At 35.5% G+C, this 72089-nt stretch overlaps 2 protein-coding genes across 4 annotated transcripts; both read right to left on the bottom strand.

The window, feature by feature from the left end:
• Positions 1-2766: 2766 nt before the first annotated feature.
• On the bottom strand, positions 2767-19575 carry LOC126814457 (tetraspanin-17). Its single transcript, XM_056099907.1, has 8 exons — positions 17806-19575; positions 16614-16918; positions 14064-14252; positions 9491-9679; positions 7504-7638; positions 4092-4139; positions 3156-3275; positions 2767-2877 (listed from the first exon to the last, which is right to left on the bottom strand). The coding sequence occupies exons 1-8, from the start codon at positions 17825-17827 to the stop codon at positions 2797-2799; spliced, it is 1089 nt and encodes a 362-aa protein (XP_055955882.1). The 5' UTR covers positions 17828-19575; the 3' UTR covers positions 2767-2796.
• A 10474-nt stretch (positions 19576-30049) lies between these two features.
• On the bottom strand, positions 30050-51624 carry LOC126814467 (PRELI domain-containing protein 1, mitochondrial). Of its 3 annotated transcripts, none has more exons than XM_050539618.2 (4): positions 51518-51624; positions 40718-40856; positions 37356-37572; positions 30050-35948 (listed from the first exon to the last, which is right to left on the bottom strand). In XM_050539618.2, the coding sequence occupies exons 2-4, from the start codon at positions 40807-40809 to the stop codon at positions 35634-35636; spliced, it is 624 nt and encodes a 207-aa protein (XP_050395575.1). In that variant the 5' UTR covers positions 40810-40856; positions 51518-51624; the 3' UTR covers positions 30050-35633. The 3 variants fall into 3 exon arrangements, with proteins under 3 accessions (XP_050395575.1, XP_050395576.1, XP_050395574.1); XM_050539619.2 differs by having other exon boundaries at positions 51522-51619; XM_050539617.2 differs by lacking the exon at positions 51518-51624 and adding an exon at positions 49344-49472.
• Between the last annotated feature and the right edge of the window lie 20465 nt (positions 51625-72089).

Consider the following 72089-nt stretch of genomic DNA (forward strand, 5'->3'; position numbering starts at 1 on the left):
GCCGAAATTGCAAAATAAATAGATGACACATATTAATTAATCGCACATTTATTTTTTTCACTAAGTTTCATCACTCTCTATCAGATAGAATCAAGATTATCTTGTCCCAAACCATCGACAAATGAAATCGATTAGCTCTGCTTAGCTTCAGCTCGAAATGTTAATTATTGAACTCAGTCAAGACATTCACCTAATGAACATCTACATATACATCAAGTTTAAACATTCACCTAATAGACACCTATGCCAAGTTTGAACATCGATTTGAATGTTTTTTGGTAAAATCCAATGTGGCGGCCAAGTGGCTGAAAATGTTATGGAACAAGGTCTTTGGAAATTAAAGATAATATCTGGGACTAACACCACCATATGTCATTTTTTGTCTATTTTTAAAATGAAGAGTACTATTCATGTTCGGAAAGAATTGGAAGGCCTCGTTAATTTCAGGAAGTTTCCCGAAGCCGTCACAAAATTTTTTAATATGCCATGTTCCTTATTCCTACAAAGTTTCAACTTACCTCAAATAGTGACGGAGATACGACATCTTGAAAGTCGACAAAATGATGAAGAAAACATATATATTAACTCTAGTATATGTATCATTAAATCGCCACAGTCGGAATAAGTTAAAGCTTGTAAATGTATACTCAAAGCCATTAAAAATGCAATGCCAAATTCAAATTTTATTTACTGCAACAACTTTTAACAAATGTACATAACAATTGACAAAATCGAGATAACAAGCATCTGTGGATAATTTTATGAAAGAATTCACTACAAATGCACAAAACCGAAACGTCAGAGAACCGTGAAACAAAGCAGGGGTCAGCTCTTACACATGCCTGAAGTCGCCTTGGCATGGACTGGCACAGATGTTTCACTACACGCTGTGGGATTGTTTGCCAATGATTTTGGAGTGCCTGTGCAACAGTTCGTGGTGGCACGGCTTGAGTTCGAACCCGTCGTCCAAGTTCATCCCAATGGTGTTCGATCGGGTTCATGTCGGGAGACATAGCGGGCCAATCCATAACACGGACAGGATTCCACCCGGGTGATAAAAACAAATATGTATGTCCTTTCATGGATGTCTTCGAACAGTGGCTAGTATTATTACTTCGCACCAATTTCATGCGGGTGATTCAAACAGTATTAAAGACGTATGGCTTTATTCTTTGAACCCTTCATATAGGCGAAAATTGGTCCAAAGAATTTATATAATCTGATCTACTGTATATCCAATTTTTAAAAACATTTCTAATCAATTATGTTCCATGAAATACACGAACAGTCCAAATTGAACGACAGTCGTTTGAGCTTGCTTAGTCCATTATACACGTTTTTCGTTGTTTTTTTTAAATTAGTATTTTGTTGTTTGTGAATTAGCCAGATTACTAATTACATACGAATCGTCTTGTATAATATACTCTTCAAAAAAAAAGTAGGGGATATTGAAATGAAAATACCTATGCAGGTTGCGATATGATAAATAGTCATGGACATTTGACATGCTTTGAGAGTATGTTCACAGGTGCAGAACTTACCGCCCCAACAGGACCACTGAGCTGCACATGCGACACGCAATAGGGCCATACATGTGGAAGGGGTTCATTGTCAAATTTGACACTTCAAGGAAGGGTTGATGAAAACTGCCGCGTGCTGGTTTATCTTTCCATTTTTGCTTTCCTATCGGTTCATGCATAAGATTTATTGTTTAGCGTATCTTTGCTTTTGTGTGTCACGTTTAATTTGATCGGGAGACGTGTTCGTCGACGTCAACGTCAACCGACAACACTGCAAGAATTGGCTGTGGCACTGCAAGAGGAGTGGGTCAGATTGCCCCAAATCGTGATTGGACGGTTGATTAGGAGCATGCCAGGACGAATTGCTGAATGTCTGAGGATTGGTGGAGCAATTACTCATTATTAAGACAAAAATCAAAAACGGCCATTTTCACTTTTGACGGTGTATCTCTTTGCGAGTGAAACGGGGCCGTCAGATAAGCCGCCCATATGAAATGTTTATGTTCATGTGTAGGCAATTGGCCTGTTATTAACATACACTGGTTACCTTTAATAAAAATAGCAGTGCATTTCTGCAGTTTTGTATTGTTTCTGAATATCCCCTACTTTTTTTGAAGAGTATATATGACGTCCGAAACCATAGAATACACGACTCATATACAGATTTTAAAATGTTAGTTGTGTCTTCAATATTTGATAACAACATCAATATTGATTGAAATGGACTAAAATTGAATTCTAATTCGTGTTTGTAATTTCGAATATTATTTATTTCCTTTAAAACATTACAGTTTAATATCAATCTGATTAAAATACACATCTATATTTCGTTTCGTTTTTTTATACTTTCGATGGCCTCCACTATATGAAGATCTGACCGGTTGTAGAGGGGGGTCGCGTCAGGGGTCAAACGAGCGACTTTTGACCATATAACGTCAGACATTTGATTAACTAATCAGCGTTGATGTTTCTAGTAGGATACCGACAGTTCCGTGCATCGCACGCCAAGAACTCGCTGCAACGGACTGTTTCATTGGCTAATCCCAAACATCAACGCGGCTTATATAACAACTCTTCCAGATCCTAATGTAGTAAAGGCAAGTAAACCGAAATTTAGAACTATAAAAAACGAAACGAAATATGATCTGTGTTTTAATCAGATTGGTTGAATATTTTCCATTTTTTCGTAAACTTATCTTGTCAGTCACCATACTCCATCTGGTTGAACAAATTACTAACAAACGTGTGAAAATAATCATTTATTATTATATAATTATTACCCATGAAGAAGTTGCCATCTTGCTCTTTGTTTTTTGATATAATGAATAAGAAGCCGGGCAAATAACACTGAGACAATCTGAAAATATATAAAACAAAATTTTAGTGACTTTATGGGTTAAAAAACCATGTACTTTTCATTTCATTTTATGTAGTGTTGTTTCGTTTATTCTTTGTCACGTACAAGCTTTAGATTAATACAATTAACGGCACTTGACCTACCAACAGATCTTATGACCTAAAGCGCACATTTTAGACCATTCAACCGCGGGGATCTGAGGGGGTGTCAAAAAATTATTTTTATTAAGAACTAACTAAACAAAGGTTTTATGGTCTTCGGGACAGAGTTGTGCTTACTTGAGGAGTTATGACTGCTATAATTGTCATGGCTATAACTGTATTATGGTCAGTAAACCATCTCTCTATAGCTTTCATACAACCAGTCGTGTGGATTTTATACATCACGTCATCGATAATCTGAAATATTCCAATTTTTAAAATGGATAACATAATCTGTACAATGGAACAAAAACCCGGGTTCATTTTAAAAACATCTACAAACTATAGTGTGTCTAACTCTAGCTAAATGAATCGCAGGTTAAGTTTCCACCACAAAACTTGTTTTTTTTTTTTATTTCACCAATGTTCATTGTATTGACAAAAAAAACCCCCAACAAACAAAAAACAACTTATCAAAAATGTACAAATTTGTGTGTTTTTGGTTACTAAGGGGTCTTGCTTTGTTTATTTCAGTAATGTTTAATCGCTTAATGTGCAGTCTATTAGTATTAGATGGATATGGCGTAAAGACAATGGTAAAGTACAGTGTATATGAAAGGATTGGGGTAGAATACTCTAATCCGGGGGCCACCCCATGGGCGAAGGGCCCAATTGGGTCAAAGGCGACCGGCCGACCTTGAAGGCAGTAAACCTTTGGAGATGCTTGTCGTAACAGTCTAAAGTTAGAGCGTTCAACTGACTTGATCCACAATCTAGGCTTTCAGTTAGTAGATGTCTTGTTTTGTGCGAATATGGTTTAACCAAAACCAATTATCCCGACCAATCTTCAAACAGAACAGACAAATTATACGAACAGCCAGTTCCCACAAGAATTATGGACCAATGCAATATTAAATAGAGGCGAATCAAATATTAAATTTAAAATTTAAATTAAATTGCCGTTGTTAGCAAGTCTGTATTCTCTACATTCTAGTTATGTCACCAAAGAAAATTTGTTTTAAATTGTTAAAAGCACATGTAAACCATCGTTAGAAATGTAAAAAAAAGACGTACCTGGCTATTTAAAATACTAAAACCACACATAGTATTTATAACATCACCCTACAGATAGAACCAATTTAAGTTATATACTTGATTGTTCATAACGTGTGTTACATTTTCGTTTAATTATAATTGTTCATAACGTGTGTTACATTTTCGTTTAATTATAATATTATCATAAATAGTCACATTGCCAAAGTAAAAACCAGTAAAACAAAGATTTTATTAAAAACGCTAGAGGGCAACGTATTGGTTTATAAACTCATCTATGATATTATCATTTTTAGCGATTTTTTTCTCTTCAATAATGTAAGATTTTATCGCTAAACACAAAATCATGACAAAATCCACCTCTTATGGATTTATAAACGTCTTTACGTTGTAAAAATTAAAGCTTTTGATAGTCTTATAGTTTATATCAAACCATTGCCCCCCCCCCCCTTCTCCACAAAGGCCATACTAATAACAGTGTAATTTCATGAAAAAGGGTAATATTCATAAAGTAATGGCTACCAGCTCACTTCCCATTGCTACCCTTACTTGAGTAAAGTGGCGTATCTGTACCCGGCTTGAAACGGTACATTTTACATACGCAAGTGAAATGGTAGGCATACATTTATACTCTTGACAAATAGTTGGTTTGCTGAAAAGTTATTTGAAGGGACGCATAAAAAATAAATTCTATGATTTCACATGTAGACAGAGAAACAAATAGATACGTAAATGATGGTTTTTCACTCGAGTCCCATGCATAAAGAACCGATCTAAATCGAATTCCGAGTCAAACCGCTGTAGTACTTTGGTCCTAAAGATCATATTGTACCGTTGACTAATGTATAGTCAAATTTCACGCACTAATAAAAGTAAATGACATGTGTATATGTAAAAAAAAAACAGTGATATTTTGGTAAAATTCTTATCATTGTCAAAATATCCATCAAATTCTATCTGTTTATGTCATGTGGTTGATAGACCAAATAAGGTAATGTTCTCCCCCCTCACCCCCGGTCTTGGGAGAAAGCGTTGTTTATTCCATATTTGGGATTGAAATTAACGCCAGAGTCAGTCTATGACTTCAGAAATAAGGGGGTTATAAAAAAGGGTGTTGAGTGAAATTGTTCAGAACTCACCCTAATATTCCTAGCAGCTATCATCTATGCTTTATTGAGAACGAGGAACATAGAAGCCTTGCAAGAATAAAGCTGTAGAAATAGTTTTATTTCACGATCACAAAGGAAACACAACAAGGAAGTTCGATATTACTACACCGCGGCACAGGGTCCTACGTCAACTTTAAGAGTATGTTAAACACGAAAACAGACTTTCTTTAGGAACCGGGACTATTTATGCCGGTCTGATTAAAATGAACTCTAAATTTCGATACCAGTTTGAGTGACGTATTACAGTTATAGATTAAATAGAAGTTTGATATAAAACAAGTACCGTCTTACTATGGACCAGGAACTGACTAAGTTGTTGGATGAAATTCAAAAATCTATTCACCAAATCGGTGCAGAAGTATTGTTCAAAGAAGAAGCATGCCAATTTTCATGTCGATCAGTCTTGAATTGACGGAGTCTTATGTATTTTCGAAGAGTGTCACCCCAAGAAGAACAAGAAGAACAACAACAACAAGATGAGTAGCGGTTAGCCACCAGTTCCTGGTCTAACAAGCCAACAGTGAGGCTGATGTCCCCCGCCGAAATTGCAAAATAAATAGATGACACATATTAATTAATCGCACATTTATTTTTTTCACTAAGTTTCATCACTCTCTATCAGATAGAATCAAGATTATCTTGTCCCAAACCATCGACAAATGAAATCGATTAGCTCTGCTTAGCTTCAGCTCGAAATGTTAATTATTGAACTCAGTCAAGACATTCACCTAATGAACATCTACATATACATCAAGTTTAAACATTCACCTAATAGACACCTATGCCAAGTTTGAACATTCTACCTCAATTAGAAGGAGAGTTATTGTGTTCCAAAGTTTCTACCAATCAAATTGCTTATCACTCTGCTTACCCTCAGCAAAAAATGTTCATTATCGAACTTAGTTAAGGTATTCATATAATAAATCTATACACCAAGTTTCATCAATCTCACTTAATTAGAACTAAAGTTATCGTGTCCCAAAGCATCAACCAATCAAATTGCTTATCTCTGCTTACCCTAAGCGGAAAATGCTCATCTTCGAACTCCATCAAGGCATTGACCTAATCAACACATACACCAAGTTTGAACATTCTAGCTCAATTAGGAAGAGAGTTATCGTGCCCCAAAGTATCAACCAATCAAATTGCTTATCTCTGCTTACCCTAAGCGGAAAATGCTCATCTTCGAACTCCATCAAGGCATTGACCTAATCAACACATACACCAAGTTTGAACATTCTAGCTCAATTAGGAAGAGAGTTATCGTGCCCCAAAGTATCAACCAATCAAATTGCTTATCTCTGCTTACCCTAAGCGGAAAATGCTCATCTTCGAACTCCATCAAGGCATTGACCTAATCAACACATACACCAAGTTTGAACATTCTAGCCCAATTAAGAAGAGAGTTATCGTGTCCCAAAGCATCAACCAATCAAATTGCTTATCTCTGCTTACCCTAAGCGGAAAATGCTCATCTTCGAACTCCATCAAGGCATTGACCTAATAAACACATACACCAAGTTTGAACATTCTAGCTCAATTAGGAAGAGAGTTATTGTGTCCCAAAAAGTGTAACGGACAGACAGACGGACGGACGGACGGACGGCCGGACAGACGGACGAACCCATTTTAATAGTCCCCTGCTTTCTTCGAAAGGCGGGGGACAACAACAGTGGTTGTTGTAAATTGTTTCAATGGCATCTAGTAATTGAACTGGGGTCGCTCAGTAATAAGCGGTAATTGCATTCCATAGAATTGTGACCAGTATAGTGGTTGTTGTATCGACTATTTTGATCAGTCGGCCCGCGAACCCAGTAGACAAATGAAAACAATCGCCCATAATTGCTATATTCAGAGGCAAATCGGCTGATGAAAAGGGGTATTCTAAAGGTATAAGAGGTTTGAACTGGACCTTTTTAGTAGGCTCAGCTTCTAAAATTCAAGACAAAACTATTACTGAAGAACGTCGTCCAGCAGACAGGATAAGCCGGTGCTCACTATTTCTGGCGCAATTTCTCTTTAAGTTATATCTTTGTTAATTTTCGAGTTGATTGGACAAGTTCTACGGAAACTTCTCAAGGATGTTGTTGAACATCTTAATTAGGCAGATAAGTTCCTACAGCTAACCAAGTTTTTTTACTTTAAGTTGACAGCCAAGCAGATTAATAACAGAATCAGACCAGCCATCAAGATATAATTTTAATTAGGTTGGGTTGGTAGTGAAGAAGAAGTAGTGACTGGCTTGAATATCAAAATAAACTTACTTTTTCTAAAATACAACATGACATAGGAACAGCACATTTAAAGGGACTGGGATTAGTTCGTGTACAGTTATGATACATATTTATCTGCCAACCTTTATAACCTTCACTATCATGACTATAACCACAACATTTTAACTGAAAACAGAATTAAAATGGTAAACATAAACAATCATTGAGTTAATTCGGTTGAAAAATAAAATGTCGTTAAACATTATAAGGCCAGCTTTCGACGTAAGCGTTTATTGCGCGCGTTTTCCGCGGCGAAAAATGTACGCGTTTCCGCCTTTTCGCAGTGTTTTTCTCGCGTCTACATGTGCATGTCTGTCCAACTAGATGTTTACTAGTTCAGTCAACCGCTCTTGTTGCTGCTGCTACTGCTGCATGTTCAGTTTTTGGACATGGTTTAACATTAAAATGTTATTTTTTTAAAAAAAAGGCGGCGATTGAACGAATGCAATGTCGGCCTTATTTACGTGGGATTCCCCAAACTTTCGGTGATTCTTTTCAGTGCACATGGAAATACAAAATATCGCGCGCGGAAACGCCCGCATTTTTCCGCAGGCGAAAACGCTTACACGGGGACGTTAAACCCCATTTCTCTCTCTAGCTAGCCATTAGATTAGCATACATGAAATGCTCTTACGTCACTCGAGCAGAAAGACTGCTTCCAATCATGTTTGTCCCGTGGGCGCCACGTGGGTATTTTTCAGGGAATCTAGTCATTACGGTTGAGTGTCTCCACTATACCAAATACCTTTATTGAAAATAAATACCCGATAAACACTTTCGTGGGAATGAATCTATAACAACAAACTAAACAGAGTCGACATATTTATCAAAGTTCACAATCATACATAATGACAATTTTGAACAAAGATCGCTCTAAATACAATATGTTACAATGTAAGCCTACTGATTTATTTTTTAGTCGCAACAAGGGTGATATTGTTATAAGTGGCATTTTAGAAATATGCCACACAAACTTTAATATGAACATCGTTTCAATAGTGATTCTCGCGTCGTAAAATGAAATTAACTTCCTACTTTTCTGCACCAACCGGGCTAATGAAAACGGGTATCAATTGTATGACATCATATTCCTTCCTTTGTATAGCGAACTTTTGTTTATTACTTGTGTTTTCTATATCCTAAAAATATGAAAAAAAATGGGCTCGATGATCCTCTCAAAATATATGACCAGGCGACAATGTGTGAAAAATACTGAAATGGGCCAAACGGAGAAATAGTCATTTCATACACCGTAATTAGTAAACGGGGGGCAATACTAATTTAGCAGTACTTATTATATTACTGATAAGACAAAATAATTACTGTAATTACTAGATTTGTTTAAGGCCCATAATAGTGGCGTAAATTCAATAGAAACCAACATAATGAACAATTGCTTGAATTGATCGACTTTTTGGACCACAGTTTGGATTGTTTTTAGGAGCTTAAAGTTGCTGAGTCTCTAACTCAATATCATCCAAGTCTTCCACGTTGAAAACGCGAATTAGTTGTCAATTTAAATCAACGTTGTGATCTTACCGGGAAAAGATGGGCTTCTGATATGCAATATTTAAAACAAAATAAACATTTTACCTTTGGTACACGGCGTTTCAGCGCCATTTATAACAAGGGACTCTACAAGTCACGTCAAACGGTGACGCCATATTCTTATCTGGAGAGCATGCGCAATAGAGTGGAATAACCAGAGGCTAGAGATTGCCATTCCACTGAGACTTCTGGCGTATTTCGCTGGACATAACTGATTTGAAATAAGAGTAAAAACGGAACCGATTGAATGTAAATCAGTTTATATACATTCAGATTACATTATTATTATGCGTTGCGACCCATTTGTGTCGATTTCTAAGTCCCCAATTTTAGCGATTCCGATTCAGCTCCTTTAAACTGAATATTTAATCTTTATTCTGCAATGGGACTTTAATTAAGAAATATGAGAAAAGTAATGTCTTAAGCCTACCTCTGTCTGAATTAAATCTACCCAGTCTTTTAGATGTTGGTCATCGTGATATCGTTTAACTGCACCTTTAAGTACATTCTCGGGTACAGCCTGAATATATTTTCTTAAAGAAGTGGTTTGATAAAAGAAGACAAGTACAACAGCTAGAACTATTTCAATAAATAACACAACAGTCATGCTATAGTGAAACTGAAAATAAAAACGTTTACCACTTAAATTATTTGTACAATGGATAAATTTATACTAAGGCACGACAAGATTACTCCCGAGCACTCCATACCACTTCCCATTTGAAGAGTTCAAAGAAATATCAAAATTGTTTGTACTTATGTATTGGTTTTTAGTAAGAGAATAAGACAAGTTACATTAAAGTGACACAGTATGGGAGATTTTCGTGATAGTAACATAAATAGTAAAATTAGTCCTGTAATGTACGTTTTGTGTACAAGTAACACTCAGACAAATCGTGTGCGACCCCCCTACCCCTCCCCCTAAAAAATGGAACGAAATTCGCTTAACTTTATATTATATTACTCGGTAACCACTCCATACCTCGACATACTGTTCGTCATTGTAAAATGAATATCATTCCAAAATTGGTCCAATTTAGAATTAACAAAAGGTTGCATTTTGAACCCGATATTGCTTAGATTAAAAGATCCTTATCAAATTTGGTCAACATCCAAATTTTCCCTTCCGATAAGCTGCTGACTTTGGCTATTTTTATTTCTATTCAAAGCTTCTGCGTGGGCGTATTTCCACACTTTTCGTGGTTATCTTTAAATTAGAATTTTTTGAAAAGGTGTATAAAAAAGTTGTATCTTATATTCTAGACTTAAATAAATCAACATATTATGTAATGCTTATCAATTTCTTGCAATCTAATAGAGTACGACAAAGAGTTGTATCACCGTATGGACCATAAAACTTCCCTTTCTGGTTTACAAACTGTATTTAAATATTAGAAGGGAATAATCAAACATAGGACATAATATATGTACAATAGTATATGATCGATAAACTTTGAAATACACATATTATAGCTGGACCTAGGATGCATCCGTTTCTGACTGTAAAATATAAATTTTATACTTTTCAATTAAACGATAATTTAGATTCTATCAAGTAATGCGGAAGTTTGTAACACGTTTTAGAACCCTTCCTTTCCTCGCGATTTAACAATAAATTGTTTATTGGAATTTTCGATAGAACGAAAATAGTGTCTTTTCTCTCAATACACCAATTATTAATTTATATGACGTTTTTTTTTTAAGTTTCCACGAGAACAAACAACTGAAATCTCTATGAAACAGACACATTTTCTTTTGTAGCTGTAAAATTCCTTTCAGCGTAATACGGTATACCAATTAGAGACTTTTTTTCCCATTAGTGATTCGTTGCGTCAATGTAGTTTTAGAGTTTTGGCAGATTTTCACACCGCGTACGTGTAGCTGAGCTGAGCTTAGTTCTATTTGAGCATGGTGGCAGTTATCTACCAAGATCACCATCAGTAGTAGCCAAGTGCCTAGCCTACAAATTCCTGCAGGGAGTAAAGTCGTTCGACAGTCGCTCGACAGTCACTGAGCTATTAAAAAAAAATTAATGTCGAACCTTATTAACAATCTCTGACTTTGACTCCACAGCAATCTTTGGTTTCACTAATGTATCATTTCAGAAAGTTTATACCCCTTTACCATAGAATAACATCAATTACAGATTTGCATGGTCCCACCTCCCTAAATTTATCACGTAGATCAACCAGCATGTCAGATAGGCAGGAAAAATATGAAAATTCCGCGAAAAACTCATCAAAAATAATTATTAAATTCCAGTCTTTATCATGGTTAAGATTACATCAAATATATACTCCTTCATTTTCTAGGATTCACGAAGAATCATAAAAGCGCTACGGCACAACTTTTCAGTGTGTAAATGTATTATAGCAAAAAAGACGGTAAAAGGACGACGATGTTATACGGACCTTTTCCATATGAAAGCTGTTCGATACGTGCTGCCGTATCCGTATCATGGAAGAGAAATACACACGCATTGATGACGTCACGCGCAAAAGCGATACGGACACGCGTTACGGACCAGTAAATTACGCTTGCCAAAAGTCTCTATTATTAATTTATATTATATAACGTATTATATATATATATATATATATCCCGTGTTATATGAGATAATTATTCTACTGAACTGTTTAAAAGGGATACGGGTAAATTTATGTTATCGTGGGTAACTTACCTTATTTGAAAGCAAAGTTATGCATCAACAATATAATACATGTTCATATGAATGTATGACGTTTACGTCATACTTTTCTGCACCCGGATAATGCAATCTTTTATGTGGGAAAATTTACCCGCTAAATTCCGCTAAAGGGGGTGGGGGGACACATTCAAAATGGGGGGTCATTTTGGCTAGAAAATCAGAAGTCCTCTATATAGGTGTATGTTTTCGATGACCCCTACTTCAGATATTAACATATGAACTCGGCGACACCGAAAATCTACTGTTTGACGTATTATACCGTCACAATACTAACATCGAAATGTCCCGCCAAATGTGATCGCCATTTTGAACATTGCCGTCATATTGGAATACCTTTTGGTTGGAACAATTTTGTATGTTTATATCTGAAGTGAGGGATACCTATGTCGAGGTCCGAGAGAATTTGTAACGAATTTTATCCAACTAAATAACCAGAAAATGCCCCACGGCGGCCATCTTGAATATTTAAATTTCTCCAAGGGCGCTAGGGTGGCTTCATCCGGATACTGAATCAACACATATTAACGATATATAATCCACCAAAAACATTAGGTGGACTATATTTCCACGTCAAGGCTTAAACTGGGTGTTGGCTGTCGGACTATTTTCAGCCCCCCGCCCTGCATCACTGACAAGAAGTACCAATGCCGGGATCGAAAACGGAATCTCCGCGCTAGTGAATGTAATCAGTCTTTTAAGAGTTTTGCCATGACCATAAAATAATAAATTGTTGAATTTTAATAATTTTAATAATGGGTTCTACACAGCGAGCAGTAGCCAACATGCTGAATGTGTCACAGTCTGTGATCAGCAGACTGTGGAACCGATACCAACAAACACACAATGTTGATGATAGACCTTGTTCAGGTCGTCCTAGAGCCAATACAGAAGCCCAGGATCGATACATTCGTACACAGGTCCTGCGAAATCGAGGACAAACGGCCAATCAGCTTTCTGTAAACTTCTACCAAGTTAAAGGAATTCGAGTTACACCCCAAACGATTAGAAACCGGCTACATGCAGGTCATTTGCATGCGCGACGACCGCGTGTTGTGCCTCCATTAACTCGCCAGCATATGGCAAACAGGCATCAATGGTGTAGGCAGCGTAGAAATTGGGGTAATCGTCGATGGGCGCGTGTAATGTTCTCAGATGAGCCCAGATTTACTCTGTATTTCATCGATAGGCGTGCTCGCGTTTGGAGGCGTGTAAATGACCGCCGTGCTAACGTTAACGTCAGACAGCATGATAGATTCGGGCGTGGGTCTGTTATGGTGTGGGGAGGAATCACCATGACTGACAGAACGGACTTGCATATTGTTCAAGGAAGGGTCACTGGTGTGTACTACCGACACCACATCCTGGCACCGATAGTTCTGCCCTTGGCTCAACGTGCAGGTCGGCGTTTCATCTTTCAAGATGATAATGCCCGTGCCCACCGCGCTCGTGTCGTGAATGACTACCTCCAGCGTCACCATATTGTCCATATGCCTGGACCAGCCATGAGTCCTGACCTTTCCCCTATAGAGTATGTCTGGGACATGATCGGGAGACGTGTTCGTCGAGGTCAACATCAACCAACAACACTGCAAGAATTGGCCGTGGCATTGCAAGATGAGTGGGTCAGATTGCCCCAAATCGTGATTGGACGGTTGATTAGGAGCATGCCACGACGAATTGCTGAATGTCTAAGGATTGGTCGAGCAATTACTCATTATTAAGACAAAAATAAAAAACGTCCATTTTCACTTTTGACAGTGTATCTCTTTGCGAGTGAAATGAGGCCGTCAGATAAGCCGCCCATATGAACTGGAGCAATTACTCATTATTAAGACCAAAATCAAAAACGTCCATTTTCACTTTTGACGGTGTATCTCTTTGCGAGTGAAATGGGGCCGTCAGATAAGCCGCCCATTCTGTTTATGTTCATGTGTGGGCAATTGGCCTGTTATTAACATACACTGGCTACCTCTAATAAAAACAGCAGTGCATTTCCGCAGTTTTGTATTGTTTCTGATAATGACAAATGAATATATTTAAAATTCCAGTCAAATTACTTTATTCAGAGTGAAGTTTTGACAAGAAATACTCGAATGTCAAGTACCATTGCCATTATAATAAACGAAGTCTCGATTGTCACTATTTTTCTTGAGTGAAGTCCATTTTAACGTTCACCGATTATATAGTGCAGGTGTTCTAAAACATTCAATATTCAAGCCACTCGGTGGACTTGATGATTGATTGTGACATTTAGTCTAAATAATAATTCATATAACGTTTGAAGCCATATACTTACTAATTTTAGAAGGAAAGTGTTCTCTCGAATAGACCCAACACAGCCTATAAATGTTATCAGCACCATGACGATTCCAAAAACACACACCAAAACAGCCGGATCCAAAAATAAGTCAGAGACATCACTCACTAATTTGTTTCTTTCGTACAATACCCACGATGCAAATGCCGTGATAGCTATACCTGCAATCTTCAAAACAACAGCCCTCTTTTAAAACACACAAAAACCTTTCGATTTGCTTACTGTTAATATCATATACCACAGTCAATAAAGTTAGCTATATATTTACACTACCTTACCTTATAAGTAAGACCATGTGTTGTCACATTGTTCTTATATGAACTACATATTATTATCAATAACTAGATACACAGATCTAGGATCATATAGAAACAATCCTCAGGTTGAGTTGATAGTAGTAAATCAGATATAATTAAATACACGCAGTTTTTAACCAAGTCGTATACATGTATAATTACATTTCAAATGCGTTCCAAGACATCATGAAATGTATACAAAGCTTGCCCTGCAATGAACTACATAAAATGTATAGCTAAATTATTGATTCATACCCGACATATAAATTGTATATAGATCCGACTGTACTCAAAAAATGACGAATCACGATTTGCATAAAAAAAGACAACATTATAATATTAGGAAGTGAGTTTAAGGTTGATTTGAACAAAACATTCCACTCTTATATATTTTTTTCGTGCATGATTCCACTCTTATATAATTATTTCGTTATAACGAAATAACTAATTCGATTGAACGAAATAACTAATTTGTTTTAACGAAATATTAATTTGTTTTAACGAAATATTAATTTGTTTTAACGAAATATTAATTCGTTAATACGAAATATTATTTTATTAAAGATACATTATGGGAGATTATAATAGAGAGTTGTGGCCATTCTTGCTATAACAGTTCAAAAATAGATGATAAAAGAAGAATATATTGAAAATTTCAGTCAAATTACTTTATTCTGAACAAAGTTATCACCATTGTAATTTTTGACTAGAAATAGGAGTCAACTCTATCTTCACCGTCCCGAGATTGGCCGATCGTTTGATTGACAGGCGTTAACTCCACCTACATAATCTCGATTATCAAGTAACGTTTTCAATGGCTGTGGTACCGTTAACCTATTCGGTTTGAGACGGGGCTGCAATTCAGTTCGTATCACATTTATTTTTACTACAAATTAAAAATAAGACTTTTAATATATAGATATGAAGCGAAAGTTTGAAAGGAATGGACCAAATCAATGAGGCAGCATTGTACATAATTATAGCCGACTTCTTGTTAGCCTGCGTGTCACTCTAGCACTGTAACTGATAGGCCTACGTGACTCCCGAAGCAGACAAATAGGAAACTGTGATCCAATGGGAATGCAATTCAACTGGGGTGATGTTACCTGCGATGTTTATCAATTTCCATAAGTTTTCTGAAAACGCAAGTGACAAAAGAGCGTATAATACTGACATCCAAACTCTCATTTTGACCACAACTAAACATAATATCAAGGCCGTATATCGAACTTTCAATCAAATTGACTGACACGCGGCCTCGCTCAACAGCGGCCTCGCTTCGTACGCTCTATCATTTAGCCTCGATCATCACTGCCTTTTATGGAAAATTTCCGGGAGTATGACGTCAACGTAACGGTTAATCTCCGCTTACGATGCCATTTAAAAATTTAATCAATCAATGAAATCCTGTTTAAATCCAAGCCGAATCTAAACCATCCGTGGGTCTACAGAGTTGATTTTGGGCTTGTTGTGTAAATAAAGATCTAATTTATAATTTCTATGACATCTGAAGTCTAAATGAAGACTTAAAATATGCTGATTTAGCTCTTGCATAATGCATGTTTAATACGAATTAATTATTTCGTTTAAACGAATTAATTATTTCGTTTAAACGAATTAATTATTTCGTTTAAACGAATTAATTATTTCGTTTAAACGAATTAATTATTTCGTTTAAACGAATTAATTATTTCGTTTAAACGAATTAATTATTTCGTTTAAACGAATTAATTATTTCGTTTAAACAAATTAATTATTTACGGTTTAACATGTCGACTTATTTCCCAAATGCTCCTAACACCGGATTTGAAAAAAAGAATATGTTAAAAAAAACAATCGTGGTCTCTATCGTTATCGATATGCGGTCGGGCTCGAGGCGGTAACCCTGGAACTGCGACACAAACTAGATTATTTCGGGATTACGGTTCAATTTTATTTCAATAATTCGCTTGCGCGTAGGGATATTTAGCAGTGGGAGGAAACAGGTGGACCCGGAGAAAACCCATGAAGTTGGACAGGCGACCCTGAAACAACGCCCTTTGACTCAATGACAGACCTCGTGTTCACAACTTTTTCGTAATGGGGATCGTGTGATGGGTGGGGACTCTATGAAGCATTGGAGTTTGATCGTCTGATAAATGATTATACCGGGTCAGTTACTAAAAAAAACATCTTTGTGTCATGACATGTGATTCAATTTGAATCTTAATTTCCTTATGTTTTATAATCTTACCCAAAATAGATAATTCATGAAGAATAAAGCATATTTAAGAGAGAAGGATGCTAGACGGTGTCTTTGCAGATACATTCTAGTTCCAGAAGTCGAATAGTCTTCATCATCAACGTCACTTCCCTTATTTTCACTGCCATCATTATCACTGTCGTCATCACATCTGTCTTTGTTTGGTTTGTTGGTAACCCCATCATCGCGATCAGCTGCTGAAAAACTCGTTTCACCATCTTTTAAATCCTCTTCATTTATTTCAGAGGAAAGTTCTGCGTAGTGATATTCCTCAAGAGAAGCAATAGGGGCTCTCGCTGGAAAAAAAACACACATAAAATTTTAATAGTACGTAGTAAGAATTTCGACTTGATTGTTGCTATTAATTCCATGCCAGGTAGAGAAAATAACGATAAGTACTGTATATGAAGCATACAGAAGTTTTTATACGAACAAGCTTTTATGTGTCCTTAATAAAAAAAACCCCATTAAAATTATATATAAATATAACTTTTGACGCCAGTCATTGATTATCACCATAAACATAAATAGTTATTAGTAAGAGAACCAAAATGTTTTGTGACATTATATCGTTAGTATTTTGTGAATAAAATTTAAGGAATTAATAAATTGTAAAATCTTTTGACTTGTTTTTATTTTTTGACATTTATATATTTTGCTTTAATCGCAATTTGCTTGTTTACAAGTCACATTTGACACAAACGTCGGCCTCAGTGAATATTTTTGCAACTTTTAAAAAATATTACAGACTTCACATCTAATTTGGACCATGGAATCTGCTGTGTTTTGGTGTTCATTGTTTTGTTACACTCTGTGGAAAACCTTATTGTGTTCTATAACAGTCTACGATGTGAAGATATAACATTGGGCATTAAAAGTAAAACACATTTTACAGGTCTTATGTGTTCTAAATCAAAGAGGGTATTTAAAACATTCTAAAAGGGCGTTTTTAGTGGATTTAATTGTAATTGTTGATGTAATTGTTGAAATGTTTTACTTGTAACCATCAACTTTCAGTAAATCATCGAACAAAATATTAATTCTAACAAAAATTATCAGAAATAAACAAGCGTTTCCTTCGTGTAAAATCTGTCATTCTATTTACGTATCTGTCGGAGATGTGGATAAAATAATTATGTTATTTTACAAACATCCAATTTCTTAAGAAATAATGAATTCTTACCTGCGTATCTAGCCATTTTCATAGAAAATTCATGTCCACATTACCATGTCTAATATTAGAGTACGCTATTGTTTATGGGACCTGCATGTTTACCAGACACTTCACAAGACAGGTTCTAAAATTGCCCATAAAATCCTTGGACGTAGCACTAGAATATTCGATAACCGTTAACAACGAAATCAGCCCTTTACTATGTGGCAACAATAGTGTCTCCGTTTCTGCCCGGTTTCTCATTTCTATTATAAATTTTTAATTGATTTATCATCTAGTAATAATGGGGTACAGCAAACATGACAGTATGTTTTGTAATTATCATACCATAATCTGTCGTATTTTACCCAAAAACAAACCTGTAAATAGCCATTTTATTTCTTTCCTAGCGATACGTTCGCTAAAACTGGAATTTCATTTCAAGAACTAACCCCATTTCCTTATTATCAACATGACGTAAAGGACTTGCTCCCGAAAACGACGAGTTACGGTCGCATGACTTTTCTATGTCATTTTTTTTACACCGTGAACATTCCCAGGAGTCCACCCCCCATTAGCGCATTTTGTTTGCAGCCCAAATTGCACTTGGGTCTTAATATTTTTGTTTTTACCAGACACGCCCACTAAAACTGACTTAATCGATCAATATAATGTTGCATTGTGCCACCCCACCCCCAATACCCCCATTTACTATCAATATAGTTAATTTTAAGATAAGGCCATTTAGCAATCCCAACAAGTGCTATAGAAGCAACCCTACAGCGGTGACTAAAATTTGATGCCGGGGGCAATAACTCCGAGAATAAACGATGCCTAGGTTTCAACCATAGGTCTCATACGTATGACTAGTTGAACAATATCAGTTTTAAAACAAAATGGTATTTCGTAGCATACTAGAAAAAGTATGAAACCTGATAAAGAAAACATATCTGTGAATTAAACCTCAATTTAATGAGAAACATCTGTATGAATCAATAAAGTCGTAAGCGCAAATGGTGTATGGCTATGTTCGATTTCCGAAATGGAAGGGCACGGTGGGCACATTGGGTTTTTCTGGTACAAGTAAATACACAACAGACAACACTATTCCACCCTGAAGCACCACCAATCCATATGTGTAGGAACATATAATAATAATAAATAAATAGTGCACTTTTAACGCGCTAAACTCCATACACTAAGTATATGCTCATAGCGCTACAAAAATTCTGATGACATGTTGGTTTATGTGCTATAACAGTTTTATGTCTCATAGTATTCTTTAAACAGGTGTGTTTTTAATAAACTCTTGAATTGCAATAATGTTTGTGCATCTTTAACTTCTGATGGTAGTTTATTCCAAAATGTTGCTGAGTTATACTGGAAAGACCGCTGTCCAAATAATCTTAATTTGACTTTTGGGACACAAACTAAGTTTTGGTTAGCCGATCGTAGTATCCAGCGGTCGCTAGCCTGCAAATTTTGTTTAGAACTATACGGTATTTTTGCCCCCTCTAGCTGTATTTTGTCGTTAGTTAAAGACTTAATCGATCGATCGAAGTGAGATGAAAACTGTATTAAAAATATTATATTAGAGAGTGATAATAATCATCACCATTATAAACTACATCTAAACCATATTGATTATGATCACGTTTGGTACTATAACAACAACCCATATCATATTACTGAACAAATTATCTTACTATCTTTCATCCCTCCTCAAATCAGATCACAAATCAACACCAATACAATTCTCTCATTTTATAAAATGGAAAATGTGATATTGACTTCCAATAATCAAATATTATTTAGCATATTATTTGCATTTCATGGTAGGTGGTACTAACCAGGTGTTATAGAAAAGTAACTATAAACGAGATAAAAATGAAATATTTACTAAAATATGCCCATTGAAGGGCAAATGGCCGATTTCCAGCAAAGTGTACATGGCCTAGGGGATCAAAAGTAAAAAAAAAAAAATGGGATCCACGAGGGTACTTTATCTCATTAATGTAATAAAATTAACAGTGCCGATAAGTTGTGCAAGTGCATTTTGTATACTTCATACACCATACATTAGCAACCAACAACACACACTATGAGCGTGGCAATTTTAAAGGTGTTTGTTCATGCAACCGAACCGCCAGCACGTCGAAGATTTAATTCTTAAGACAACTAGAGTTTTAAAGAGACAGCAACTCAACAAATAAAGACAGAGACAGTCCAAATCTCTCAAATGTATATATAATGGTACACGCACAAATATGACCACATGTATTCTATTGACTTCATCAAATGCAAAATAATTCAAAGAACACTAAAACAATACAAAGTAATTCGATGAAAGTGACATCTCATACACCTTCATCTAAAATCAATGTGGTTGCCATGCAGGCTGTTTTGACTAGAATCGGAGTGGAACCGTCAACTGAACAATTTGTGATATCACCTAGACAACATATCCACGTCTTTAGAGCCTATCGAGAACTACGATATCGATGCATGCAATTTTATTTACACAACCCATTTGAACCAACTCACATTCTGTTCACATATCAATTTTAACTGACTGTTAGGTATATTCCAACAATATTCCATTGGTTAGATGTAACCTAGATTATTTACTTACACGATACCTATACACTAGATTTCAGAATTTGTTCGTTAATTATTCATGATAACTCAACCCGACTCATTTTCACAGTGGTGTAAAATATACTAGACAATTATCAAAAATAATTAAAATTGGATTGGCGTCTAGTTCTTCATAGCTCTAACGACATGTACCTGTCAGTAATCAATAGTCATGTTCGTCACATGAACATAAACACTGCGTATAAATTTCAGTTTAATCTAATAATAACTTTAGCTACATGATTTGTAAAAGTTGTCAAGGGCCATAATTCAGAGAGTAATTAGCAAGAGGCTTCTTCGTCACATGAATATAAAACACTGCGCCAATACAGGAGCCTGTCTGTTTAGTTATTATTATAGACACTTACGTCAAGTAACTTTACAATAGCGCCTGTGCAGTATTCATTTATACGAGCGCCATGTTTTGATTGATCGTAACAGCATGTTTTGAACAAGCCTGTTTTCCCTGTTACACATATTCCCTCACTTACTGACGTAGTGGCATCGGCTGCGATTGTTTGCAAACCGACGAGCGCTTCACAATCTTGAAGTAAACCAAATAAAGCCAGTTTGGGGTACAAACACGTAGACAGTGGACTATGCGTGCGCCGTTTTGATAACACAGACCTTCATGTAGGCCTACACACTTTAACTATCTAATTTTGTCTAATACAAAACACAAAATCATATTTTACCGATAGCCCAGACGAGAGCAAGACGACAGTGTTTTATTAACAAAAATATATAAAAGGATACGTTAATATAATATACAAATCATGTGACAACAATGAAGAATATCAAGAATAGACACAAAAGTTATTCCTGTACAATTTACTATCCAAAACGCGATTTACAATGATGCAATACATATTGACCTAAAAGTCGATTTAAAAGAATAACAAACGTGTTATACTTTTATCCATCAACGACGATCCTTGTCGCCCGGGAAAACCTCAGATAAAAAGATCTTTGATCAAAAAAGCTATGGAACCTGGGCTCGAATCCAATGCAATAATAGTCTCCGGAGATATACTCGAACGGCATAGAAAAACTTTGATATAAACAATATAAACAATAATTGTGGTCAGTTGTTTTTGATAACTCGAGGTGGGCTAGAATAATGAATTACTTTCTAACTCTCGGCTTTATCACGTGACGCAGATCACGTGCCGGTGATTTATACTCATAACGTTAATACAATAATTTCCCTCTATACTTCGAAACGAGGGAAATTTTAAGTACACACTTTACTAATACAAAACACAAAATAATCATATTTTGCCGATAGTCGAGACGAGAGCAGGACTATGGTCTAGAAGATTAAAAGAAAGGGTCGAGCCCTGATGAATGTTTTGCGAAATTAATAATAATAGAACTGTTAATTATAGGCTAATAATAAATAATTATAATTTACTATAAATTAATCTGTACAAATCCAGAGCCCTAAACTCTGAGATACCAGTAATCTATTTTCTATGCTGTCTGATACATATCCGTCCTTACTTATATCGGGTTTCTATCTCCCATGCCTCCTAATTAATACATTTTTAGTTTACGCGTGCACGAGCGGCCTGTTTGCACCTCCAGACCGCTGAGAGTGCAAGCCTAAATTTAAACTTCCATTTACAGATATTAACAAAGTCATTATATTTTGTCTTGTGGCAGTTACCCATAGAAGCCCGGATAACCTTTAAGATTCTAACATTGGTTTATAATATGTGTCAACATGATCTTTCCCCATCTTACCTCACGGATCTCATTCAATCATGTCAACCAAATCGACCACTTCGCTCACAAAATAAGCCCTTATTGGTTGTGCCGCACTTGTGGACCCTCTAGAGGTCACATTTTTTTTTATTGATTTCAAAAACCGTTCAAATATATCACAGTTACACCATTACGACTGAGTACAAATCCAAAGTTCAAATGACCGCTTCTCTTTACGCAAATAAGGTAATAGCATATTATGATACCCAGGGCGACATTCGGATGTAAACTGTGGTCGCGACTACAGTCTGAACCAGCACCCGAACGCAAATGGCCCGGACCATTGGCTATTCAATATGGCGGCGCCCATGTCAGTTGTTTCGCGAGCTATATTTTCTGCTATTTACTCATTTCTAAAACTATATTTTTGACGATGGGGATGAAGAAATGCTTTTAAAACATTTTCTTACAACGCTGACTCCACCCGGGTTAATTGGTAACCCAATTTCACAAAGATTTTTTGTCGTGGGCCTATATATATTCGAATAAGAAGATCATAATCTGTCACTCGAATAAAAATCAAAGTTGTTAATATCTATACCCTAATCCTCATTCTGTAAATTCCGGGTGTTACCATGGACCCTGAAATACGGTCCATGGTGTAAATAACGCATTGGCAATCGGCAATTTTATACACTGTAAATAATATTTGTGTATTTTACCGTAAATTGACTGGCAGAAAGTTGCCAGTAAATTGACTGTATTTTAACACTGACTTGTAAATTTACACCCAAGTGGTAGATTTAGATTTACAAACAGCATGTAAATTTACAGTGAGTGTAAAATAACTTGTTCTTGTAAGTAGAAAGCGAAGTAAATTTACCTTCATTGTAACTTTACACTGTGCTTGTAAATTTACCTCAAAGTTATTTTACACTCACTTTGTCCCCACTCGGCTCAGTAATCATAGGTTAGATCCTGGCGAACACATAAAGTTTTGCTGACCTTCTAGCCGAGCATGCAAAACATCATTCCATAATGGAAAGAAATTAAATAAAATGGAATTTAACGCCCTACTTTTCTTCTTCTTACAATGGAAAGAGTAGGAGACATGACACGCAGCAAAATGTCCCACACAACCCTATGTATGGCATATCACTGTCTGTATACGCCAGTTAGGTGCATTCAGATTTTGAATAACCCATTTCTCTAAAATAAACTAATCTGACTGATATAACAGTAAATATTTTGCAAAAAAATCGATATGTGGTCGAAAGGGAATAACCGATTTGAACACTATTTGACAGTAAATTTACAATTTATTGTAAAAATACTATTTCAAATGACATTTCTGTTAATATACAGCTCACATAATGTAAACTGACATATGGTTGTATTTTTACATTATGTTTGATGTAATCGTACGTGTGGCCAAAGAGGGAATAACCGATGTGGCCACTATTTGAAAGTTAATTTACACATTGCTGTAAAAATAATAATTCAAATGACAATTCTGTTAATATACAGCTTACATAATGTAAACTGGCATATGGTTGTATTTCTACATTAAGTTTGATGTAATCTTACATAAGCTTTGTATCCATATGCAATCGGACACTGTATTTAAGTAGACGTATAACTGTAAATATACATACATAGGCGTACTTGGAAATTTTTGACTGGGGGGGGGGGGGGCGGTGGTGGTTGGTGCCCAAAAAATGTAGTTAGGTTCTTAGTATGTTACATAATAGTAATAAATTCGTTGTTAAGAGCGTGTCCGCGAGAAAACCATGCAGAAGATGCTAAGGCTTTAATCACAGATTTTGACTAAATTTGGTTGTGATAGTCCCAAAACACATAAATGTGCAATATTAGATAAATCTTTTCAATTCCTGTATGAGAAAATTGAAAAAACATTTTTCATATGGTGAAATTGCCAAAATCTGTTTTATCTTAAATACCAACTTTGGCAAGTCCTTACACCTTTACTATACGTAGCAGAAAGACCAAACTCACACAGTTTATCGATGACTCAGTGCTGTTACCACAATATTAACTTCAGACGATTCTGGCGAACGAGATCTGTATACGGACTGGATATCAAAGCCTGTCTAAATTCCCCATTTTTCGTCACCCAAAGTTTGACGCCCTATAGCTACTTCTTACATGGGGTGGGTTTAAAAAATTTATGCTCACGTGAACAAGCAACCTCCCAACATTTGATACAAAAAATAAAAATGACCGGAATCGACTTCACAAAAACTAGGTAAAGGAAACAATAACCTATGAAATTAACCTGTAATTTCCCTATTTTGGAGATAATTAACCGTAGTAGATAAAAAAAACCCCTAACAATTTATTTTCCTTTTCATTCATGTGGTGTTAACTACCAGTCCTAAAATACATTAGTATCTGTTTTATAAAAATATCTTGAAAAAAAATACTTTGAAAGGCCTGTAATCGTTCATGGCTCATCTGGCGTCAACGGGAATTGACTTCTGCAGTTATCCACGACCTTCCAATGGAGTTTCGACGTGCTCAATCTTAACAAACATATCCATTACTCTCAAATAGACATTATTCTAAATAAAATAATCCAACGAAAATGAAAAATTCACCTAAAAGTGAGATTCGAACCACCAACCGCATGACTTCCCCCGACCCACCCTCTCACCGAGTTGCTTGCCCCAGAGCCCCAAGGTCCATGTCATGGGCCCTGTTCAGGGGGTTTGCCTAGGGCCTCTCTTATTCTAAATCCGGCCCTGAAGGTGCAGCTGACGGTGCCCGAGAGCTGTAGCTACCTTACTACACTGTTCAATGTCACCCACTTCGACGCAATTAGGCTTCGTTGCCGTTAATATTTAAGCTTCCACATTTCTGTATTGTAGAAATCAGTGGATGTGTCCCAAAATGAATAGTGGAAACATGCTCTGAAATTAAACATTTTGTAGCCATTTTCGGTAACTTGTTTGATAATGAAATCTTAAAGAGACAATACAACAAATATGTTAAAGGGACAATACGACAATACCAAATATACAATAAATACAAATACACACTTATATACAGTACAACACGGTACAAATAATGGCTATGGATATGATGAAAACGTATAAAAGTCAAAAAATTTATTTCTCTAATTAAATTTGCAAAAAAATGTATCACAAAAACTTATTTTTAGCACTTTTCAATAAGCTGTATATTTTAAGTATGTTGCATTCCGGTCATTTTTTTTACACCTATGGATACTATGTGCTTAGCACTTCAAAACCATCCAAAGAAATTCTACTTGCGACCATGAAAGAAAAAGTTACAGTGTATCTTTTTCTGCACTATAAGGACAATGTGAATATGGTACCCTAAAACAAGTCCACACAAAATTAGTATGTACTGATTTTTTTTTCAAATTACTTCTGGGGTAGAAGTTGACCACCCGCTTTATCAGACAGGGTCAAAATTAGAAGGTTGCTATTCCACCATAGAATACAGTCTGTGCTTAAAAAGGGTGATAAATACACATGTGAAAACCGCAATTTTACCCATAAAATGAATAATTCCTGTACAGTCCTTTAGAGCGACATCAGACCGTAACCACTTCAGCCTGTTACGACTTGCCCCTAGGGGGTGTCATACCATAAGTTTGATCAAAAACTTCCGACCCCCCATCTTAGCACTTTTTGCGATTTTTGCATGGTCTTCTTGCGGATACACTCTTAAATTGGACACATTCAAGAACACAATATTTTTTTTTATACAATTTTTTACAAAGTACAAGTGTGTGGCCAAATTTTCCCAGCATTTGGTGCCCAAAATGTTCTGGACCACCTAGAGGTCACAATTTATTTCCGATTTGCGCTTATCGGACCGTAACTTTCTGAATTAGGGACAGTGATTTCCATTAATAGTGTTAATACATTGATCTTTATAAATAATAGGATTCCCCTCCTTTTAATCCCTGTAAGAGGTTCCGTTGTGTAGGTTTTGTTGTGAATGGCCCCTAATAAAAGGTGTCAAGATTTAATATTTGATTCTTATCTTTCTTGCATATTCTGTATATATTTGCCTACTATTCACATATCTGTATCATTTGCTTGATAAAGAGGAGAGTATCCTCGTCGAAACGTCGCTTAGTATCAAACTCAGAATTGTGTATCCATAAAATTGTACCTTGTTTAGTATAATTAACTGTAATAACAAATTACTATTTTTGATGACATTATAGTAGATATATAATTTAAATTTCCACTCTCAACTTATATACTTTGTTATAATATTGTACATACTGTAGATTATGTAAATATAGTATTTATATGTATACTGATGAGTTTTATACTCAAAGTTAATAAAGAACTGAACTGAACTGTGTGAATATGTTCAATTACTAAATGCCAATCAAAGAAGATATTAATTAGAAATTTATTAACACGAAAAGACCTTTTTAATCAACCCTCGATGGTTTCTTATGGGTCGGATTTTCATTGTATTTGAATCCGTTCTGCTGCTCAACGCTCATTCATGATTAAATCCAAAAATGGATAACCGAGGCTATGTTTTTTATCGTACAAATTTAGTAATGATGATTGATGTTCAGCATGGAGCAATTTGACTGAAATTTTCAGCATGTCCCCTTTACGTTATCAAGTTTTTAACCATTATAGTTACAACTTCCAGCTCTTAATTGAATCTTCCAAAATGCATCTTTAAACTTAACAGGTCTTTCTCCAAATACCACATTCTTTCGCCTGTCTCTTATAATAACTCCAAGGGACGATTCCATATAAGAGGTCAAAAGGGCGAGGATTTGCATTCTGGAATTATGAGTGTTGCCCTTGCTTTGTCCTTTACCAATTTATTGATTACTGTTGGAATCAAAACAGTGGGTCTACTGCTGCAGTGGAACCATTTCTAAGGTCACGTGATGGTTGATAAAGCCTAATTTTCAACCCTTTCAAAATAAAGTTATTATTATTATTAGTTATTAGCCCTAACCATACAAAAAAGTGATAGAAGGCCATACCGCTGACTAATTTTCAGAAATCAGTCAATATTAAGAAGCTTCTTCATAAAATAAAGACTGTGTATAAATTACATGTCAGTTGGATGATAACTTTAGACTCTTGTGTTTGTGGTTGCCACTGTTTTTCCTGGCATTGTTTTGTAATATCGTCTTAATGTCTGCACATGTAACCTTCACAAAACTAGCCAAGTGAGGAATTATTGGTTTTATACGGAGTAATTAAACATAAAAACAGGTCACTTTTTAATCAAAGATAGGTTGCCAGGCACTGAAACATACACCCATAGCAGCTAAGTCGTCCAAGCAAGAGAGAGAGAGAGAAATGGGGTTTAACGTCCACTTGACACAAACTAGGTCACTTCAGGACTAACATATGGTTTAATTTTATTTCAATAATTCGCTTGCTCGTAGGGGTCTTTTTAGTGCGAGGAAACTGGAGGACCCAGAGAAAACCCACGAGGTTGGACAGGCGTCCCTACTCCTTGTCACGTACAACCGGGGATTCGAAACCACGCCAGTTGACTCAATGACAAGCTTTATGATACAGCATGCATGTGCTAACCATTCTGCCATCCAACCCCCCTCGTCCAAGCAGTCAACAAGAGTTGTCGCATATTTTTTCTATTGTCGGTAATGAAACAATAATAATACACTAAAATCTGATTAAGAGTAACAACTCATTAAGTAATTATCCAAAAATCATTAGAAATTGTTTGGCTTTTAGTTCTGCCCCATGCTAACGTTTAGTATATGAAACATTCAATATCATAGATTTAGCTGTTCCAAGTTATCAAAATTCATTGAAAATCAATATACTTGTTCGTGGCAAGACCTTAAACTTTGTTGATCAATCTAAAGTGAATCGGATGATAACTTTGGTCTCTAGAGCGTCCACAAGATTTTTCAAAGTAATCAAGGGCCATAACTCTGGTAGTAATTATAGGAAATCATTAAAAATCACTGGGCTTCTTCGTCGCACGACCTTAAACACTGTGTATAAATCGGATATTAACTTTAGCCTCTAGAGCATCCACAAGATATTTCAAAGTGATCAAGGGCCGTAACTCTAGCATCGGAAATCGTTGAAAATCAATAGACGTCTTCGTCTCACGACCATATAAATCTGAAGTCAATCGGATATTAACTTTAGCCTCTAGAGCGTCCACAAGATATTTCAAACTGATCAAGGGCCATAACTCTGGCAGTAATTATCCTGTATCGTTAAAAATCAATAGGCTTCTTCGGACGCCTGACGGACGGGGGCAACAATATACGACCACATTTCAATGTGGGCATATAAAAACAAAGATCGTTTCTCGTAACGCGTTTTGAAAGTGTTTGGAGATCTATTGCTGCTCCCACCCATCCTAAATGAAAATCTGTCTTTGAAAGAAGTAAAACAGTTACATGGGGTCAGTTATCAAAACTTAATGCAGCATTGTCCAATGTGTCTGAAACTCACAAAATCTATACTAATATCTGTGACTGTCGCTTGTCTGTTCGGGGTTGGCGGCTACACTAGGCCTGATCCGAGTCTGAAATTTGGGGTATAGGGGTAGCTCGGACCGGGGAGTAACATAGGCCAGGTGGCGTTAGTCTACCACTTCCGGTTTCGGGCTTATGACCCCCGAGCGAAGCCGGGCATTCTTCTAGTATTTAATAATTAAACATGACAAGTTCAAACCCTTTATTGTTCACTCACTCCAAGTCCAAGATGCTTACTTTATTGTTCAGTGTCACCAGAATCTGTTTTTGGGAACCCTCTACATTGACAAACAAGTCGTTTGAGGGTTCACAAGGTTCTAAATACTAAAACAAGGGCCTTAACTCTGGAAGTAATCTACAGAAATTGTTGAAATTTTCGTTTTACTAATTAAAATAATGCATATAAATTTCATACAGATCGGATGATAACTTTTATCGTTCGAACGTTCACAAGGTTCAACAAAGTAAAACAAGGGCCATAACTCTAGAAGTAATTGAGGAAAATTTGCTGAATTTCAATAGGCTTCGTTTTACTAATTTAAACAATACATATAAATTTCATACAGACGGATGATAACTTTTATTGTTAGTGCATTCACAAGGTGCAACAAAGTGAAACAAGGGCCATAACTCAAGGCGTAATTAATGAAAATTGCTGAAATTCAATAGGCTTCTTCGCTTCACTAATTTAAATGATGCATATAAATTTCATACAGATCGGATGATAACTGTTGTCATTAGATTCTAATTTAGAGTGTTCACAAGATTCAACAAAGTGAAACAAGGAGCATAACTCTATATGTAATAAACGGAAATTGCTGAAATTCAACAGGCTTTTTTGTTTTACTAATTTAAATGATGCATATAAATTTCATACAGATTGGATGATAACTTTTGTTGTTAAGAGCGTTCACAAGGTGCAAAAAATTGAAACAAGGGCCATAACTCCAGAAGAAATTAACGGAAGTTATTTAAATTAATAGGTTTCTTCATCTCACTAATCAATTTCAAAACAATCAGAGAGAGAGAGAAATGGGGTTTAACGTCAACTTGACACAAACTAGGTCATTTCGGGCCTAACATATGGTTTAGTTTTATTTCAATAATTCGCTAGTGCGTAGGGGTCTTTAGCAGTGGGAGGAAACCGGAGGACCCAGAGAAAACCCACGAGATTGGACAGGCGACCCTACTCTTTGTCACGTACAACCGGGGATTCGAAACCACGCCAGTTGACTCAATGACAGGCTGTATAATACAGCACGCACATGCTAACCTTCGGCCATCCAACCCCCCCCCCCCAAAAACAATCAGATGATAAATGTACCCGCTGAGTGTTTACAAGAAATAGTGGACGACGGACGGACGGCAATATATGACCACATTTCCATGTGGGTGTATAAAAAAAACAGTAAAATAGAATCACGAAAAACAATTTTAAAATGAAAATCGTTTTATTTCTTATGTATACTATAATCATTATCATCATCATCACCACACACACCCACACTATATATAAACTATCACAATCATAGCACTTGTCAACAATTAATATAAAAATATAACTAATCCCTGTATTCTCTAACATTGTTTAGCATTTAATATTTCAATTCAAGTAGAACATAGTGCCAAAAACTTTATTATTATTAATTTGCCTCTGATACCACTACAACATTGATTAGAAAGTTCACACATTGTATTGTTACAACTTGCTATCTGTATGTATGTAGTAAAGTTTACTGCATACATGCAGATGGCAACTTGTAAACAATGATACAAAATTCATGTACAGAGTTGTTTTACTTTGAGGTCAAATATACTGTGCGCCAGTGAAAATGCATCACTTTTTTCCCCAAATATCTTATTACTAGGTGGTTTTGTTTGTATAATATTATGCAATACTATGAACTATTGTTTCACACAATGCTCCCAAACGCAAAAAATATCGGCCCGTGTGCACAAAAAAAATTGCACGAGATGCACATGAAAAACCCAATATTCACGTGCAGCATTGTGTGTGAGCCCTTTAAAAGCATGTTTTCAACTTAATGTGCAGTACATGAACTGTGAAACGTCAATCTGTCGTAATTTGTTGTTGGACGTGTGGAGGAATCGAGCTAGAGATGCCAAGATTTACTGAAAATCAACGGAATGAAGCCATGGGAATATCCAGGGCTGGCATGTCTACACGTGCTATTGCCAGACACTTCAATTGTCATCAGTCCACTATTGTAAGGTTGGTGGAACGTGTTCGAGTTGCTGGATCAACACGTGACCGTGTTACACAACGTGTTACAACCCAGACTCAAGACCGCTACATCCGGGTCACTCATCTGTGTGACAGATTCCGCCCAGCGACTCGAACAGGTGCAGCAGTCGTCGGAAGACAAGGACCAGTAAGTGCCAACACCGTAAGACGTCATCTAATAGAAGCAGGACTCCGTGCACGACGACCTTATGTTGGAGCTATCCTCAGGGATCATCACCGTCAGCGGCGTTTGATATGGGCTCAAGGACACCAGACATGGAGAAGAGTAGACTAGCAAAGTGTTCTCTTCAGTGATGAGAGTCGCTTTCATCTTTATCACGCTGATGGCTGTCAACGTATGTGGAGACGTCCTGGGGAACGTCTTGCAGACTGCTGCGTCTTTGAAACAAATCGATGGGGTGGGGGTAGTGTAATGGTGTGGGGAGGCTTCACATTTCATCACCAGCCTACCGTGATGATGTCTTGCAACCAATTGTTGTTCCGATGTTTTGAGCGCACCCACAACTTCAGCACTTCCAACAGGATAATGCACGTCCGCATACCGCCAGTTTTAGTATGGACTACCTGGCTGCTAACAACATCAATGTCTTGGACTGGTCTCCGGACATGGCACCGATAGAACATGTCTGGGATCAGATTGGACGCCGTCTGTATCGGAGACCACAGATGCACACCATTGCTGCTTTAGAAGCTGCTCTTGTCCAAGAATGGAACAATTTGCCCCAGGCCTTCTTTCAAACATTGGTAAATTCCATGTGACGTCGCTGCACAGCGTGCGTAAGAGCCCTTGGAGGACACATGCGCTACTGACATCTGTGTCGTACTTTTGGTTTTGACCCCCCTGACTTTGTACTGTTGATTACAGATTAAACATCCATAAGTGTACAAATGTGTTGTTAGTGATGTGTTCCCATTTGAATATCGTTCACAATAAGAAGCAAAATAAGATATGTTTACAGGATCATTTTGTTATACGAAAAACTAAGTGATGCGTTTTCCATGGCGCTCAGTATATGTTGATTCCAAATAAACTAGCACAGTGACAAGATACATTTGTATAAAATTGGAATTTTTTTTTGATCAATACTTTTAGAACTTATTAGAAATTAAATACAACTAGAGGAAATTGAAGATTGAAGAAAAAAAGCAAAGTGGCAACATTATGTCTCTTTAAGCATTGAATTGCCCTACTGTGATAGTAATCAGTATTTAGCAATAAGACACTAATAGTATATGACTGCATCTAGGGTGAATATAACAAACAAATATACTGAGAAGCAATGATAATACACCAATATTTTGAAGAATTCAAATGCAGCAACATATTCTTGCATCCAAAATGTATGATTTCAGTAATATGGTAAATAGATAAGCTTAATTTCCAAAACAATAACTCATAATATACAATGACTTTAAAATAAATCATCTTGTGAACATGATACATATATAAAATAAATATTTTGTATAATGTTTGGAAAATGTAAGAAACCATTGTTTATTTATATCTTGGGTCATATATAACTGTAACATTATACAAGAGATAAGAGTGTCTATGAAGACCAGGTTATCCCGAATGTCAGTGACTAGTTTCGTTCGTATTGAACTCTTCAGACTGATTGGACTCATGTGGCGGGTGTTTATATTTATACTATTCTGAAACCCCGGTGGGATTTCCATGGTTACTAACTGGGGGCCGGTTACCGGGGTTGGCCCTTGGCGGGGTTTGCGAATATGTTACCGGTGGCGGTAGCTCGCTTACCGTGGTTGTTCAGAGGTTTGACAAATTGGCGGGGTTCCGAATTTGTTACCGGGGTCGCTAACTCGCTTACCTGGGTTGTACTGATCGTTTAGATTGAAGTGCTAGTGTCTATAATTTGGCTAACTAGGATGCCTTTGATTGGTTTGTAACATTGTTACTTGTCATTACAATGAAGGGATAGTATATGGACAAGGGTGTTGATGTAACACCCGCGAGTGGGATATAAGGCTAAATAACGGTTGGTCATGATTACTTCTTTTGCCTCGGAATCAATCACCACTTTGACGGAAAATCTTTTCTCGGCTAAAAAATCTTTATTCTCTCAGCTAAGGGAGATACGTAGAATCAAACCGGTCCAGAGCTGATCTTGTTGATAAGAAGCAGCTCATTTGACATTCACATAACCGAAGGTAAATAGGCCTACCCGTCCAGTTAATACAACGGACAATCTCACATACTAGACACATACTAGTCGCTTCCGATTTCCAAGGCATTTTAGTCCAAACCTTGACTCTCATACAAATAAACCATTTGGTACTATTTCGTACCTATATCATATTTAAACCCTCGGACGACATGTTGAATTAATTACACAGTATTCACCATTCTAAAACATAACTACTTTATGGAATCAACGACAAATCTAAACTTGGGCACTCCAAACATTTTTATTTTTGTTTTACAATAACTGTAACATTACTGATAGAAGACTCTGTTTCTTGCTGACAGCAACTGGCTATGTGAGTATGTGTAGCTCAAAAAACAGGACCTGACTAGTTGCTGTCAGTTACTATTTTTTTCATGTATGCGTAGCACTCTTATTGTCTGCATAAGGTACGATGTCGGTCTATACTCTAGACATAAATGGCACTAATAGAAAGATGGTATAAGAGGGGAGTAGCCAGGTCTGAACTTTGGTAGGTTCAAATATCTTGATGAGGAACTTGGTTAGGTATAAATACACAATACAAACAGTAGGTCACAGATGTAAGATGTTGTCATGATGCTAACCACAACAGTACTTCCCCATTCCCAAACTCATATGCTGCTTCAAGGATTTGTAACATGAAATTGGCATGAATTGACGAATCAACATAATATATAAAATAATAACATTACAATTATTATATGTTTGTATATTGATATTACTAATAAGATGACTAATACATACATTTCTAAGGTTATAATGTACCTACACAGTTCCCTGAACATGAAATCAGCATGAATTAAATCAACAAATTTGTCAGACATTCTTATTCAGTGGAATGATAGGATATATATACTCTTCAGAAAAAAACTAGGGGATATTGAAATGCAAATACCTATGCAGGTTGTGATATGATAAATAGTCATGGACACTTGACATGCTTTGAGTATGTTCACAGACGAAGAACTTATCGCCCCAACAGAACCACTGAGCTGCACATGCGACACGCAATAGCGCCATACATGTGGGAGGGGTTCATTGTCAAATTTGACACTTCAAGGAAGGGTTGATGAAAACTGCAGCGTCCTGGTTTATCTATCCATGTTTGCTTTCCTATCGGTTCTTGCATAAGATTTACTGTTTAGCATATCTTTGCCTTAGTGTGTTACGTTTAATTTGATTGGGAGACGTGTTCATCGACGACAACGTCAACCGACAACACTGCAAGAATTGGCCGTGGCACTGCAAGAGGGGTGGGTCTGATCGCCCCAAATCGTGATTGGATGGTTGTTTAGGAGCATGCCACGACGAATTGCTGAATGTCTGAGGATTGGTGGAGCAATTACTCATTATTAAGACCAAAATCAAAAATGTCCATTTTCACTTTTGACAGTGTATCTGAAATGGGGCCGTCAGATAAGCTGCCCATTCTGTTTATGTTCATGTGTAGGCAATTGGCCTATTATTTTAACATACACTGGTTACCTCTTATAAAAACAGCAGTGCATTTCCCCAGTTTTGTATTGTTTCAGAATGTCCCCTACTTTTTTGAAGAGTATATAATGTATTAACTGGCTAGAATTCATTTAATATTTGTTTTTTGTTTTTTTTAATGTACATGTAAACATGATAGTGTTTATAATGTACATTGTAAACATGAGTGTATTTCAGACAATCTGATTAAAATACAGATCTATATTTTGTTTTGTTTTTTTATACTTTCGATGGCCTACACTACATGAAGATCTGACCAGTTGTATTGGGAGGTCGCATCAGGGGTCATACGAGCGGCTTTTGATCCTATGATGCCCAACATTGATTAATCAATCACCGTTGATGTTTCTAGTGGTTTACCCACAGTTTTGTGCAGAGAACGCCAAGAACTAGCTGTGACAGACTGTTTCATTGGCTAATTCATCACATCAACTAGAACGCTTGTATAACAACTCTTCCAGGTCCTAGTGTTGTGAAGACAAGTAAAATGAAATTTTGTACTATAAAAAACGAAACGAAATAGGATCTGTGTTTTACTCAGGTTGTTTTTTAGGTAAGATTGATCCACATTTTTCAAATTCATTATTGTTTTGTTTAATCAGGAGTATAGACAAAGGTAAAAAGTAGATAAGTAAAATCAAAGTTGATCTTGTGCAATGGCCATATTTTTATTACAGTGTAAGCCACGATCAAGCATGTTAAACTACATGTGGATACAACATTATGCTACATTTCGTTTTACTGAACTACAAGAAAGATGACAACTACACTTTAATCTAGATCAACATAAAGTGTTGATCTGGGTTGGTATTTTGATTATTGATGTGACACAAAATCAATACAAATAAATTTTCATTTATAATGAAATGGGTCAGATTTAATTGTAATTTTGTTTTTAATACAAAATTAGTTATATCTACAGTGACTATCTGTAGATCTTAAAATTTAAATATAGACAGATCCACTGCACAAACTAAGTCAAAGATACCAACATTTCAATTTTTCTCAAATGAAAGTAGTATAAGTCATTTTTTAACAAATAAAATAGTAGAAGTTTTATGATAATTCATGGTAATTGACTAGAAGAAGTCAACAATGGTTGTGTTTTAGATTTAGCTAAATCTACAGCATGTTTAGCTTTTTCTTTTAATTTTTGTTTGGTTTTAGTTTGTTGTGGTATATCTGTCACAAATAATTTCTCTAACGTTATATTAAAACCTTTAACATTTTTGGTGATATTACTTTTGTATCGTTCTACACCGAAAGCTTGTAAAGCTCTTCTAAAACCATAGAGTGATGACTGAAACCACGCCCAGCGGTTACATTGTGTTGTTCTTAAATTTTCAGGGTTCTGTATGTAATCACATTTTTCTACGATTGTCTGCAAAATATAGTTGCAATATATATATAAGTAAATACACTAACTCTAAAACTATCAAACAGCGTCAAAATGGTCCAAGTGCTTAAATCATATGAACAAGCGAGCCACTGGCTCAGTGTCCATGGAGCTGGTTCAGGGTTGATCCCGGCGTTGGTTGAAAAAGTCAGAGGTTTTCAGTGATGCAAGATAGAGAGTGTCTCTCTGTTTTGATGGGATAACAACCAAGGTCCTGTGTATCTATGTTGGTGTGTGGGTAAAAGAACCCATGACAGTTGGAATTCGATATGAACAGGCTGCAATTTTCCCTCATAGCATTAGCACATGTGTGGTGGCACAGCAAAACCCTTCACATGGTGAAAATTAAAAAAAATTGTTTTTGATATGTGTACAGCAAGCACAAATTGGGGATCAAAATGGTCTATAAATGGTCAAAATTGGTTGGCAACTTGTTGAGATATATTTATGATTTAAATGACACTTGCGGAAGAAAAATGAAAAGGGAGAAAATGCAGTTTAAACAAATGTTGATATTTCAGTTTCTGGGCCGCTTATTATAGTACTCATTTTTACGCAATGTCACACTATTTTTTCTTTACAATAAGACCATATTTATTTTTGTACTAAGAAATATTTACAATATTTAGGTGTTTTAGTTACTGTGTTTTCGAGACTTGAAGGGAGTTTAAATGTAGAGAAATACAATTTCCTTGTGGACGCCGCCATCTTGGACAATTTGTAAACAATGGAATACGACTAGTGTTAATGTATTTCGGTAAATAACTGACTTCTTTCTATTGAAAAGGTTATGAAACTCAATCAAAATCAATTAAATAGATGTTTTTGTAGAATTTAGTCTCACTTTCTTTCTAGTGAGAAATCTGCTCAAAACAGGTTGTAAAAGTCGCATAATTGAGACAAGGGAATGGGCTTGTTTGTTTGATGCGCCTGGGAACTATTTCTTTTGTATAGCTAGTAGTAATGTACTGCTCATAACAGGCTTTATAATGGTGTCTATATGTGTGAGTGTGCAAAAGGCAACTTTATAAAGACACCAACAAAATAGGCCGACATTGTTCAGTTCAGAATATTTCAAAGTAAAAGTATTTAAAATCATTTTTCTATTTCACTACTTTGTAGTTTCATAGATAATTGTTTAATAAATGTAAAATATCAAGAACAGAAAATTGACCTATATATTGTTTGCCATTGTATTTTGGCATATATCTCGGATTGCGTCAGCACGACATCCGTCAGGACTTCCTATGCCGCCACACATATGGTATATGAATTTCTTCATAACCCAGTCGGTACAGAAAAGGAGGAAGTTCAACTTCATTTCATTTCCTTTATCTTAGTTTACATGTATGTAGCTAAAGAACTTATGGTGTATACATGTAGGCTACTTACCAGAAGTTTCTGCATACCAATATTTCTTGTGTATGTTGTGAGAGATTTATTCTTAGGATCAACAACAGATTCCTCAACAACACAGATATGTCTTGGACCACGAACAAAATGTTCTCCCCATCTAGGCATAGGATTCGTTTTTGTCAAAAGTCGTTTCGTATACAGTTTGCCATTAATTACTTCTCTGTGTACAACATCTTCTGATAAAACATGTTTACTGTTAAAAAACAAAAAATATTTCAATAAACTAGAACTGCAATGCAGTAATGATGGGTTTCACCGGTGCCACATCATCCTTGAACTTATGTCACCTACCATACAAATGGAAATGTTACACAAATTTCCACATGGGCATTGGACACATGTTACAAAATGGACACAGAATTTGCCAATAAATCCAGCAGTATCAGTTCCATTTATACAACGAAGACTCGACACAATGACATCACTTCCGTTATCAACAAAATATTTAAATTGGATTAAAGAAATAACCACTTCAATTGTCCTTTGCATGACAGAAAATTGATTAACATTTGATCAGTATTAATCCTTTATAAAGCCTTATTAAAATGCGAAAAATCTTAAAAAGTGATACTGACAAAGTTGGTTAATTCTGGGTACGAGAAGACATTAGAAACACTTATTTGATATTTATATGATGGTATTGATTCATACTATTTGTCCATTGAAATCAAATATCATAATTTCAAAACGAACAAGCCAACAGTGAGGCTGATGTCCCCTGCCGAAATCCCAAAATAAATAGCCTTTTTTCAAAAGTATCAAGCAATCAAACTGATTATCAACCATACACTAAGTTTCATCACTCTCTATCCGATAGAATCAAAGTTATCTTGTCCCAAAGCATCTAATGAAATTGCTTAGCTCTGCTTAGTTTTAGCTCAAAATGTTAATCATTGAACTCAGTCAAGACATTAACCTAATGAACATCTACATCAAGTTTAAACATTCTACCTCAATTAAAAGCAGAGTTATGTTCCAAAGTCTTGATCAATCAAACTGCTTATCACTCCTTAGCCTAAGCAGAAAATTCGCATCATCGAACTTAGTCCAGGTAATGATAAAATGAATCTATACTCAAAGTTTCATCCCTCCCACTTAATTAAAACTAAAGTTATCTTGCCCCAAAGCATCAACCAATCAAATTGCTTATCTCTGCTCATCTTCGAACTCCATCGAGGCATTCACCTAAAGAACACCTACACCAAGTTTGAATGTTCTAGCTCGATTAGAAGAAGAGTTATTGTGTTCCAAAATCTTGGCCAATCAAATTGCTTACCGCTCTGCTTACCCTGAGCAGAAAATGCTCATTATCAAACTTAGTCAAGGTATTTATGTAATGAAACTATACACCAAATATCATCACTCTCACTTAATTAGAACTAAAGTTATCGTGTCCCAAAGCATCAACCAATCAAATTGCTTATCACTCTGCTTACCCTGAGCAGAAAATGCTCATTATCGAACTTAGTCAAAGTATTGATGTAATGAAACTATACACCAAATCTCATCACTCTCACTTAATTAGAACTAAAGTTATTGTGTCCCAAAGCATCAACCAATCAAATGACTTATCTCTGCTTACCCTAAGCAGAAAATGCTCATCTTCGAACTCCAAAAAGTGTGACAGTCAGACAGACAGACAAACAGACAGACGGACGGACGGACGAACCCATTTTAATTAATAGTCCCCTGCTTTCTTCGAAAGGCGGGGGACAATAATGAATATCACTTACTTCAGTTCAAGCATATATTTGTTTTGTAGGATAAATATACAGTTTTTGCCAAAATGACATTACTTCCCGTGATAATGAAAATGTTTTAGGAAATCATAAATGGCATTAGGCATCACATGGTGAAAATTTTATGAAAATAACTGACACTTTTTTTATGGACCAAAAACATTGAAAAGTGACGCAACTGAACATGTTAGAAACCATTTTGTGATATCTATATGATCGCATGGGTTCGTTTTATTTGTTGATTTGAAACAAATATCTTAATTATAAACAAATTACAAATTTAACGTCTCATGACCTTAAAAAATGTATATAAATTTAAAGTCAATTGGATATTAACTTTGGCCTTTAGAGCGTTCCACAAGATTTTTTGAAGTGATCAAGGGTCATAACTCTGGAAGTAATTATCGGAAATCTCTGAAATTCAATAGGCTTCTTTGTCCCATGGCCTTAAACACTGTATATAAATTTAAAGTCAATCGAATATTAATTAATAATAATTAACACTTTTAAGGACCAAAAACTTTGAAAAAGTGACCTGTTGAAAATCGCCTATTTCTCCGCAACTGAACAAGTAAGAAACCATTTTTTGATATCTATATGATCATATGGGTTCATTCTATTTGTTGATTGGAATCAAATATCAACATTTTAAACAAATAACAAATACGACTCATTTGCATGAATTATTTGTTTTGAAGGCTATAAATACAGTTTTTGCCCAAATTACGTCATTTCCGGTGACACTGAAAATATTAAAGTGGATTGAACTAGTCACAATTGACTTTACGCATCAAATGGTGTCACTGTTATGAAAATCCAATAATAATTGACTATTTTACTACAGGCAAAATAGCGTAAAAAGTGACTCATGCAAAACTGACCATTTCTCTGCAACTGCTCATATTACAAACTAATTTTGAGATAGATTCTCTTCGTATGGATTAATGCTACACGTTTATGAAAGTTACGAAGAAATATTTTAAAATATGAAAAGCCAGAATAGGTTGTAAATAGCTCATTTTTACACCTTTTTTCACCTTTAAATCGAAATGGCGCAAATACAAAACCCGAGTCTGAGATTCTTTGCGCCTTTTGTAGGGGCATTTATCTTGATCTATCAGATTTGCAAAGATAGGTTGCCAGGCAACGAAACATACGCCCACAGCAGCTATATTGACCGGGCAGTCAACAAGAGTTGTTGTATATTTTATAATACATTAAAATCTGATTAAGAGTAACAACTCATTAAGTAATTATCAGAAAACTAATAGATTTTGTTTGATTTTTATCAAGTTCTGCCCCATGCTAACGTTTAGTATACAAAACTTTTAACATCATGGATTTAGCTGTTCAAGTCATAAAGATTCACTGAAAATCAATATACTAAGTTTAGTAACCATGTTAATCTTATAGTATAGGGTAGATTATAAAACTCTATAAAGGGAGTTCACATAACTTTCGCACAATTTCTTCTGAGTTGACTCCTCTTTGGAGCAAATACCAATCTTCTTTTTGATACTAAATTGATTATGTTTGTTTACAATATATATATCCTCTGAAAAAAAAACCAAACAACGAAAATACTCAATAATTGCTTACCTATAGGGATTTGGGTATCTTTGCCATAGTGCTATTGCCACTTGATCCCAGGTGTATTTAAATAAAGCTGTTGATGTGTAATATTTAACCATTTTTATATGAGATTAATTTATGAAAAACATACACGTATGGAACTCACCTGAAAATATATAGAATATTAAAACATCAACATTAGGCCTATACCTCATTTACAGTACATACAGGCAAATTGGCAATACTCGGGTCATATTCATTTATCATATCAATTGCTGAATTTAAGAGGAATATCCAGTTTTCCTAAACTTCTGTGTAGCCCTGCTAACAGATTCTACAATTTCACACCCATAAAATTAAACAAAAAGAACAAGAACTAGATCTGCTACTGTCCCATGCAGATATGAAAGCTTTCTTATTCATCGTCACGTGACATGGATTATATCAAGTATCTTAAAAGAAAAATGAACAAAAAATAATTATCAAAATCGGTGAAAAAGTCGCGAAGTTACAAGTCTAAATATAGTGAGAAACATTGCACCCGAGCAACAAAATAATCTGAAAACTAAAGGGAAATAACTGAGAGTTGGATTGCTGTAATCGGAATGACTTTCCGTTCCAGAAGTTTCAGAAAAATGGATCAAGCCGTTTAAAAACGGGACGGATGAGAACATGAAACGAAAATGGCGGGAAAGAACTAAAAAGGGACAAAAAATAAATGAAATAACTTTGAACGGAACTAACATTGTTTGAATCAGATTGACCTTAGCTGTTCGAATATTTAGGTTAAATTTGTAAATTTTGAAAATTAAAGGCATAAATTGTCCTGTAAACAACTTTGTCGGCACGCAAAAGGTCAAAGGCTAAATACAAATTTTTGAAAATTTTCAAACACCAAAAAATCGATCTTGATCTCGAGCTATCCTGAAATGCATTAATTTCAGAAATAAGAGACGCATTGAACATATTACAGCCTATTATGGTTTATTTTCACGTCTGTTCAAGTGGATTTTTCACTGTTCTTCATATTCAATTCCAAATGGAGACCATCAGTTGACAGAAAATCTTTTTTTTTGTTGCTAAAATTCTTTTTTTTTAATCGGATCAAAATGGGAGTAAGGCACAAGGTACCGGGTGGCAATGGCCGTATTGTGTCCAAATTTCATGGTTTTCGTACAATCGGTGCCGATATTCCACTTTTTTCGCATTTACTGAAGCCGTAAATGGCGGAAAAAGCCGAACGACCGGAACCGTGTGAAGAACAAACGACCTGAACGAATGCAGGTATCGCCTTGAATTTCTCAGGGCACCTAGGTACCAGCGTGAAAAGTTCCTCGCCGGAATTTGGTAGTCATCGTACCTTTGGTTCCAGCGTGGCGCATGCGCGAAGTCAAAAGAAATTACGGTCGATTTGGGGATTTTGGGTATATTTCGGAGTGGTTTGGTATGTGACGGTGGATCGGGGACCCGGATTGATCTATTATAATAAGCGTTGAAGAATGAGCAAATTTTCGCTACCGTTGTTGATTTGCTCTGCCCAGGCAACGTTCCGTTGGGCCGATTGCCTTCAAATTTGCACGGGATGTACCTTGGGATTCAAGCTATCACATATTAAAAATAGAAGAGTCTGGAATTCCGAGAACGTTGAAAATAAATTCGAAACCCACCCCCACCGATCAAAGATTTTTTTGCTTAAAAAATTGCCGTATTTTATCGAATTTTTATTGTTCTTGATATCTGAGCATTTTCTCCTTTTAATATGTGATAAATATCATCGCGGCGCAGCCAACCGCTAGAAATTCCAGAGATTTGGACCACCAGAAGGATGCCTCAGCAGTCAAAAAAGGTCAAAATAGGCGATTTCGGTTTCTAGTGTCGATACATCGTTGCGGTCATTTTAAAAAATTGTCTTTTAAGGATAATGTGTATAGTACTAATACCTATCACATACGGGAGAGGCGATAAAATATCTTTGCATTTGCAATTTCAAAATTAATTAAAACCAATATTAAATTCCGAAAATCGTTTTTTTGCTAAAACTCTTTTTTTTTTTAATGGGATCAAAATGGAAGTAAAGCACCGAGTCTGGGGTGGTAATGGGCGTATTGTGTCCAAATTTCATGGTTTTCGGATATCGGTGCCGGTTTTGCGACGAAATTCCACCTTTTTCCCCTTATAGAAGCCGTAAATCTGATTTGTGGATAAAACACAAAAAAAAAATAATAATAAGAATAATAATAATAATCTTAACAGAAACAATAAGCTTTCATATGAAATATGAAAGCTTAATAATGCTACCTCTATTACTTACAGTCACAAATTTCAAAAAGAACTGACCATGGTGAGATAATGTATAGAGTAAATAATTCACAGATATTAGTAATCTATGTTGTCACTGATAATAAATAATAATAATCAAATAAATATATAACAGATATAACCATAACAATTACTTTTTTTCTGTCATCAATAATAATAACTATAATTAATTAGATAATTAATTTTTAAAAAAATCAATAAATATCTTGGGTGTAACATATTGGCAAAGTTCATATCTACATATTTGCACTCATCCCAAACATAGGCTGCCTGTCTACAGCTAGCTGCGCCTGTAAACAGGCCCTAACCTAATTAACCGACGTTTTAATTCCTACATCGACGATTTTAGTCGAAAACACTGAGTATGCTTTTAGAAATTTTTAGAAGTATTTATTTCTCTTCTATTGTCATATTGAATGAAATTAAATATGTTTATTTAGCCGTTGTGTGTATGAAAGATGTCAAACTATTCAGAGCTGAATCACAAAATAGTCCTCTTATTATTTAATATGGCGGCGCCCATGAAAGATAATTTCACAGAGGCGGTTTTGTTTGCGAAGACAAATTTAGGAGAATCTAACCTTGTTTTGAAAGATAAACAGATTGAAACTCTATAGACAGTTTACAATGGTAAAGACTGTATTGCAATATTACCCACTAGCACATATTATATATATCACTTTTACCGGAGTGGCAGAAGTTGACATTTTGCCAACCTGACATATGTGTTTACATAAAACACGTGCTTCGGGTTATTTGTGTATAGAAAGCAGTAGTCCAGTCGATAAGTCCCGCCCCAAAATGATCGCGTGAGCATTTTAAATGGACGGCATTTAGGGCAGTGATCTATTCTCGAAGTATGACGTAGATAGATCGCTGCCTGCAGTATGGTTTGCACTTTGCAGCCAATGAAACAAATGTTACACACATTTAACAGCGCAAGGAGATAGATCTACATGCCTACAGTATTTAACATAAAGCCCCTGATTTTACAGATATCTGCTGTTCTAATTGTTCAAAAAAAGAGAAGAAGATCAGAATGATCATTACAAATATTTACTTCAATAGTTGTAATTATCATGTCATCATTCTAATTATTTACAAAATGTACCTGTTTATTTTTCTTATGAGCGAATAATAATATAAATCATCATGTTTATGGTTAATATTCTATTTTTTCAATGTGGTTTAATCTTATCAGTGGTGTACCATGGAGGACCTGACACTAGTGACAGGAACAGCTTCATTCGGATGGATTCTAGCTCAATTAGAAGGAGACTAACATTTCTAGTCAAATATTACAACGATGATAACTTTGTTCAGAATAAAATAATTTGACTGAAATTTTCAATATATTCTTCTTTCATCGTCTACTTTTGAATTGTTATAGCAAGAATGGCCAACTCTCTATAAAAATCTCCTATAATGTATCTTTAATGGATTTATTTATAAATAAGCCGATTTGATAAAGCTATATTTAAAATAAAATAGCATAAAAATGTTTTCAGACTGAAGATATCTTAATTAGAAGCCAAGATATGAACATTTATGTTCGGTAAATCGGGGTACTTTTAGTCTAAAATTTTATATAGAGAGAATTAAAATACACTGAAAGGTCACAGGGGTCAATGGCACAAAATTCAGGAATTAACAATGGATCAGAAGCACATAATAATGCATAATATCACCTGGACAAGAGAGAGAAATGGGGTTTAACGTCCACTCGACACAAACTAGGTCATTTCGGGACTAACATATGGTTTAATTTTATTTCAATAATTCGCTTGCGCGTAAGGGTCTTTAGCAGTGGGAGGAAACCGGAGGACCCGGAGAAACCCACGAGGTTGGACAGGCGACCCTACTCCTTGACACCTACAACCGGGGATTCGAAACCACGCCAGTTGACTCAATGACAAGCCGTATGATACAGCACGCACGTGCTAACCATTCGGCCACCCAACCCCCCTCACCTGGACAAAATATCCGATCTTGTTGAAAATTGGCACAACGCATGCCCAATTGACACTCTAATGTATGATGAAAAAAAAATATAGGTCGACCATGATGTCGGCCATTTTGAATAAATTAAAAACAAAAAATGCGTAATATTGTTGAATCTTAAAGTGTCTAAGTCTCTAACTCAATATCATCCAAAATCTTCGACATTGAAAACACGAATTATTTGTCAATTTAAATCAACATTGATGTTGTGATCTTACCGGGAAAAAATGGGCTTCTGATATCCAATATTTAAGTCAAAATAAACATTTTACCATTGGTACACGAATCGTGTACCATAATGCGTTTCAGGCCCATTCTAACAAGGGACACAAAAAAAGAGGCTAGACATTCAACAAGTATGCGCAATAAATACTATGTAGACTAGAATAACCAGACGCTAGAAATTTTCATTCGATTGAGACTTCAGACATATTTCGCCGAACGTAACTGATTTGAAATTGGAGTAAAAATGGAAACGATTGAATGTAAATCAGTTTATATATATTCCTATTACATTATTGTATGCGTTACGGCCCATTTGTGTCAATTTCTAGGTCCAAAATATTAGCGATTTAGCTTCTTTAACTATTTATATATATTCAAATTCAAGTTACATTTACAGAATAATAATCAATTATACAAAATGTAACCAAGTAAGAATCATTGTGATGCAAATATGCAAATTAGGTCATGTCAGTCATATTTGAATCCAATATGGCCACCATTATATAATGTTGTATGGATTTTATAAGTGTTTATATGTGTAACAAAAATAAGTGGTTTATTCATTAAAAATTCTTAAATCAAACCTTACTAAAAAAAAAAATTGTTCGATATTGGCCATTTTGAAATCCAACATGGCTGCCACAATTCCAAGATGGCAGTCACCAGCGACCACAAACTATTTTAATTTTATCGCAAACCAAAAAAAAAAAACTGAACAAATGTCATCATCCAACATATCAAACTGAAGCAAATCTAAACAGCAATTCCAAAATAACACTTTTGTACTTCTAAATGAATCAAAAACCATTACAGTAATAACAGATCAGACAAATATAACTTAGGATTAAAAATAAAATTCAAAAAGTATTAGGTTTAAAAGTATTTTCTGTGATAGAAAGGTCATGCAATGTTGCATTAGCAATTTAGCAAAGGGAGGTAATCGTACAAAGTTCACTCCCCTTACTAGACTACAAATGTGATTTATTTGAGAAATTTTTTTGTTAAGGTTCTGAATATTTTTACAAAACTGATCATCTTTGGTTGCTCAGTAAACATACTAAAAAAATAATATATCCGTTTTGAATTCCATTTTTGTCTGTCAACTCAAAATAATAACAGTCATTATTTACTGCATTTTAGTAATGATACTGACTCTTGTAAAATTTAGGATGAAGTTAATATTGAGTCGTGATTTAAAGTCAAAGTAGCTGAGTCTCTCACTCAATATCTTCCTAATTCTTACACGTTGAAAACACGAATTATTTGTCAATTCAAATCTTACCGAGAAAAGGTAGACTTCTGATATCCAATATTTAAGACAAAATAAACATTTTACCATTGGTACACAAATTGTGTACCATGTCCATAGTGCGCTTCAGCGTTACTTGGAACATTGGTGTTGCGATCTTACCGGGAAAAGATGGGCTTCTGATATCCAATATTTAAGACAAAATAAACATTTTACGATTGGTACACGAATCACGTGTACCATAATGCATTTCAGCGCAATTTCAATTTGTAGCAAGCGACTCGAAGAACGAGGTTAGACATATTCCACAAGTCATGTCAAACGGTGACCCCATGTTCTTATCTGGAGAGCATGTGCAATAAATACTATCGGTGTAGACTGGAATAACCAGACGCAGAGATTGCCATTCGATTGAGACTTCTGGCGTATTTCACTGAACATAACTGCTTTGAAATTAAGTATACTGTCTGAGTCTTGGTAAATTTTAAACGGATTTCTTCGATTATGAACAAACTACTTAACTTTGGTTATTATAAACTTACCTGTGTGTTTGTAATCAACTCCCGTTCGATAAAATCCATTGCACAACTAATTATCACAACGATGAAAACAAGTTCTCTCTTGAAAAATTGAAATATCACAAACTTTTCCCAAAGAAAAATACCAATATGGAAGATGGTTACGTCGCTCTGCGGAAGATATCATTTCGTATTAGGGGTGACAGCATAGGAAATTCAAGTCAATTACGACAAGAATCCATGACCACTCGGACCAAAGACCACTCGGTTCAAGACCAGTCGGACCAACTGATAGACCACTCAGCCCAAACAAATAGACTACTCGGACCATACAAAAAGACTATTCAGACCCAACAGAAAGACGACTCGGACCAATAATAAAGTGTTGTTTTAATAAATTGATAATTGCGTTTGTTTTAATATGATTACTCGAACCAATAATAAAGACTATTCGGACCCAACAGAAAGACGACTCGGACCAATAATAAAGTGTTGTTTTAATAAATTGATAATTGCGTTTGTTTTAATATGATTACTCGAACCAATAATAAAGTGTTATTTTAATAAATTGATAATTGTGTTTATTTTAATATGACTACTCGAACCAATAATAAAGTGTTATTTGAATAAATTGATAATTGTGTGTGTTTTAATATGACTACTCGAACTAATAATAATGTGTTGTTTGAATAAATTGATAATTGTTTCCCAAATCGCAAAATATCGAGAACCACACTTGTAGTCACGTTTAAAAAGGGGCATATAAACGTCCGGTCTTCGTATTATTATGTGCTGTTTATATTAACGCATCAAGGGCGGATAACTTGAAAACGTGTCTCCCCCCCCCCCCCATATATAGTAACCCAGGGGTTAGTGGGGTAGAACGGAATGAAACCACTGGGGATACCGCGAATGTGGAAAAAGTAAAATTAGGCTATCAGACAAGAACAGTATACCCGTATATGCAGAAACTGTCAAAAGTCTGGACATACCGAGTCTCATTGCAAGAGTAAATAAGAAAAATTAGATTGATATTTTTTTTGACACCATTATTAATTAATTTTAAAACTTATCGTTGATTTATTTTCCGTACACAAAATTGAACTAAACAACTCTAAATATAAGAATTCCGTATAAGAATTATTTGCTTCTTTGTAATAATAAATAAATAGCATATTGTCTAGCCTTATAATATAATTTAATTGGTCCGACTGGTCTTGTTTTGGTCCGACTGGTCTTAGTCCGAGTAGTCTTTGGTCCGAGTGGTCTGGATACGTACGACAATTGGCATTGAGTTTGAGCGTTCGCACACATAACTACCCGCAATCCTGTATTTAGTTACCGTCTTTTACATTCTAGTAAAGTCTCTGCAAATTTTATAGCTTTACTTTTTGAAATATTTTGTTCTAATTATTTGATTAGCGACTCGGATGGGATAATTTACTTTTGAACACGCATGCCGCACAAACACAACTATACATTCGTTTTACGGGCTTTATCACACTTCGGTCAAAACTGTAGAATCGAGAATTAATGTTCCGCTTCTTACGGGGTCATACGGGCTTAGTAGCATTATATACCCACCCGGGCACCCAATAGACATGCTGAGGTCTGCCGCAACATGCTTAAAGATGTTACTGAAGCGGTTATTATTCGATCGAAAGAATGTGTATAAAATTAAAAATACACTCAGAGAATTCGGAGGTAAGCTTCATGATCCTTGTTAAATTATTTATAACATAAAGAAGATAGGATATTTATAGTTTATACATGACTTTATTTTTACGAGTATCCGTGCAATCAGTGATATTTTGATTGTGAAGAGAATTTGATAGACTGGCGATCAATGGTTTCCATATAAATCTCCTATGTAATTGCCTTCAATTGATATTTTTCGTCGCCCAAACCCGTATACGATCAAAATGATCGCGCTGTTAAACTATCTTTCAAAGTTAACCAACCCCCGCAACAAGTATATTGGATTCGACCAATACGTCACGAAAACATTGTTGACATCGACTCTGTCGAAATTACAAGCAAATTTTCAAATTTTTCAAGAGAGAACTTGTTCTCATCGTTGTGATAATTAGTTGTGCAATGGATTTTATCGAACGGGAGTTCAATACAAACACACAGGTAAGTTTATAATAACCAAAGTTAAGTAGTTTGTTCATAATCGAAGAAATCCGTTTAAAATTTACGATGGTTCACACAGTAGGCTAGAGTAAAAACGGAAACGATTGAATGGAAGTAATTACATTCATATTACATTATTATGTTGCGACCCATTTGTGTCAATTTGTAGGTCCCAAATATTAGCGATTTAGCTTCTTTAACATACCATATTCACTCTTGTCTATTATTTGTGATCTATAATAAACATGAAAACTTTAGCTTGTTACTTCTTCAGCAGCATGCTGACGATAATACTATCGATAGCCATTTTTACTTGACCTGATCATCGATGACGTCACAAAAAGGGAGACAATTACGGTCGAATCATTCGGACTCCGACTAGTAGTAATTAGTGCGAGTTATAAATAAACAATTTTTCCCTTAATTGTTTTCTTCCCTCTTCCTGCATTTTTGGGTTGACTTTTTGGTCTAGAATTGGAGAAAAGGGACCAAATTTGCAATTTCATAGCAGTTTTGGGAAAGGGATAAGGGATGTAAAGTGTCTTTCTGCAGAGCAATCATTTAATTATGTCGGATTCGGAAGTGAGATTTTCACCCCACTCCCAGTCAACTTCAAATCCCCGTAGGGTAGCAAAAAATCTAAACGGTCAACCCCCTACAAAATTATGATGAGGAGATTGCCAAATGTGCCTATGTGGTCCCCATTGTGCGTATAAAGATTGGAACCAACGGAATGTTGAACAAAAAGCTACACTACAGCCTGTGACAGTCATTTAACATTGAAGTCAATGGGCAAATAATTGCTAGTCTGAGACCATAGACTCATAGAGGTGTATATATCACAGAGTAAAAATACATTACTCTGTGGTATAATTATATTGACTAGAGTGTTTTGTGGTCACGTGATCCCCATTGACGTAACGTTAACGCCGTGGGCCGTCACTGGAGACCAATGACTGGAGACTGGCCGCCATGACGTTTCAACCGGGAAAGAATCACGGAAGTGCCCGGACGAACGCGATGTTAACAAAGGAAATTAGACTGACGGAGGGCGGACGCGTGTAAGCCCATTAAAAAAGCAGTTCTAATTCAACAATATCAACCAAAAAAATGATGATTGAAAGGTCTTACCTTACTGTCCTAAAAACAAAATCGTTTTGGTCAACTGGCATATTTTGGGGGCTTTATTATTTAGAATAACTCTTATCATAATCATCATCATCATGAATACCGTGGCATGGTCGCCATCCATGACCATACATACATAACATAGTGTAAATTGTAATGCAGAACTGACGAAATCATGTTTATTTTATTAATTAAGCACAGTGAACGTCCTCGAATGTCCAGATCTATAAAATGTTCAGCAAAATTTTGAACATTGCTCCTCGGTAGTTCACATAAAACTTTATTTTGGATAGATCTAAATAATTTGTTCAGTTGGACGATTTAAAATGAAAGGACTGCTTGATTGACAGATAACAAACTATCTATATCATGTAAAGAAATAAAATCGATTTTAAAAATAATCTATGACTTCTATCATTTACCAGTAGAATAATATCTGATGCCGATTGGAAATATTTTTTTTTAAAAAAAAGGAAAATATAAACACTCCTAGTAGTCCTAGCAAGGCCTTAGTACTAGGCCTGTATGAATTTCAATTTCCATGATCTGGTGTCTGATTTTTCTTTGTTGAAAAATACGGCGGTATATTAAATTTTACAAAAAAATAAGACTAACCTTAGCAGCGATTAAAAAAAAATATCATTATATCACTATCAGGCCTATTTTTTTTTTTTTTACAAAATTTGACTGGGAATGAAGTTATCAAGATTACTTATTATTATTAACCTTTTTTTTTTTTAACTAGTTCGGGGGTTTTAAGCGGGTTTTCAGAAGAAGAAGAAAAAAAGAAACATAAATATTGCAAGAAACTTTCACTTTATTCTGTACGGTATTATCTATGGTGTGCACAATGAATGTCGGCCTAATTAATAAAATCCGAGGGAGTAAAACTAACCGATAGTAAAGCAACTACTGGCCAGTGAGTGCATGTCTAGCACTCCACTCCAATAAGTAGACTTTACTCCCCGCGATATTCTTCGTACAATGCAAAATGTGTGTATATATATAATATGCGCAATTTCCATAATAATTAAATATACATTAATTTGGAAGTTCGCTAAACGCACGGACCTTGTAATTATTACATAATAAAAGTATCAGTACCGTACTAATAATATAGACCCGCCCGGTTTCCGGCCTCAAACTTCCAGTGTTCGACGTCTTCTCGCCGTGTTTATTAAATTATTTTACACAATTATCATGATTATACTATATCTATTAGATCACTATTTCACTTATAATATATCTTACCTACTTATGAAATGATAATCCACTCCCTTTTCGCCTGACATTGAATTAACCAAAACTACAACAACTCTCCGGCATGTTGATATATGCCAACTTAGGCTAAATCTTCCCGGTTGTAAAATGACTGCCGACCTCCACAGTCGGCACGCGATCACGTGACCACCATACACTCTAGTCAACACCTTCATGTCTGAGACCATTCGGAGGCAGACCGCCATTAAATTTCACCATCTCGTCTATTTATAGCAATTCCCCCTATGTCTCTTTTCTCCCCTTTTGCATGCCAATTTTTGTTGATTTTTTGGTCTAGAATGGACGAAGAGGGTTAGAATTAACATTTTCTGCCAGGTTTCGGTAAATATTTATGATTTTGAGGCGGAGGGATAACGGGGTTTAGCCTATAGTAGCATACTAAAAACACGTAACTTATTGTTGCCGTACATATCACCGTAGCCAACCTGATGTGCCAAGCGTACATTATTTATACTAGTTGTAATATTGGACCCGCATGACGTATTTCATTGAAATGCATGTGCTGGATAGTATCTGTATTTTAGGCCTAAGTTTTTAATGGTCTCGTGCAAGACGTTGCGTAATATAAAGATATTGACCTCGTGCTATCGCACTCGTACAATATCAATATATTACTTAATGCAGTGATTCTCAACCGTTTTTGCCAACGACACACCTTGAAACACATGACAAAATGGCGGCACACCTGGCTACAGGGTCCACAAACTAAAATATGATTGTTCGTACAAACAGGGGCCATAATCCAGGAAGTGAGGGTCCTATATGGACCAATATCGAAAGGAACCGAGATCTTTCGGTAATAAACATTTTAAGTTTCATCAAAATCGGATAAAACATGTGACATCTAGAGTGTCCACAACCTTGGTATTATTATGCATTTTTTGTCAGGTTCGGCATCATAGGATTAAACCACCATCGACTGTGTTTTTATGGTAAGGGAGTTAAACAAGAAATACTATTTCAATTCATTGCTGAGTGCACGTAGTTTTATTAGCCAGAAATCGCCCGGAAAGCATCTCCGACGATCTAGACCACCAAGATTCCGGGGCCTAGGCGGCCCTTAGACCCTCGCCTAAGGACTTAGGATGGTAGCCCCACCCCCAATCAAGAATTGCTTCCGCCGGCCCTGTTATTTCACGTTAAAGGGGCTAAATCGCTAATATTTGGGACCTGAAATCAACACAAATGGGTAGCAACACATATAATAACGTAATATAAATATATAAAAACTGATTTACATTCAATCGTTTCCGTTTTAACTTTAATTTCAAATCAGTTATGTTCGGCGAAATACGCCAGAAGTCTCGATCGAATGGCAATCTAGCGTCTGGTTATACCAGTCTACACCGATAGTATTTATTGCGCATGCTCTCCAGATAAGAATATGCGCCACCGTTTAACATGACTTGTGGAATATGTCTATAGCCTCGTTCTTCGAGTCCCTTGTTACAAATGGCGCTGAAACGCATTATGGTATACCATTCGTGTACCAATGGTAAAATGGTTATTTTGTCTCAAATATTGGATATCAGAAGCACATCTTTTCCAGGTAAGATCACAAGATCAACGTTGATTTAAATTGACAAATAATTCGTCTGTTCAATGTGGAAGATATCGAGTTAAAGACTTAGCTATTGTAAAATACGTAAATACATTGCCGACATAGGCGTACGAGTCAGATCAATTTTGAGGGGGAGGGGTGAGAGGACAGAAATAAAATTTCTCCGGATACTGTGTGCGTCGGGGGGGGGGGGTAGGTCTATTGGGTTGGAGGATCAAATGGTTGCAAACGCATAACCGAAATTCCACTCCGTGCCCACCTGAATACCAGATTTTGGAGGAGAAGGGACATTAAATGATATGGCCGAACAAAATCCTGTTAGAATTCCTGAGAGCCGGTCACCACGCGGAAGTCGTAAAGCGCGTCGTCGGTGGATGTGTGGGGTCCTGTCTCCCCCAGAAAATTTACGACAATTAGAAGGCCCCAAAACGCGTTTTCCTGCTACGTATTTCAGCAACCTCAGAGTGATCAATTATAAGCCATCTGAACTCCTATCCGCAAATCAATCAAACAGATTGTTGCCGTTGCTTTCGCATGACACCAAAACAAAAATCTCACTGATGAAACAAATTTGACCGAAAAACATTTCGCGCTTAGAGCAGAGTTACTACAATAGAGTGGCGCTATGCACTTTTCTGAGAGAGAGAGAGAGAGAGAGAGAGAAATGGGGTTTAACGTCCACTCGACACAAACTAGGTCATTTTGGGACTAACATATGGTTTAATTTTATTTCAATAATTCGCTTGCGCGTAGGGGTCTTTAGCAGTGGGAGGAAACCGGAGGACCCGGAGAAAACCCACGAGGTTGGACAGGCGACCCTACTCCTTGTCACGTACAACCGGGGATTCGAAACCACACCAGTCGACTCAATGACAGACTTTATGATACAGCGCGCGCACGCTAACCATTCAGCCATCCAACCCCCATGCACTTTTCTATTACGCTAATTATAAATTACACTGATCTTAAATGTTTTATCCATTAGTCGGGGGTTTGGGTGGCCTAGTGGGCGTCAGTGAATCAATTTAATTAGTGGCGTGGTTTCGATTTCCCGCTTATACGGGACAAGGAGTAGGGTCGCCTGTCCTCCGGTTTCTTAATACTGCTAAAGACCCCTAAGCGCAAGCGAATTATTGAAATAACACTGAACAATGTGTTTGTCCCGAAATGACATAGTTTGTGTCGACTGAACGTTAAACCCATCTCTCTCCCTCCCTCTCTCGCTCTCTCTCTCTCTTAGTCAATTTATAATTTATTTCGAATCCCGAAAAATTGATGACTCAATTAATTATCGATAACCAAAAACTGTCCTACGCCGTACAGTGCAGAATGGCTCCAGACCAAAAAGTCATGGGATTTCGGGGACTTTGGTGGTCTCTACACCGATAAGTCACTTTCACCCCACTCGACAAACCTCAGCAGACGTGAGTATGCAGAGTACACTTATCTATATATAAACCGAGGTTTGCCGAGTGACTTTCATCCGTGAAGGTTGCGCGCGCAGTATGGAGGTACGCAAACTAAAAACAACCATTGCTCCGCAAGGCAGAGTTTGCCGTATATATTTGACGTATTTCACTACGCATGCGAATCAGAACCCTAACAATTTCCTCAAATTTTAGGACCAAAAATGAAACGAAACACAATGAACTGTAAAGAAGCGTATATTTTCTCAATTGTGTCGATACTAAGATGCCTTCAAGTGATTTAGAGTTTATTGATAGTTAAAATTACAACATCTCTAACCTAAGACAAAGTCTAGAAACTACAAAAATGAATTAAACACCTCAGTTGCCTTGAACGAAGAGCTCAGGGTACTAAACTCAAAACTTACAGAGGAAAACAACGTTTTTTGCAATCAGATAAACGAACTTGCAACTGAAAATGAATGTTTAAAAATCAAACTTAATCGTAGGCCATCTTCCCAGCACAATTACTACCAAACTCCTTCTCACTCGTCCATGGATCATCAGCCACGGCAACCAACATGGCTTGAACGCTATAGGATTAAATTAATCGAGCCAAAACAAAATCAGATAATAGGGTCATCGTTGACTCAAAATCTTCAACCAAATCGCCTGGACAGGAGCAGAAATACCTGTATAAGAACAATAAGAGGCGGAAAGATTAAAGATGTTATAAATTTTCTAAAGCGTTGTTCTTCTTCCGAGCTAGTGCATATAATATTGCTTTCCTCATAGGTTCTAATAATATATCTGAACATTATAGCGTAGCTGACTGCATGGAACAGTATAGGGAACTCATAGGTTTGTGTAAGGGGATGTTTCCTAAAGCGTCGGTAAACTTTCTTGAACTTTTACCGCGGTCTAGTTCTGAAGACTTTAACATTTCCATTAAAAAGATGAACGTGGAACTCCAAAAAATATGCCATGAATACCAATGCAGCTTTGTTGATACTAGATCTATTTTAATGAATAGCAACAAGACAATTAAAGATCAACTTTACCACGGTACTACACATCTTAATGCTCTGGAATCCGCCAGGGTTAGCGACTCTCTTCAAATTCGTGTTCAACTTCCACGATATGACCGTATTAATTTCTTGAACAAAGCTAGAGACAGCTCGAGTATTAAGCCGGCACAACAGAGCAACCCCTTCTTTTCTTTTTCACCGCCTGTCTATCAAAATATGAGATATCCCCCACCTACATCGTATCAACCAGGCGCTTTTCCTCTACTGCCAAACTTCCCTTTTCCATTCCACCTCCCACCTCCGAATTTAACAAAGAAATGTTTTTAAGTAGCAGATGACCGTGCTGTTACTACGTGTGATACCATGTCGTTCAGTGATATGTGCTAAGCATGTACTCATAAATAACAAATATTACTCTATGTGCTACACGTACCTTGTGTTCTGTGATATGTGATCAATGTAAAGATAAACTCATAGATATAAACTGTGTCTACTCATACTATTATGTGCTATCTTGTGTTGAGTGGAATGTTACTTGTTAGAGACTTATGCTGCATACATATACATGTATAGATTTATGGAAGGTATCGCTGCCAATATTAAATGCTCTGCTAAAATGTCTTTTCTATTGATTACGTTTAAAAAGTACAATGTACAAAGTCTTAAAGGACAATATTGGTGTCAGTCATTTTAAAATATGTGACAGAGCTCGTTAAATACATCCCAAATATAATTTTAACACATAGATCATTGCTACGATAGTTGAGAAACAAGCACGTGAAGAAACAGACAAACAATCGAATTTCATTTCACTGATAATTCCGTTGAAGTTGAAAAGTTATTATATGGGACGGTGGGAGGATATCTCACAATTCAAAAATAGAATTGGCTGTCACTAGATAAGGGACACGAGAAAAATAGAAAAATCCCGTGCATTCGCCCGTTTTTATTCATGCTGTTCTTAATAAAAAAAACATGGTAATGCACGGACTTTTTCTAATTTAGTTCGTTATCTTTTATCTACTGACAACCAATTCTTTTTTTGAATTGTCAGATATCCTCTCATCGTCTCATATAACAACTTTTCATCTTCAACTGAATTATCAGTGAAATGAAATTCGATCGTTTGTCTGTTTACCGCTCGTTAATTCAATCTGTTACATAGAAAGACAACTCGTGTTTGTCATGTTTGACGTCACTTCCCGTTTCTTCACGTGCTTGTTTCTCAGCTATCGTAGCAATGATCTCTGTGTTAAAATTATATTTGGGATGTATTTAACGAGCTCTATCACATTATAATGACTGACACCAATATTGTCCTTTAATACCGGTAATGATAAAGTCAAATTACCTCTAAGACCAAAGTTAAATGTAAAACGTCAAATGCAGTGTGTCAAATGTCAAATGTTTTATTGGAAAATGCTGTTTTTGACCTGTCTACTTTTGACATCTCCCTCATCACATTTTACATTTGCGTTCTGCCGCATCTCATTTGTCCTTTACGCTTTCTACATAACATCTTAGGCAGAGCAACAAGTTTGATATGCAAATGTAGGATATCGCGTGACTTAACATATACGGAAACGAGACCGCGATCAATCTGGCACACTATAAGCCAGCACACATAAGATATTTACATTGTCTGCGATATCACCTCGGTGGAAGCGGACGTTAAATAAAGCTATTTCACACACACAAGATATTTACCCCACGATATTGAGGCAATCAACATGGCAACCTATAAGAAATTCACGGGACGACCGTGCCTGCAATAAAATCATGTGATTGATATGGTAAATCCGAGCCTTTGACAAATAACATAATTTGACAGTATAGTCTATATTTAGCCATTAGGTAACTGTCGGACAGCGACACATTTCTTTCGACAAAACAAGGAGAACTTTTCTTTCTCTAAAGTACGTAATTATGAATATGCCAGGAAATAACTGATAGATTCAAAGAGCCATAGAAACATATTTTCAGTGACGTATACCACGATAACTGAAATTTCTTATTAAGACCCGTATTTTTAACATTTTAAACCCTCGCCACCGCCCCCACGCCCTCTCTCTAAATTATAGTACAGGCTAATTACACCCTAAGGACGACTGAGTTCGAATTTCGTGAAAATCGGCCCAAAACTGACAGACAAAATGGCCGCCCTTCATTCTCAAATAGCGTAAAAATATGGTATATCAAGGTTGTGGACCCTATAGAGGTCACAATTTTTATCCGATTTTGTTGAACCTTGAAATGTAAGTCTATAACCCAAACATCTCGGTTCCTTTCGATATTTGCGCATATCGAATTGTAATTTCCTGAATTATGGCCCTTGATTGTAAGAAAAATCACTTTCTATTTAGCTTGTTCTCTATCCATCTCTCGAAAATGTGGGCGTATCTTGCCTGGCAGCCACTGGTTCGAATAGTTTAGAGCCTACGCGATGCTTTATTTTCCTTTATCTTTATAATCTGAATTCTTATTGTACGGCAATATGTACACATGACATCGGTTTTTCGTACCATCCGAACGACAATACGTTGTCCGTTTATTATTAGTAGTAGTAGTACAGCATATTTATAGTGCACTCTTTCATATAACGTGTGCAGGGGCACTTTACAAAGTAACAATGTAATCATAAAAATAATTAAAAAAAACAAGATTATGGAAATGAAATGAGTACTGTCCTAATGAAGACGGGCATACGCCATACAGTGTGCTATGAAGCCTATTATTATTCGAATTCCAACTGTCAAGAGATCTTTTACGTGCACGCCAATTTGTACACGGGACCTCGGTTTCTCGTCCCATCTGAACGACTAGACAGTAACAGTTGTCCTTGTCATACCCTCCATCCTGCCACAAGATTAAGGGCACTTTGACAGTTGTATACAGATGGCGGCTTATTTAAATCAATGTGTTCTAAACTATTTTTAAAATGCACATAAGATGGACGTGAAAACTTTTCGATGCGTGTAGCCGATGGTTACTATATCCACTTTACGGCAAGTTCCCATCAATCTGATTGAAATTAATTCAGCTATATTCACTCAAAGTCGTAAAAATAGAACTCCCGTAAAAACGACTGCCAATTATCGAAAACACTCTTAATCCCCTCAGACACCAGTGACGTCACAGTGACCGAATGCATATTCGGAATGTTTATTCCTTAATTACCTATATACAGCCGGCGTGTGTATTCATTAACGCCTGACTGATTCCTTAATCCGCCTAAATAAATAAAACAATTGACTACGGAATAATTTGTTTTGTAATTCATTTTAATTTAAGATCCAATTGGGAATTTGTTTCATAATGTACGGTCGCTCTCTTTTCTCAAGACAGCGATTTTAATACCCTCTAAAATCGTGTGCAGTCCAAACGATTCGAGATACATTTTCGTCAGAAAAGTATTGTGGTTCTAATTTCCCCGAGTAAAAGAGTACAGGAATAAAATAAATGTGGTCATGCAAAATTAACATAAAAGTCAAACATGATTGAAACGCGATTTGTAAATGACGATCCGTTATCATCGTACGGCGCCTTTCTTTCTGCATGCGGATTTGACTTCATTGCTCTGAAATAGACCGTAAAAATGAAATACGAAAAAATCGTTTCAATATACGTTAGAATTAACAGTACAAATAAATTTTGTTGGTAACCATCTAATTGGAATAACAGATTGAGAAGGGTCATCTAACTATCTATGTGTATTGATAATAATATGGCAAGTATAGTGTCGTTAATATCTGTAACTAATCAATCAATCCGACTAAAGTTAGACAGACATAGGGTCCTAAATTAATTTACAGCTCGGCGTTAGCAGTGAGTGTTAGTGGGATTAAGAATGCTGATTAGGTAATGATCTTTTTGTTACGCCGGCCAGATCAAAGACATCACTCTAGGTGGAACGTGTGCGTAATACCCCACTAACAAACTTATGGTAGAATCGTACACGCACACATTAATTGTATAAAATAATTAAGTTTTACTCATCAGTTGTTTATAATTATTATTTATCCTATAATTATTGCTCACCGGTGTTTTTGTAATCAAGTAGCCTCGTATTATTTGTTGATTTGCGTTTAAATAACATTTTAATTGACTTGATATGAAATCTGAATATAAATTATTCGATGGATAAACGTTTGTGATAAGATTAGGTTATAATGTCTAACATCGTTAATCTTCTTTATAATAAAATACTTTACAATTGCATTGACAGTTTAATCACTCACCAAACGGCATCAAGACCTCCACGTATGATCAATTTGATATTCATGTCCATGAATCCCATGGAATTTTCGCGCCAAAGTTTAACCGTACATGGTAATAAGATTCCCAGCGATTGGCTGATAAATGAGGGCGATCTATTGTTATGCATAGTCATCGGAAAATTCCATATTCGCTGTGAATTTCAAGTGGAGTTACGATAAAAGTTGTTCTTTGTGTATAGAAATGGTTATTATTATTATACAGCTTATAATGAATATATATCGATAAATGACTGGCGCCATTTGTATTTCTGTACTTATAGAGAATAGCTTGTGATATCAAGTATTACGGGGTTATCCAAATTACCGGTAAATGCGCTAATTGCTTTCGTAGTCTTCATTGTTGTTTTGTTGTTTATTACAGATTTAACGTCCAATACAATGAATATGATATTATGGACAAGTTGATTTAATTAAATTATTTACACTTGAAAATTGTTAACAACACAAAATAAAAAGGTCCTCGGATACCAAAAGTTCCTTAAAGCACACTTATAAGTTCGCTGTCATAATAAAACAGGGGGTCCAACTGACTGATGTTTGGCGTCACCAGAGTGGATAGAAAAAAAACCGTGGGAAAAAGAATCCGCTGGCTTTATGTAGAAAAGCGAAGTGCTCGCAGTAAAAAACACATAGCTGGTCCCGTAGATTATTTACATTAAAAGTGTTCGTCCAATAAGTTCCATGTTGTTAAAAATTAACTAACAGTTCAAGACTTCAAAGTTTAAAAGTTGTAGGCATTCCATTAGGGTTTTCCTTGCGTACGGCTCGTCTTCATTTCACACGTGGCCTATTTAAACAAAGGGAGCTTAAATGGATCTACGGCATGATACGGCATTTTAAATTCACTCTCAAATATTCCAATCACAAATGTGTAATCTATAACAATGTAAGACAATAATTCGGTGATTATGATTAGGCCAGTACAGAAAGTGATATATTGTATTAACCGGATTTAAAGGTTGTAATTGAAAAATTGAAAAGCGTTTTGGCGTGTCGGATACTTAAAGGTTAACAGCCGACTTAAATCAGATTGGCGTGAACTTGTCGTAAAGTGGATATAGTAACCATTGGCTATACGTACATGAAATTTAGATTTTTCATCTTACGTGGTCTTCAAAAGATTATAGAGATGTGCAACACCTTAAACTAAATGGTAGATCATTCCATAAAACAGGGACTTGGAAACTAAAAGAGCGATGATCATATAAGAGATTAAAACACACAATACAATGTCTATGGAACACAATTTATAGACGTAGCACGACGTTTCGACAAGTATTCTCTTATCGTTTTCAAGCACAAATGATAATTAGTAAACTAAAAGTTAAACATACTTTATGCAAGAGCTAAATCTGCCTATTGCAGGTCTTTCGTTAAGCCTCAAATGTTATCTAAATTATTAATTATTAATTAACTTATCCAGACCATAGTCAACTCTTGATGGCATCACTAGACTGCGATGTTTATTGGATTAGGTTCTGTTATTAAAATACAAAATGATTGGTTCACCAAGTGTATAAAGTTTTAAAAGATCTAAGAGATTTTTGAAAAAAATCAAGTAATATGCTCATTTTGCACCATTATGATGTAGTATTGGGTAGTATGTGGTGATATTGGAGTGGTATTTGGGTGGTATTGGGTAGTATTGGGAAGTAGGCCTATTAGGTAAATTGTCCCGCGGGTTAACTGCAGCTAATTTAAATTATTTAAACATTTAAAAGTAAGTAATAAAATCTGAAAATAAATTCGATATTTAACAAGTAGCCGGTGTAAATTATATAAAACAGTACTTATGTGGTCACATTTCTTAGTTAAAGTAACAAGTCTAGCTGCGCCTGCGTAGCCTATCGTGTACTTTATTGAAATTTATCTAGAAACTTTTAAAAGTAAACTAACTAAAAGTGATTTAAAGTTAATTAATCAAGAAGTGACCAGTGACATAGTCGCCTCTACGGTTATTTTACGTATTTTACCTATATTTCTGATATTTAAATAGTACAGTTTACAAATAATTCTTTACATGAGCTCCAAGAAACATTAGCCTAAAACTACCAAAAATTACGCCAATATTACGAGCAGAATACGACCAAAAATATCACAGTTACCAATTACAACAGTTATCATGCACAAATTTACTTAATTGTGCCTTGAGCCGGGCGCGTCGAATTACCCAATAACACCCAATAGCACCCAATAACTGCCCAATAACACCCAATAACGGCCCAGTAACACCCAATAACTCCAAAATAACAACCAATAACTACAAAATGTTGACTTTGGAAACACAAAATAACAATTTAGTTGAATTTAAGAAGCATCGCTGCTTTGTGTCCAAATCGGAGTTTCACGCTCACTGGCCTGAAGGGAGATAACTCGTATATGTGATTTTTGTTGACAAGAAATTAATAACACCCAATAACTGCTCAATAACACCCAAAAACTGCCCAATAACACCAAATTGTTGACTTTGGAAATACAAAATAACAATTTAGTTGAATTTAAAAGCCTTGCAACGTTGAGCCCAAATCAGAGTTTTATGCTCACTCGCCTGAAGGGAGATAACTCGTGTATGTGATTTTTGTTTACAAGAAATTAATGTATGCTTTCGTTGCAATTCGTTTTAATTATACATGATAGGAAAAATCCCCGAGTTGAGTATCCTTGCGGATCATGTTTGAAAGAAACTCGCGATATTCAAAGCTTATATTGTGAAGTATGTCAACGTTGGTGCCATTCAGATTGTGAGAAAGTAGATACTACCCAGTTGAATTTTTTTCAATGTTCAAGTGAAGACTACATATGTAGGTCTTGCAGATCCAACTATGCTGGTTTTGATATTCAAATCGGAGTTTCACGCTCACTCGCCTGAAGGGAGATAACTTGTGTATGTGATTCCCCGGTTATACCTGACAAGAAGTAGTGTCGTCTGTCGAGAATCGTGGGTTCTCTCTGGGTCATCACACTGGTAAAGCCCCCCCCCCCCCACACACACACAAGAGAATTATTGAAATGACATAGTGGACGTTAAACCTCATCCCTCTATCTACATAACTAATACTCACGACAAAGTATTTTGTGTACGTTTTAATCCTTATATATCATTACATATCGTTAAATCAAAAATCGCTTTAACTAGTGCATTATTATTATATATAAGATGGCCATCAATCTATAAATAACTATTTCAACCCCTCCATGGGTATCGTCAGGCGGTGGCAATAACAGAAAGTTATTACAGATATCCCCGCTATAGTTATTTTTATATCGCGAAACGAATCAAAACCCCATAATGCTTGGCCCCATGATGCTCCATTGGGATGGCGAAGCACCAACCTATCACTATTTCTTTTCACATCTTCGTTCCCAGTTAGGTAGTGATAAAATAATATTTGGTACCGACAAAGAAAAATCTATGACTAAATCTTTGTATGAAGTATTCCAAAATTCTAATTTCTTACTTTGTACAAAACACATTAAGGAAAATTTATATCGATATTTAGAGAAATCGGGAACACCACAAAAAGAACGCTCAATTATAAGAAATTTAATTTTTGGTAAGGAAGGAATTGTATATTCGAAAAATGACATGGATTTTGAAATGAAAAAAGATGATTTGTATGTTTATTTTGAAAAATATCCTAGATTTGAACAATATTGGGACAGATATTTAAAACATAAATTGTTGTTATATGTTATTAAGCCCCTCCAAAATAAACTGATCTGAGACTTATGGACTAATAACAACGCAGAATCAATTAATAATAGATTGAAACAAGAAACCGATTGGCATATTCAGAATTTACCTGACCTTTTTACAAAATTGGCTAGAGTGTCAACATTTCAAATTCTCAACATACGTCGGGCTTTACACGGGACAGACAATTGGCAACTTGTAGACCACAAATCTGAGATCCGTCCTGAAACATGGGCTTGTATGGAAGCGGACAAGAAAACTCGCATGTTGAATAAATATTTAATGAAGAAGAAAAATGTATATAATGTAAATATTGTTAATTCAAAAAATGTTGATTTCGTGTGCGTAAAGCCCAAAGAAACGTCTGGCAAAAAACCAGGACAACGTAAACGAAGGCGCGCAGAAAAAAAACTCATTGAATGGCTATGTTAGTTTTAATAAAACTAAAGGTAACGCCTTTGTGTGTAGAATATTTGGCAGTTAATTAGAATTTCTTTACAGACTAATTATTTTATTATCTTTATAATATTTTCATATGAAACATTTTTAAATATGTGTATGTTGTTTTTATAAAACATTGGTTTGTAAAGGAATTAAAATTAACAGCCAAGTATCTCGTTATCTCGTCAGGTAGCGCCTATGTGCGTAGAATGTTTGGCAGTTAATTAGAATTTCTTTACAGACTAATCGTTATGTCGTCGGTTAGCGCATTTTTGCGCTAAATTATTGGAAGTTAATTTGAATTTCATGAAAAACTATAGCGGGGACATCTGTAATAACGTTTTGTTATTGCAACCGCCTGACGATACCCATGGAGGGGTTCAAATAGTTATTCCATATTTGACGCCCATATATAATTAAAACGAATTGCAACGAAAGCATACATTAATTTCTTGTAAACAAAAATCACATACACGAGTTATCTCCCTTCAGGCGAGTGAGCGTAAAACTCTGATTTGGGCTCAACGTTGCGAGGCTTTTAAATTCAACTAAATTGTTATTTTGTATTTCCAAAGTCAATAATTTGGTGTTATTAAGCAGTTATTGGGTGTTATTAATTTCTTGTCAACAAAAATCACATATACGAGTTATGTCCCTTCAGGCGAGTGAGCGTGAAACTCCGATTTGGACACAAAGCAGCGATGCTTCTTAAATTCAACTAAATTGTTATTTTGTGTTTCCAAAGTCAACATTTTGTAGTTATTGGTTGTTATTTTGGAGTTATTGGGTGTTATTTTGGAGTTATTGGGTGTTATTGGGCAGTTATTGGGTAATTCGACGCGCCGGGATCCAAAAGCTGAAAACAGGATTTTCCGTACAATCAGGGGCCATAATCCAAGACGTTAAGCTCGATACATACCAATATCGAAAGGAACCGAGATTTTAGGGAGATAAACCTATATTTCAAGTTTCGTTGAAATCGGATAAAATTTGTGACCTGTAGCGAGTGTACATAGTGTCCATGGATGCACAGGGGCGACGACAATATACGTCCACATGAAAACGTGGGCGTATAAAAAACGACAACTTGGTGATTTCGGACATTTTGCATTGTCGCAGAAAGATCGAAATATAGCTTTAAACTCTAAGTCACACCCACTTTCCTAGTAAAACCGAAGACATTGAATCGATCCGACAAGTATAGTTTCTCAGATATGCTCAAGTGGAAAAATAAAAATAAGAATAATAATCTTAACAAGCTGCCTAGTTTGTGTGAAACCCTAATAATTTGCAGCTAAAAATTTAAAGACGTTTAGGCCTTATGCTTCGAATGCACTGGACTCCAATGCTAAACAAAAATTGTTATCTTTGAATTTGTTATCTCAAATATGAAGCCTCTTGTCCTGTTCACATAATCGTCAATGGCCTATGCTTGGATTTCAGAAGCTTAATTTAAGCAGTAGCTCATTTTACGTCTACGCCAGCTTGTTCACTTCAAAATTACAGATTCAGTAAAAACAACGCTGGTGAAATATTTTATTTGTAAACGATTTTTATCTACATCTATAAGTATATAACTGATTAAGAAACAAGACATAAGTTGGCCCATATTAAACAATATCTTAAAATATGTTGGTATAGATAAAAAAATATTTAATGTGGTGACAGGAAAAAATCTTATAAACAAAAGTATATAATTGATTAAGCAATGATATAATTTATTTCGACTCATGATGACTTATCAGTTGGCCCACATTAAACAATATTTTAAAACATTGTGGGTATAGATAAAAAAGATAATTGTGGTTGCACGTTAAAATATGGACCCCACTACCACCCACATAATTTGTTCGTATGTCGAAAATTTCGAAATGATTTTGGCCCCATTAAAATTACCATAAACAGGTACGTTCCAAGTTTAAGGAAAGGGAAAATTTAAAATTTGGACTTTTAGCATGACGGATCAACAGGCATAACAGATCTACCCCACCCCCACACCAATCACATGATGTATGTATGTCGAAATTTTCGAAATAATTTTGACCCCATTCAAATTCCCATTACGGTTATGTTCCAAGTTTAGGAAAATAGAAAATTTAGAATTTTGTTCTGTAACATAAAAATATGGGCATATAAAATATCTAATTATTGTTTAATATAGGCGTATAAGAAAAACTAAATAATGTACAATAATTAGGGAAATACAAATATAAATCAAAATCTTATATATAATTAAATAATTGATTAAGAAATAATATAATCTATTCAAGAGATGAATTATTTAGATTTTGACCTCACTCTACGTCCTTATAAAGTATTATGTTACCCAAACACAACTGACAATAATATTAACATGTGAATATTTATATCAGTCTTTGTAGGCTTTTCTGACAATCTCTAGAGACTGGTATCATCATATTACAGTATATACTTATTTGAAACAATAATGTAGATATGAGTGTCAGTATTTAGAGCCGGCTAGGAGGGGGGGGGGCAGAATTTTCCCCAAGTCCCCAGATCAACTGGAAGTGTTTGCTTACTATTGACCTTACATTGCAAAATATATAATCAAGCATATACTATACATGAACAATTATAACAGTAGACAACAGTCCTACAACTTCATTAAAAGATAGGTTGCCAGGCAACTAAACATACGCCCACAGCAGCTAACTCGTCCGAACAGTCGATAAGGGTTATCACATATTTATTCTTTTGTAGGTAATTAGGGGAATTTAATAGACAATTTCATACAGATGACATTATAATTTTTGTCGTTTGAGGGTTCACAAGGTTCTAAAAACTAAAACAAGGGCCGTAACTCTGGAAGTAATCTACAGAAATTGTTCAAATTCGATAGGCTTGTTCGTTTTACTAATTCAAATAATGCGTATAAATTTCATACAGATCGGTTGATAACTTTTGTCGTTAGAGCATTTACAAGGTACAACAAAGTGAAACAAGGGCCATAACTCACGGCGTAATTAGCGGAAATTGGTGAAATTCAATAGGCTTCTTCGTTTCATTAATTTAAATGATGCATATCAATTTCAAACAGATCGGATGATAACTGTTGACATTAGAGCGTTCACAAGATTCAACAAAGTGAAACAAGGGCCATAACTCTAGATGTAATTAATGGAAATTGCTGAAATTCCATAGGATTCTTTGTTTTACTAATTTAAATGATGCATATAAATTTCATACAGATTGGTTGATAACTTTTGTCGTTAGAGCGTTCACAAGGTGCAACAAAGTGAAACAAGGGCCATAACTCCAGAAGAAATTAACGGAAATTGCTGAAATTCAATAGGATTCTTCATTTCACTAATTTAAATGATGCATATCAATTTCAAACAGATCGGATGATAACTGTTGTCATTAGAGCGTTCACAAGATTCAACAAAGTGAAACAAGGGCCATAACTCTAGATGTAATTAACGGAAATTGCTGAAATTCAATAGGCTTCTTTGTTTTACTAATTTAAATGATGCATATAAATTTCATACAGATCGGTGATAACTTTTGTCGTTAGAGCGTTCACAAGGTGCAACAAAGTGAAACAAGGGCCATAACTCCAGAAGAAATTAACGGAAATTGCTGAAATTCAATAGGATTCTTCATTTCACTAATTTAAATGATGCATATCAATATCATACAGATCGGTTGATAACTTTTGTCATTAGAGCGTTCACAAGATTCAACAAAGTGAAACAAGGGCCATAACTCTAGATGTAATTAACGGAAATTGATGAAATTCAATAGGCTTCTTTGTTTTATTACTTTAAATGATGCATATACATTTCATACAGATCGGTTGATAACTTTTGTCGTTAGAGCGTTCACAAGGTGCAACAAAGTGAAACAAGGGCCATAACCCCAGAAGAAATTAACGGAAATTGCTGAAATTCAATAGGATTCTTCATTTCACTAATTTAAATGATGCATATCAATATCATACAGATCGGTTGATAACTTTTGTCATTAGAGCGTTCACAAGATTCAACAAAGTGAAACAAGGGCCATAACTCTAGATGTAATTAACGGAAATTGCTGAAATTCAATAGGCTTCTTTGTTTTACTAATTTAAATGATGCATATAAATTTCATACAGATAGGTCGATAATTTTTGTCGTTAGAGCGTTCACAAGGTGCAACAAAGTGAAACAAGGGCCATAACTCCAGAAGAAATTAACGGAAGTTATTGAAATTAAATAGGCTTCTTCATCTCACTAATGCAAACAACATATATCAATTTCAAAACAATCAGATGATAAATGTAGTCCGTAGAGTGTTCAAAAGAAATTGTGGACGATGGATGTACGGACCGACGGACGGGGCGACGGCAATATACGACCACATTTCCATGTGGGCGTATACAAAATAACTATTTTGGCAATAACAAGATTATAATTTGTCTAATTTAACACATATTTTGATTACAATAACAAAGACACAATAACAAAAACAACAAAAACTTTCAATGGGAAATACAAATATATATATATCAAAACCTTTTATCTATAAGAATATAATTGATTAAAAAATGATATATAATCTGTTTCGACTGATGACTTATCAGTTGGCCTAAATTAAACAATATTTTAAAATATGTGGGTATAGATAAAAAAGATAAATGTGGTTGCGCGTAAAATCGGAACCTCGGAACCCCACTACCAACCCTATATGTTTGTATGTCGAAAATTTCGAAATGATTTTGGCTCCATTCAAATTACCATAAACAGGTATGTTCCAAGTTTAAGGAAAAGGGAACATTTAAAATTTGGACTTGTAGCATGACGGACCAACAGGCATAATAGATCTACCCCCCAGCCACAAATCACAAGCTGTATGTATGTCGAAATTTTCGAAATAATTTTGCCCCATTCAAATTCCCATAACGGTCATGTTCCAAGTTTAGGAAAATAGAAAATTTAGAATTTTGTTCTGTAACATAAAATATGGGCATATATCTAATTATTGTTTAATATAGGCGTATAAGAAAAACTAAATATTGTATAATAATTAGGGAAATACAAATATAAATCAAAATCTCTTATTTATCATTAAATAATTGATTAAGAAATAATATAATCTATTCAACAGATGTATTATTTGAATTTTGACTTCGTTCTATCTCCTTATAAAGTATTATGTTACCCTAACACACTGACAATAATATAAAAATGTGAATATTTATATATCAATCTTTGTAGGCTTTTCTGACAATCACTAGAGACTGGTATCATATTATAGTATATACTTATTTAAAACAAAGATGCAGATATGAGTGGTCAGTATTTAGAGCTAGATAACTAACCCTAACTCCCATCTAGGAAGGAGCAGGTAGGAATTTCCCATGTGGTCTGATCAACTGAAAGAATTTACTCACATTGACCTTACATTGTAAAATACATAATCATGCATATAATATAAATAAACAATTATAACAGTAGACAAGTCCTACAATTTCATTAAAAAATAAAACCCACTATTTTGGCAATAACACGATTATAATTTTTCTAAAACAACATCAGATATTTTGATTACAATAACAAAAACTTTCAATGGGAAACACGAATAAATATAGCAAAACCTTTTATCTATAAGTATATAATTGATTAAAAAATGATATAATCTATTTCGACTGATGACTTATCAGTTGGCCTACATTAAACAATATTTTAAAATATGTGGGTATAGATAAAAAAAAGATAAATGTGGTTGCACGTAAAAATTTCGACCCCACTACCAACCCTATATGTTCGTATGTCGAAAATTTCGAAATTATTTTGGCCCAATTAAAATTACCATAAACAGGTATGTTCCAAGCTTAAGGAAAAGGGAAAATTTAAAATTTGGACTTGTAGCATGACGAACCAACAGACATAATAGATCCACCCCCCACAGCCATAAATCACAAGATGCATGTATGTCGAAATTTTCGAAATAATTTTGACCCCATTCAAATTCCCATAACGGTCATGTTCCAAGTTTAAGAAAATATTGAATTTAGAATTTTGTTTTGTAACATAAAAATATGGGCATATAAAAATATCTAATTATTGTTTAATATAGGCGTATAAGAAAAACCAAATATTGTATAATGTTTAGGGAAATACAAATATAAATCCAAATCTCTTATCTATTATTAAATAACTGATTAAGAAGTAATATAATCTATTCAACAGATGTATTATTTGAATTTTGACTTCGTTCTATGTCCTTATAAAGTATTATGTTACCCAAACACAACTGACAATAATATAAACATGTGAATATTTATATCAATCTTTGTAGGCTTTTCTGACAATCTCTAGAGACTGGTATCATATTATAGCATATACTTATTTACAACAATGACGTAGATATGAGTGGTCAGTATTTAGGGCCAGCTAACTAACCCTAACTCCCATCTATGAAGGTGCAGGTAGGATTTTCCCATGTGCTCTGATCAACTGGAAGTGTTTACTCACATTGACCTTACATTGTAATATACATAATCATGCATATAATATAAATGAACAATTATAACAGTAGACAAGTCCTACAATTTCATTACAAAATAAAACCCACTATTTTGGCAATAACAAGATTATAATTTGTCTAATTTAACATCAGATATTTTGATTACAATAACAAAAACTTTCAATAGGAAATACGAATATAAATCAAAAGTTCCTATCTATAAGTTGGGGTTGAATGACCTAATGGTTAGTGCATGTACACTGTATCATAAGGTCTGTCATTGAGTCAACTGGTGTGGTTTCGCCTGTAGGGTCGCCTGTCCCACATAAGAAGAGAGGACAGTCACTTCTCCCTTTGTCATAATAAAAACATGTTAAAACATGAGGTCCAACTGATTGATGTGAGAAAAAGAATCTGCTTGCTTTCTGTGGAAATGTGAAGTTCTCGCAGTAAAAAACACATAGATTATTTACATACTAAAAACTTTTCATGTGATTATTTCCATATAGTTAAAACTTCAAGTCCTTTAAAACGGTTCATCAAATCAACGTTTGAAATCATATATAGTCTGTAGTCCATTAAAGCTTTCCTTGTTGAGGATGACTCTTCTAAGACAAAAGTTACCTGAAGAGGGAAATAAGAGCCAGCAGCAACAGAGAACAATTTAAACATTTATAATAAATACATGGCATTACATTTTAAAACACAAACAATATAGATTTATATGCACTGTGGATATTAATAAATGGTTGGATTATGTTATCCAAAGACAATCTTTGTAGGCTTCTCTGACAATTTCTAGTGTCTGATAATCATATTGAGAGACAACTATGCAACCCTAATTGGGGAGTTGGGTGGCCAAATGGTTAAAGCACTGACTTGAGTGGTGGGTTTCGATTCCTCGGTTGTACATGACAAGGACTCTAACCTGGTGGTGATCCTAAAAATCCCTACGCGCAAGCAAATTATTGAAATAAAATAGAACCCTATGTTAGTCCTGTCGAGTGGATGTTAAACACATCTCTCCAAGCATAACTCCCATTTAGGAAGGATTTTCCCAAGTGCTCTAATCAACTGGAAGTGTTTACTCACTATTAGCCATATATTGTAAAAAAAAAACGTCGCTTTACAAAATCATGCATATAATATAATTAACAGTAGACGTCTGTTCTATAAATTCATGAGAAAAATACATTTTGGTAATAACATGCAAGATAAGTCCACATTTCGATAGATTGGGCAGAGTCCGGGGGGATAATACATTAAGTTACGATCCGGTATGTGACAACCTAAAATGAACAGAGATCTTTGGGATATAAACATATATTTTAAGTTCCATCAAAATCCGATAAGTATTTTGACTTTTAGAGGGTTCACAGCCTTGGTAAACATATTCAAAAATCATTAGGGTGTAAGGGTGATATATTTGAACTGGTTTTATCATAGAATAAAAAAAATGTGACCTTTCGAGAGCCCACAAGCTAAAAAAAATATTTTTATACAATCAGGGGCCATGATCCATGAAGCTACGATCAAATACATGTCAATAGCGACAGGAATCGAGACCTTTGGGATATCAACCTATAATTCAAGTTTCGTCAGAATCGGATGAAAATTGTGACCTGTAGAGTGCCTACAAAAAGGTTTTGAACGGACGTTCAGACGAC

This window comes from Patella vulgata, chromosome 3, assembly GCF_932274485.2.
Source record: "Patella vulgata chromosome 3, xgPatVulg1.2, whole genome shotgun sequence".
Lineage (NCBI taxonomy): Eukaryota > Metazoa > Mollusca > Gastropoda > Patellidae > Patella > Patella vulgata.

What these genes read in the sequence shown, in the direction of transcription:
- LOC126814467 (XM_050539618.2), bottom strand. Translation starts at nt 40,809, where the DNA reads ATGGTTAAATATTACACATCAACAGCTTTATTTAAATACACCTGGGAT. An exon ending in AGATACCCAAATCCCTATAG is followed by an intron (nt 37,573 to 40,717) that starts GTAAGCAATTAT and finishes GTTTTTTAACAG; the next exon opens with TAAACATGTTTTATCAGAAG. An exon ending in TTGGTATGCAGAAACTTCTG is followed by an intron (nt 35,949 to 37,355) that starts GTAAGTAGCCTA and finishes TATATTTTGCAG; the next exon opens with ACAATCGTAGAAAAATGTGA.
- LOC126814457 (XM_056099907.1), bottom strand. Translation starts at nt 17,827, where the DNA reads ATGAAAATGGCTAGATACGCAG. An exon ending in CATGTTGTATTTTAGAAAAA is followed by an intron (nt 4,140 to 7,503) that starts GTAAGTTTATTT and finishes TTCTATCTGTAG; the next exon opens with GGTGATGTTATAAATACTAT. An exon ending in TAGCAGTCATAACTCCTCAA is followed by an intron (nt 2,878 to 3,155) that starts GTAAGCACAACT and finishes ATATATTTTCAG; the next exon opens with ATTGTCTCAGTGTTATTTGC.